The 72,089-nt window shown below is 36.6% G+C and overlaps 2 protein-coding genes across 3 annotated transcripts; one reads left to right on the top strand and one right to left on the bottom strand.

Moving 5' to 3' along the window:
• The first annotated feature begins 18,486 nt into the window (after positions 1 to 18,486).
• On the top strand, positions 18,487 to 41,746 carry LOC137813694 (uncharacterized). The gene is made up of 9 exons (XM_068616073.1): positions 18,487 to 18,919; positions 19,153 to 19,268; positions 29,207 to 29,260; positions 29,349 to 29,373; positions 29,586 to 29,708; positions 30,198 to 30,364; positions 40,609 to 40,678; positions 41,093 to 41,191; positions 41,449 to 41,746. Exons 1-9 carry the CDS (start codon positions 18,728 to 18,730, stop codon positions 41,527 to 41,529), a joined length of 927 nt encoding a protein of 308 aa, XP_068472174.1. The 5' UTR covers positions 18,487 to 18,727; the 3' UTR covers positions 41,530 to 41,746.
• Positions 41,747 to 44,222: 2,476 nt separating this feature from the next.
• On the bottom strand, positions 44,223 to 50,469 carry LOC137813693 (uncharacterized). Of its 2 annotated transcripts, none has more exons than XM_068616071.1 (13): positions 50,232 to 50,469; positions 49,880 to 50,018; positions 49,609 to 49,745; positions 49,300 to 49,501; positions 48,964 to 49,202; positions 48,707 to 48,818; positions 48,476 to 48,620; positions 48,138 to 48,280; positions 46,748 to 46,920; positions 46,265 to 46,651; positions 46,137 to 46,192; positions 45,761 to 45,963; positions 44,223 to 45,674 (listed from the first exon to the last, which is right to left on the bottom strand). In XM_068616071.1, exons 1-13 carry the CDS (start codon positions 50,460 to 50,462, stop codon positions 44,386 to 44,388), a joined length of 3,456 nt encoding a protein of 1,151 aa, XP_068472172.1. In that variant the 5' UTR covers positions 50,463 to 50,469; the 3' UTR covers positions 44,223 to 44,385. The 2 variants fall into 2 exon arrangements, with proteins under 2 accessions (XP_068472172.1, XP_068472173.1); XM_068616072.1 differs by having other exon boundaries at positions 49,300 to 49,491; positions 50,232 to 50,451.
• Between the last annotated feature and the right edge of the window lie 21,620 nt (positions 50,470 to 72,089).

Genomic DNA, 72,089 nt, shown 5'->3' with positions numbered 1-72,089 from the left:
TGCGAAAACCCTCTTTAAACAATTCACCCCCCTCTAGTTTAAAGTCATCCATTCTAACAATTGGCATCAAGAGTTTGGTTCTTAAAAGTTATTCAAGTTGATCCTAAAACTGTTTTTTAAATGGCTGATAGACTACCTTTTGGGGAAGGTGCTTCAATCAACAGACCACCTCTGTTTTTTGGTTTGAACTACCAATTTTGGAAAGTAAGAATGAAAATCTTTATGGAATCACTTGACAAAGGAATTTGGGATGCAATTGAAAATGGTCCTTTTGCCCCAAAGTTTGAAAAAGATGAATTTGTCATTGAAAAGCCTTGGTCTCAATGGACTGATTCAGAGAGCAAGAAGGCCAAATTCGATTGCATTGCCAAAAATATAATAACCTCTGCTTTAAATTCTGATGAGTTTTTCAGGGTCTCTCAATGCAAATCATCAAAAGAAATGTGGGACACCTTGGAGGTAACTCTTGAAGGTACAAATGAGGTGAAGAGAGCTAGGAAGCATACTCTAATCAAGAGTATGAGATGTTCAGAATGCTCAAAGGTGAAACAATTGCTGAAGTGCATAAAAGATTTACGCACATCATCAATCATCTCATGAGCCTTGACAAGACCTTTGAAAAGGAAGAGCTGAACATCAAGATCTTGAAATGTCTTGATATAGCATGGAAACCCAAGGTAACTGCTATTTCTGAATCTAAATATCTAACATCTTTGAGTATGGCTTCTTTGTTTGGTAAGCTTAGGGAACATGAGTTAGAGATGAATCGACTCAATGTTCAAGAAAGCGAAGACAAGCACGTAAGGAGCATAGCCTTAAAAGCTTCCAAGCACAAAGGAAAACAAGAATCAAGTGATGATAGTGATGAGGAAAACCTTAGCTTGCTTTCAAGAAAGTTCAGCAAATTCTTGAAGAGGAACCGCAACAAGGACAACAACAAAGATAGGTATGGAAACAAGAAATCAAATGATTTTAATTCCAATAACTATACTTGTTTTGGCTGTGGTGAACAAGGTCATATAAAGGCAGATTGTCCAAACAAGAGCAAGGAGAAAAAGCCTAGCTACAAGGAAAAGAAAGGCAAGACAAAGAGAGCCTACATAGCTTGGGATGAAAATGAGGTATCATCATCAAGTTCTTCATCAAGTGAAGATGAGAAAGCAAACATCTGTTTGGTTGCTGAAAATGATGATGAATCTTGCAGCTCAAGTGAGGTAAGTTCTTGTGCTTCTTTAAATAAACAAAATAATAGTGAATTGCTTGCAGCTTTTCAAGAAACTCATGATGAAGCTAATCGATTGGTTCTTTCAAACAACCGATTGAAAGAACTTAACAGCTGGCTGGAAAAGAGAGTGAAATCACTTGAAGATGAGGTTGAAAAATCTAAAAATGATTTCAAAAATCTGGAAAATCATTTAAAAAATTCTTCTTGCAAGTGTGACACTCTCATTTGCGAAAATTGTGAAAATCTTGAGAAAAAGGTTCATTATCTTGTTGACACTGTGGACAAGCTTTCAAAAGGGAAATCTAACTTTGAGAATGTCTTGGCATCTCAAAGCTGTGTTTTTGGAAAGGCTGGTTTAGGTTTCAATCCACAGAACCAACAAGATAAGTTTTCAAAAAAAAAATTTAAGAAAGCCAATAAAACAACTGATTGTTAAATCGAAACAACCGGTTGTTACATGCTTTTATTGCATGAAAAAGGGCCATTCGGTTAGATTCTGCAAAATAAGAAAGTTCTCTATTCCTAGAGGCTACATGAAATGGATTCCTAAAGGATGTGAGGTTCCAAATGAGAAAAAGAAATCTATTGGACCCACATTTGTGAAGGGACCAAATCTTGTTGCTTGAACTCATGCTTGTGCAGGAATTCTAAAGAAGTGTGAAGGACTAAGTCATGTGATCAAGTTTTTGGAAGAAAAAGACCAACATTGAAGCTGAATCAATGCTCTGCATCTGTCCAAAGACCCTCAACAGTTAAAAGAGGCTTCTTAATCATAAAGCACATGGCTCATTGAAAGAACAATATAAAGGATAAGACCTTCCTTTCTCTGTTCTTAATTTCTGTTTTAAAGTTCTTTCTCATGGTTAAATATCTTCTTTAAAATGCTTAACTTCATTTGCTTTGAACTCTTTCTGCTCATGGTTAAAATTCAAAATCAGTTTTAACTGTTGCAGAAAAACAACCGACTGTTTCTTCGAAACAACAGATTGTTTTGAGCCTGACAGCATTGTAAAGAAATCAATTTAATTTCTATTTTGAATTTCTATCCATTGCAGATCAATTTAAAGAGAGAATCCTTGGTCAATGAACCTGTGTTGAAAGCTGATCACGTTCAGAGGAAGTTACAACAGTCATAAAGGAATATATTTCAAAATCTTGGAAATTCAAGAGCCTTAATGACTAGTCAAAGATCACATGTGAAGACCATGTGATTTTCAGCTTTTTCTGACGTTTTCTGTGCAAGGCAGGGTCAATTCCTCTCTCTCTAAAAATCTGGTACCCACTCATATCATTGAATGCTTTTTTATTATATTACTGTTATAAAATCTGTTGCAGCTGATCTCTTCCACAAGAACAACCAATTGCAACATCTCTTGCAAAATCTGTGAGTGAGCTGTTCTCTGTTTTCTTCTCTGCCATCATGAACTCAACTCCTCCCACCTCAAAGAGAGTCAAAACCAGAGTTGTAGTGTCTGGAGGAAGGCTAGAAGGATGGTTTTCTGTAGACAATGATCTAATTGAGAGATATAGGTTTGAAACAAGCACCAAAAAGATAAACAACCCCAAGGTTGTGTGCTTTGATTGGCTGAAAAGCCAAAAGCTGGACAATGTAAGGAGGCTGCTCAAAGATCAATCTCTAAGAAAGTTCTTGGAGATGAAGGGAAACATCTACCCAGATTTAATAAGGGTGTTCTACACAAATCTCAAGTTTGAGGGAAACAACCTAGTTTCTCATGTAAAAGGTGTAGATATGGAGATAACCCATGAGGTATGGGCTGCTGTTGTTGGTCTTAAGTACTCTGGTCTCAGAATCAACAAGGGCAACCTTGGAGTAGTGGAGGATTTCAACAAAATCCAATACTACAAGAGTTGCTTGAAGAACCAAAATGCTCAAGTTGGGACTTGTTAGGTTGGTGGCCTAAAGCTTGATGAAAGGTTGCTAGCCCTCATTGTGACTTGGATTCTAACTCCAAGGGGAAGCAATCATTCAGTGCTTACTGAGGAGGATCTGGTGTACATCTTCTGCATCATGAAGAATATCAAAATCAATTGGATCCACATCATCAAAGAGCACATGCAAAAGGTAATGAGGTTAAGTGACTATCACTATCCATATGCTGTTTTGGTATCTAAATTTCTACTCTATTTTGAAGTGAACCTAGAGGATGAAACATCTGAGTTGGTCAAGTCAACTCAAGAGTTGAACAATGGATCACTTAGCAAAATGGGTTTTACCAAAGTAGGTGGCAAATGGATTAGCAAAGATGGTGACTTTGGTGCCTCATCTAGTGCTCCTGCTGGTCATGAACAAGATGAACCTGTTGGTATGGATTTTCAACATGAAGATCTACCTGAAGAACATCAAGATGCTGCACCTAGTGCTAATGCTGGGAATCAAGAAGAAAGGATGCAAACCATGTCTCCTTTTGAGAGACTCATGGTTAATAGGCTTGATAGCTTTGCGGAGAATCCAAGGAATCTCCATGATCTCTGTGTCAGCAATTTCTAGAGGATTGATAACAGGTTTGACAGCATGGATGCACGCTTCATGACTCTAGATGAACAGATTGAAGCTGTACATAACCAAATCTTTGATCTTTAATATGCTGATGATGATGAATGAAGAAAAACAACAGGTTGATGTATTGAAACAACCGATTGTTTTTTGTGGTTATATCAGTTTTTCAATTATTTTCCTTTCTGCTGTTGTTGTTTTAATTCTGATGTACTCAAAAAAATTATCTTTTTCATCTCTTCTTTTTGTCTATTTGTGAAGACAAATAGGGGGAGATATATGTTGTGTTTAATTTCAGTTTTTATCTCTGCAAAACAGTTTGGATGAGTGAAACCTTATAGGTTTTTGCTCCTATATTTGTTTGTTGATTACTCTGATATTATGCTCTGAATTTTTGTATTTGTTTTTGTGCTAACCAAATATCAGAATTTTTATGATTTTCTTAAAATTGTATCTTGCAGGAACTGCTTCAGATTCAATCAGGTACAACACAAGCATCAGGGATTTGTCTTCATCAAATAGGGGGAGATTGTTGAACCAAGTGGTGTTCAAGCTTTAAAGAATCCAAACCCTTTGAAGGATGTTAAAGGCTTGGTAGTGCTTGTTGTTGCTGAGTTGTCTTAGTTAGGATCTGGGGTAGTTTGAGTTTTGTAATCCACTCTTTGATTGAATCCAAAGCATAGGCATTCTTAATCTTTTTAAAAGAAAAGTGTTTTTCAAACTAAGTGAAAAACAACCGATTGTTTTATACTTAGATGTTTTTAGAAAAAATTGAAAACTGTTTTTCAAATGGTTGAGTTGTTAAAACCAAAACAACCGATTGATTCGAGGAAACAACCGATTGTTTGTTTTGGTACCATAACAGAAAAATTGTTTTGTGCTTTGACTAAGCATTAAATGTTTTAACTGTTTCCGCTCCAGTTTTTAATGCTTTGACCAATCTTTAAATGCAATGAATAAGTTTGTTAAGATTTGATAACAAACATCTTTGAATAAATTCAGAAAAACAGATTTGAGTAAAAAGATTTTGAACACAAGTTTTTTAGTTTTTCAAAGTGTTGAGATTGCTTAGAGATTGAGATTGATCATAGTGTGTGAAATAGGATTTCTGCTTGTATTGATTTCAGATTTTCTTCTGTAACAAGTGTAATCCTTGTATTCTGTTGAACAAGTTTCTTCTGTGTGTTTGCTGAGAATTGTTGTGTGTTCTTGAGGGGATCAAGATCAACATTCTTAGTGTTGGTGTGTTGGCCAAGAGAAGTGTGTGTCTTGAGGGGATCAAGGTCACTTTCTTGGTTGTGGTGTAAGTGATCTAGGTTTGATTGCTTAGTGGAATTCCTCAGTGGTTTCTGAGAAGACTGGATGTAGCTCTGGGTTTAGAGTGAACCAGTATAAACATCTATGTGCATTCTCTCTATCCTTAATCTCTTTAAATTCAGTTTTGATATTTGTTTACTGGTATAAACAACCGATTGTTTCTGCGAAACAACCGATTGTTTTTCTGGTGCTGTTGTTTTTGCTTTTTGATTTGGAAAACTGGATTCCTTATCAATTGTTTCTTGAGATAATTTCATTCTTGACTTAAAAGTTTGCGAAAACCCTCTTTAAACAATTCACCTCCTCTAGTTTAAAGTCATCCATTCTAACACTAACAACCGAGCTAACTCGCCTCTACCATGCATCGAGCCTGACCACCGAGCACTAAGCCCTAAGTGCTATGTCCAGTACACAAGCCCCCCAGGCTCAAGCTGAGCTTGCCTAAGCGAAGAGACTTTTCGAGTGCTCTGGTGGCTTACGTGGCAGTCTCGCAACAAGCAGGTGTGGCGCGGAGCACGAAGCGTTTCTAAGGTGACATTTTACCATGATCAATTGTGGATGCACACGTGGCATTCTTATCAACGGTGGAAAGGTGTTATCGCTTACCATTCCCATAATCGTTTAAGTTAACATTTAGAAACCCGTTACTATTCATTGTTCCATTTCTCTAACCTTTGGGAACCCTTCGTGCTTTCCTCACTCTCCCTAGAGAAAATGAACCTGTTTGCTGCTATAAGTCATCGGACTCTGATGGTCCCTTTTTCTTCTTCTATGCTACCGTATTCAAAAGAATCCTTCTTCGTGTTCCCATGTTCAACTCTGAGAAAGAGCTCCTTACTGAGATCAATGTGGCCCCTGCTCAGCTACACCCAAATAGTTGACATTTGTTCGGGGTTTCTCCATTCTTTGCACACAGTTTGGCCTTTTGCCTCTTGTTGAAGTCTTTTTTTATTTCTTTGAGGCCCAACACTTAGGCCGCCAACTCTGGGTATCTTTCAACGGGGTGTCTAGGAGGGCATTGTTGTCGCTCTTCCAACAATCCTACAAGGGCTTTAAAGGCAAATTCTTGAAGGTACGATGCAATAAGAGGGATCCAACCTTCCTGGATGGGTTTCCTTTGTACTGGACCGAGAAGCCACGCTTCCAAGGTGCTCGACGCCTGGAAGATATGCCCTAGCGCGAACAGGAGGTTTGTCAATTCTTCTCAAGCTTAAATGTGGTCTTCGACACTACCTTTCTCATAAGCAGAGAATTCACCCCAGGGGCTCTAAAAGCGTACATCGGTACTTTTCATTCTTTACTCTTGATGGTGTTGACTTTATTATTGTTACTGATTACCTTTCATCCTCTTTTACAGATAGCATGCTGGCCCGGATTGACAAGAAAGATCTAGCGGAGAGGGCCAAGAAGATGAGGGCAGCTGCTCAGGCGCCCCAAGATCTTAAACTCATAACTCCCGCCACAACAGTTCGAACCTTACCGAGGAAGACAAGGAGACCACCTTTGGACTAGTCTTCAAAAGGAAAAGGAAAGCCACGGTTGCCCCTACCAAGCACTCCCACTCAGATGAGCGCGCTCCTTCCAACCATGCTCCCCCGACAAGCCCAACCTCATCACGCGACATGATGGTGGTGCGAGAGGATGAGGGCACGAGTTTCCAGGAAGAGGGATTATGGGACCAAGGCCTGGACGTCCCCTCCTTTCTCGAGAAGGCTCTCTTGCCCAACAAGGCGAAGGAGAAGCTTATGAGCTTTGAGGAGAATCACCTAGTTCAAGAGACCATGAGACAACTGGGGTAAGCTCTTCGTTGCAAGCTACTTGGTTATCACCAAGTTGAAAGATTGGAGAGGGTCGACTGACAAGAAGTCTCACGAGGTTGTTGAGATCCATCAACAAGTGGAAAACCTTCAAGAAGAACTTCAACAATCAAGACTTCTATGCTAAGAGATGGTGAAACTCCAGAGGGAACTCCAGCGATCTAAACTCTTACAACAAGAAGCTGAAGCCCTTCTGATTGAGAAGTCCAAGGAGGCCACATGCTTATCTGAGGAGGGAACGTAACTCTTGGCTGAGGTAGAGATGCTCAAGGAAGAACTGACGCGGAAAGATGAAGAGCTTGCCAAGGAGAAAGAGGCATTCACCAACGACGCTGCTTAATCTTACCTTATGGGGTTTGAGGAGGTTGTCGCACAAGCCTCGGGTGTTTATCCTGAGATGGATTTCTCTCAGCTTGGCCAGGGTAAGACTGTGATCAATGGGCAGCTCGTGGAAGAGTAACAACTTTCATGTAACTCATAACATTTGAAGCACTTTGAACAGTCTAGCTTAAAAGCCACTTTTATCTATGTATGTTACTATGACCTCTTTTGTTGGTTTAGCTTTTTATCTTTGGCAAATTTCTACTAGTGTAATCAATTCATGCTTAGTGAAACGCGATTAGCATAAGCTTAACACCTATGGATAGCATACCAATTTACACTTATGCTAACCCACTTAAGCTAAAAAGACAACAAACTTAATACCTCAACCAAGCACGAAAAATCACAATGCTTTGAAAAGCTAACCTTTGGATAATCCATACCCTTTGGCCGCAAAGAGCCTCTTGACTCACATGAATTCTCTTCAGCTACTTGAGTAAGGATCACATACTTTGACCTTGCTAAACAGGGCCTTCGGTACTTAGAGGTCCGCACTTTTTCTAAGCTTGGTCTTTTCCCCCTCCGTTAAGAATGATTTGTTTATAATCTTGAAGCGTCTGACTCGAGTGTTGGCTTACACATCAAGTCAACTCCTAAACAATCACCTTTGCTCAGAGTATCTAACTCGGGTGTTGTCTTACACACCTAGTCAACTTCTAAACAATTAATTACCTTTATTTAGAGCATCTAACTCGGGTGTTGCCTTACACACCAAGTCAACTCTTAAACAATCACCTTCGCGGTGTATTACTACCCCATAGGGTGCTCGAACTCGGGTGATCTCCCTCTCGATGGACTACCCTAACTTCTTAGACAATCTTAGTCTCAACATTTATCGCCAGTGTGCCCGAGCTCTGGTGGTCTCACCAACGCCGAGGTAGGTCGTATTACCTACCTATAGATGACCAATTTTCCCTTAGAGCGCCTACATGGGTATTCTAACTGAGAAAGGTCATCTTATTTGCTCTTAGCCAAACAATCTTCAATAAATCCTTATAGGTCATTCGGAACTTGGGTCGAAATGTCAAATCTTCCCATGCCTTTGCCTTGGGCATGTTCTTCCTAGCTGGGTATGGTGCTCGTCTTGCGTCCGTCCTCTTCTTGGTCGTGGCTTTGTTGGCCATAAGAGGTCGGGATCGTCTACCCTTCTTGGGCTTGGTTTGCCCTGGATATGTATTTTTGTGCTTCACATACACTGCTTCCTCCGCATTGATGTGAGCGACAACCCGACGTTGTATCTCGACAAACGTCACTGTCGGATTCCTGATCAGTGAGTCACTGAATGACCCGGTCATGACTCCCTGCCCGAAGGCATTGACCATTAGGGGCTCATCATGGGTCTGGAGCTTCACTATGAACGCCCAGAACCTATTCAAATAATTTTTCAGAGACTCACCTTGCCTCTGCTTCACGTTGAAGAGATCAAATGAGATCAGTGGTTGAGCCTGGTTAACAGAGAATTGTTCCCTGAACAACTAAGAAAACTAGTCGAAAGAGGTGATGTTGCCATCAGGAAGGCTCCTAAACCATTGTAGGGTTGTACCTGTGAACGTACCCATGACCATTATGCAATGGATAGCGTCTGTTCCTTCAGAAATAATCATCTAGGCGTTGAACGCCGTAAGATGGTTTTTAGGGTTTTCTACTCCTGTAAAACAATCTTAGGCATTATGTAGTTTTTCGGTACGAGGGCATCCATGATCGCCTGCGAGAATGGCTTGGGACGAGCTTTTGGTTGTACACTCAGACCTCGCTTCGCTGTAGAGCGTTGATTAAGCTATTGTAGATTCTTGCACAATTCCTCGTTGGCCTTGCGCAATTCCTCGTTGTTTGCTTGTGAAGCATCTATTTCTGCCATCAGTTGATCTTGCCTGAGCAGCTGCTCAGCTCGAGCTTCTGCAATAAGCTTTTTCTGTGCAACTTTAGCCTTTGTCATCGCTTCAGCCACCGCCTCTGCCATCAATCTCTCTTGCTCAACTTTGGCTTCGACTAACAACCTTTCCTGCTCGGCTTTAGTCTGTTTTTGGATTCACTCCTGCTCTTGCTTGTACCGCTCGCTGGCCTCTTGGAGAGCTTTCACAGTATCTGATGGAAGAGGGCCAAGCACAACCTTCCATGAAAGGCAAGAGCCAAGTCAAGAGCATCTAAGACCAAGCTAGGAGCGTCTAAGACAAGCTAGGAGTGTCTAAGACCAAGCTAGGAGCGTCTAAGACAAGCTAGGAGCGTCTAGGACAAGAAGGCCAAGCTAGGAGCGTCTAGGATAAGAAGACTTGGATCAAAGCTATGAATGGGAGAGTGGCATACTAGCACATATTCCATGAAGGCCCATCAAGTGTAGTTTAGCTTTAATTGGGGTGTAAATAGCATAGCCCTGTGGACAAATGTTTATTTTTCTGCACATTAGAATTAAGGAGGAGTTAACCTTGATTAGCTAAAGGTTTCTAGAAGCCTTCACTAATCAAGGGACGGTTTTGTGAAGCCATGTGCACCCATGTGCTCCATGTGCCCATGTGCCTCACATTTCCATTTCATTTGGCTTACATTTCATCTTCTCTTAGCTTAACATTTACGGCCTCCTTAGCCTATAAAAGGAGAAGCCTATCAATTGTATTTAGAAGATTAATGAGAGTAATGTTATGCTGCCCACATTGTGCCATACATTGCTTTTGCCTAGTTTCTAGGACCTAATCTTCATCTTCCCCATCTATCAAAGGGCTGGCCGAACCTTCCTTCTTCCATACTCATCATGCACCTTCAAGATCACCACAACTCCTAGGAGGATCTTGCCCATTTCAATCCATAGCTTCCGCACCATTTTCACAACATCCAAGAAGAGCTCCATGAGAATGCCATCATTTGGTATCATGAGCATAGGTTCTTCAAAGATGAGTAGTTCTTGGTCATTTTCATTTTGAGTTCTTCTTATTTTCCTTGTTGTTCATCTTTATATTCCATATTGTCTTGCTGTTTTTTAATTTTTGCTTTAAATTGGTGTGCTGTTTGGAAATTCCAATCGGTGCATCTTGTTCAATTGTTCTTGAGCAATCTTTGTGCAATTTTTGGTAGGATTCCATACACCTTGTGTTGCTGTTTTTTATTTTAGGTATTTGAGTCCTTATTGCAATTTTATTTGGTTCATTTTATGTTCATTTGAGTCTTTTAATTTCTGAATCTATATATGTTTTGTCTAGTCATGTTTTTCCAAAATGTCATCAAATCATAGTGGTACTTTGTTTGGCTTATTTGTTTCTTGATTTTGGTCTAAATATTTGATTTGAATCTGCTGTGTTTTTGATCTTTTGGTGCCTTTTATTTTTAGCTTGAGTTCATATTTGTGTTTAGATCTACACAAATTCCTTTTCATCAATTCCATTCTGTTTGTCTTTTGGTATCTTGTTGTTTTTTTCCAATTTTTACAGAATCCTCTGTTTTACATAACTCTGTGCTGGCTGTTTTGTTTAAGAAATTATTTTCATACATAGGAAATTTCTAATTCTCTGGATTATGCAAGATTGAGGTGTTACAGAAAAGACAAAAAAAGAATCGGCTCAAAAGAGTCAATAGAAAAAAAATGATAAATATTATAAAAACAGTGTGCAAATCTGGTGCTACAGTTGGCGTAACTGAACACTGATTTTAGAAAATTTATTAAAAAAAATGGTTCATGCGTTTGGAGTGAAACCAACGCCTGAATTTAGTTAAGATCTTGAATTATTTGCATATAAATTTTCAGAAGCAAATCTTAAAAGGACAGCTCAGCATAAATCGGGGAAAATCACGTTCTCTGGCCCACAACAATTTTTCAGTGGTGCTGTTTTTGATTTTGAAATCAATTCTAGTGCTATTCTTAGGATCCATTTTGTGTGCCTACCTTTCTTTAAGTACCTTTATTTGCTTGTCTAATATTTATTTGGAACTCTTTCTAGTTGTCACAATTTAACTCCATTTGTGTGGTACTGTTTTTCCAATTAAATTGTTTCTTGCTTTAATTCTTTGGCCTCTAAATTTGGTGTTGGATTGATTCTCAATTGGTGCTTATTTGAGTGGAAATTTGACTTGAGTGAGGTCTAGTTGCTTGATAGGTGCTGGATTGGAGAATTATTTCCCTAATTCTAAGAGGAACAAAGGCAAGGGCAGAAACAAATACCTACCAAAAAAACACCACAAACACTTGGAGGGCCCAACAAAGAAAAGACAACAAAGGAAGTGCCAATAGCAAAAAAAGATCAACAAAGGGAGTTTTCATTATTTTTCTTTGCAACTTAACTTTTGTTAATTACTTCTTTAATTACGTGATTAGATGGTGAGTGTGTCTTCAAGGGCTCCAAGTGTCCAAGAAGCCTCACCTAGGGCCGACTAGTGTAAAACTATCTAGTTTAGCAATTGTTAATTGTTTTAATTGCATCTCTTTGCTTAATTAGTTACGCTTTTCAATTGTGTTGCTTTGTTTAAGCTTTGTTAATTTTTTTGCTTGGTTAATTAGTTAGCTTGCATTGTTTTCTTGCATTAAAATCTGATTTCTCCAACTTAATTGTGTTTTAAGTGGTTTACTAAGAGAAAGCTTTGTGTGAAGACATTGATGGATAGTTTTTGGCTAAGGCAAAGGCTTGGTATTTAAGTAGTCCACTGTGACTCACCTCCCTTACCTGGAAGACTACCTTCTTTGACTTTCCTAAATTTTCTCAAAGTAAAATACTTGTATACACAAAGCTTTAGTTATGTCTTCTTCTTCTCATTCTGCAAAGTCTATTGAAAGTGAAGTAAAATCTTTAAAAACTCTTTTGAAAGAAGTTTCACAAGCTGTGCAATTGATTTCAATTAGACAATTGGAGAATGAGACTAAAATCAATGAGTTGACTAAAGCCAAGGAAGAGAAGTCTCAAAAATAAAAATAAAAAACTCATACTCATACATCCCATTCTAAAAGAAATGAGTCTCTAGGGGAGGGTAGCCTTAGAATTAATGACTACTACCAACCACCCCCTAGAAGAAATAGGCAAAGGGAGGAAGAGAGCCCAAGGGAGGTAAGGGTAGACCTACCCCATTTCTATGGTAAGGAAGATGTAGAGGTATACCTAGATTGGGAGATGAAAGTAGACCAACTCTTTGCTTGCCATAGGGTGAATGAAGAAAGGAAGGTACCCTTAGCAACCCTTAGTTTCCAAAGCAATGCCATGTATTGGTGGACCTCTCTAGAGAGAGACCGACGTCTTCATAGGGAGCCTCCCATAGAATATTAGAATGACCTTAGGGGAGCCCTAAGACGTCGCCACATACCTTCCTACTACCATAGGGAGTTAATGGACAAGCTCCAAAGACTCCAACAAAAGAACATGAGTGTGGAAGAGTATAGGCAGAAAATTGAGCTCTACATGATGAGAGCATCCATTAGAGAGGAAGAAATCACCACCATATCTAGGTTTCTAAGTGGGCTCAACCTTGAGATAAGGGATAGAGTAGAACTTCTACCCTACCAAGACTTGAATGACTTGGTTCAACTTTGCATTAAAGTTGAACAACAAAATTTGTGCAAAACTTCAAGTCAAAGGGTGGGTTCTTACTCCAACTTTTATCCCAAGAAAGATTTTAAAAGGGAAGGTAGCGCCTCTAGAGACGAACCCAAAGAAACTACCAAACCTTTAGTGAAAGATGCCTCCACCCCATCCATCTGTGCTAGGGACACCAAGTGTTTTAAGTGTTTTGGAAGAGGGCATGTGCAAGCGCAATGTCCAAACCAAAGGGCTTTGTTCTTAAAAGGAAAAGATGAGTACACTAGTGGTGAGGATGAACCTAGTACACAAGAAAAGGGGGAAGGAGAGAGGATAAATCCTTTGGAGGGGGACTTATTGATGATTCAAAGAATCCTCCACAATCAACCTAGTGCATCCATCGAGACACAACGAGAGAACATCTTTCATACTAGATGCAATGTTTTAGAAAATATATGCTCTCTTATTGTGGATGGTGGATCATGTTGCAATTGCTGTAGCACTAGATTGATTGAGAAACTAAATCTACAAGTAGTTCCTCATCCAAAACCTTACAATTTACAATGGATCAATGAGAATGGGGAACTATGTGTAGACAAACAAGTGGAAATCAAGTTTTCTATAGGTAACTACAAAGACAAAGTTTTATGTGACGTAGTAATGGAAGCTTGCCACATCTTATTAGGTAGACCATGGCAATTTGATAAGAAAACCTTGCATGATGGTCTAACTAACGAGATTTCCTTCATCCACAAGCACAAAAAGTTTGTACTTAGCCCTTTACCACATTCTCAAGTGGTAAAAGACCAAATACAAATGAAACATAAGAGGGATGAAGAGAAAATAGAAAAAGAGAAAACTTTTGGGAAACAAAAGGCATGGGAGAAGAGTGTTCCTTCCCACAAGGTCATTCAACAAGACAAGCACATTGAAAATACCCTTGAAAACATGCTTCTTGTTGAACAACCTAGCCTTACCTCTTGTAAAGGAACACTTGCAAGCATAAGCAAAAAAGAAGAGTCTTTAAAAGAAGCTTGCATAGATAAAGACTATTTCTCAAATGTGCTAGGATATCCCCAAGAGAATGTCAAGTTATCTATAAGCATCTACAAAAACAAATTTTTGTGTGAAGTAGTGCCTAGAGCAACTTGTCATGTCTTATTGAGACAACCATTGCAAAGTGTACAAATTTTCATAAACAATGGTTGTACCAACGAGACTATCTTTATACATGAGAGAAAAAGTCTACATGAAGGAGAACTCATGGGCCAAATTAGAGTTGATAAAACTCTAGAGCTTTTAAAAGGAAAACTTTTGTCCCCCATAAGAAAAGAAGTTCAAAGACATTACCTTAGGTACAATTCTTGTTTTCAAACTACACCTAAGGCAAAGTCTCAAGAACTCTATACTCCTTCACCTTTTGTAAATGATCCTTGGGAAGACACACATTTCATATTAGAGCTTCCTAGGACAACAAAAGGTTTTGATTCCTTCTTCATGGATGTGTATAAACTCTTCCTAAGAAAAGTGACAAGCCTCCATGATTTATCTTCAAAAATAGTGATGGATAGAGCTCCAAAATTTGAAAACATAGCTCTTCCTTCTATGCTTCACGAAATCATGATGGAAGAGGGCCAAGCACAACCTTCCATGAAAGGCAAGAGCCAAGTCAAGAGCGTCTAAGACCAAGCTAGAAGCGTCTAAGACAAGCTAGGAGCATCTAAGACCAAGCTAGGAGCGTCTAAGACAAGCTAGGAGCGTCTAGGACAAGAAGGCCAAGCTAGGAGCGTCTACGACAAGCTAGGAGTGTCTAGGATAAGAAGTGATGGAGATCAAGCTCAAGTGGACATGGAGGCCAATCATCAAGAGCAAGAAGAGGTTGAGGTTCAAGTGGAGGACTCCCATGGAGGTCAAAGCCCACCTCAAAGGCTTACAAGAAGCATGTTCAAAGCTTTAGGAGCTAATGGCCGTTTATTTTCTCTTTTTGTAATTTCTTTGTTTGAAGGTGCTTAGAGGGAAACATTAGAAACCTCTTTTGTTAAAGCATCTTTAGGTCTTTAGATTAGGAGTCTTAGGGGGGGTGCGTTAGTAGATAGGTGTAGGAGTAACTAGGGAGGTGCCAAAGTGAGAGAGAAGGTCACACCTTCTTCATGACCATAGTTGGCGCCACTTTCATTAGCTTTTGGGGGGAATTTTGAATTTAATTTGCCTTACATTTCAGCACCTCTAGGCTATAAATTAAGGTGCTGCCCTTGTACATTTCAGATTTGAATTTTGATTAGAGAAACTATACTCAATTTTTGAGAGAGCATTGGAGAGCTTTGTGCCTTCTTCACTAGTCTTATCTTGAGAGTTCAATGGTTACCTCAAGTGGCGGCTTGCACACTTATCTTGGAGTCTCCATCCTCCTAGTGGCGTGATCATCCAACCATTCCTCCATCTTCATGAGCTTTCTCTTCTCCTTCCTTCCTTCTCTTTTAATTGTTCATGTCTTAGCTTGCTTCTCTTGAATTTCTGTTCGGCAGTTTCAATTCTTATGTGTTTTGGTTCGGTTCTTTTGCTTCCTTGCTATTCTATGTTGTTTCTTCTTCATTTCTAGTCTTTATGTTCGGTTCAATTAAGTTCTATTCCATTTTGTTCGATGCTTTTGTTTTCCCTTCCATTTTAATCGGTTCAATTTGACAATAATTGGAACTTCCATATGAGTTTGGGTTTTGGTACTAGTTTTGGTGAGTTCTTGTTCATAGAACCTTGATCCAATTCTATGATAAAGTGCCTATCTCATATCCAACTCAAGATGATTCCTAAGAATGTCAAGAATCATTCAAAGTGTGCTAGTGGAATCACATCAAGAAGACTTGGATCAAAGTTATGAATGGGAGAGTGGCATACTAGCACATATTCCGTGAAGGCCCATCAAGTGTAGTTTAGCTTTAATTGGGGTGTAAATAGCATAGCCATGTGGACAAATGTTTATTTTTCTGCACATTAGAATTAAGGAGGAGTTAACCTTGATTAGCTAAAGGTTTCTAGAAGCCTTCACTAATCAAGGGACGGTTTTGGCTATGTGCACCCATGTGCTCCATTTGCCCATGTGCCTCACATTTCCATTTCATTTGGCTTACATTTCATCTTCTCTTAGCTTAACATTTATGGCCTCCTTAGCCTATAAAAGGAGAAGCCTATCACTTGTATTTGGAAGATTAATGAGAGTAATGTTATGCTGCCCACATTGTGCCATACATTGCTTTTGCCTAGTTTCTAGGACCTAATCTTCATCTTCCCCATCTATCAAAGGGCTGGCCGAACCTCCCTTCTTCCATACTCATCATGCACCTTCAAGATCACCACAACTCCTAGGAGGATCTTGCCCATTTCAATCCATAGCTTCCGCACCATTTTCACAACATCCAAGAAGAGCTTCATGAGAATGCCATCAGTATCCATAAGCTGATGTAGGGTGGGGGCGTCGTTCCCTTCAGATCCTAGTGGACCTTGCCTCGTGTTCCTCATTATGTTAGAAAACTCAACACAATTGTGGATGGGATTAGGTTTTATCGGGCCCCACGGTGGGCGCCAAAGGTTCTTGCCGGTTGATCTCCTCATCGATTGACCTTAGCGACAAGCTCTAGCCCCAGTCTGCCTCTTCTAGAATCTGCTCTACATCTTGTTACACAGGAACACGACTCTATTGAAATAGAGGGGACCCTACCTGTTGATTACACTCCGAAAATCAAGTTAGTAAGAGCTTACTAGAATTTAAGAAGTATTCAGTTTCGGTCTCAGAAACAACCCCCCTTTACCTGGGGTCTCAAAACCCTTTTATAGTTTATCTCTTGTAACAACTTTCTCTCGTGAGAATCTAATTTCAACTGGAAGCATACTCAACAGGAAAACATTCTATTTATGGGCGCTTTCTCTCGAGGTGCTACAACAAAAAGGAATCTTATCTCTAAGGAGAGCATAAAATAATAATAGAACAACCACCTACCAACATGGCACCACTTATACGCCAACATCAGGGGAATATTATGCTCACGTGGGCACCCTACTCATGGTGCAACGTTAGCTTTTGTCATGCATACAACTTAACCACTATGTGCCCTAAAACTCACATACTTAAGTTAAAAGAAACATTTACTTGGCCTAGGCACCACATGTACTATACGTACCCCTAGGTTCAAAAATACCCTTTACTAGTAGCCTTATACTAACGTATAAAAATGTTATTTTAATTATGCCACAACGGGCTTACTAATAAAACTGGGCCAAGTTCATGACCCACTTTGTTGGCCTAACAACCAAGCTGACCTACCTCTACCGTGGACCGAGCCTGACCACTGACACTAAGCCCTAAACGCTCTGTCCAGTACAAAACCCTTCTTCAAGAAGAAGAACATGAGAGTAAATGTTGCATTATGCAAAAATGCTTTTAAAATTTCTTATACCTCTACAACGCTCTAGAGAAAGATCCATATGCTGAGAGCAAAGATTCTACCAAATCTTTAGATCTAAAGAAGTTTTAAGAAGAGCATTGAAAGTGTTCATACAACTACTTAGGAGAAAATGCTTACCCTAGTCGAAAGACGCAAATCCTTCCTTATAAATCTTACCTGAAAATTTGAACTAGGAAAGAAAGTTTAATCTTGCACTCTTCGTAAGATGCAAACACTCGTTAGTAGATAAAATCTAAGATTTGATGATCATGTAAACACTTAACCTCCATTCTTTAGTTAGGAGCGATTTTTTGACAAATAATACTCATTAAGCTAGGCGTGACTTGGTAAAGAATACTCAAGAGAATAGTCAAGAGTAGTTCGAGAAAGAATACTCCTTGACAGGGTTAGCCAAGAATGGTTGTGATCTAAAAGAATACACAATTTAGCCAAGAGTAACTTGGTAAAGAATACTTGACCGAATCATGAGTAACTTAAAAAATAATATTCTTTAATGAGTTAGTCATGAGTAGATGCAATTAGAAAGAATACTCAGTTAAACTAAAACTAACTTGTCTCAATAATACTCAATAGATTATCTAGGAGTGGTTATGAGGAAAAAAAGTACTATATATTTTACATATCTACCTAGTAAAACTTTGCTCTATTAATTGAAGATTAGATGCAATATGTTGCTACAAACAAATAAACTAGTATAAATTACACTATAATTTTTGTTCTCTTCTTTAGATATTATCTTCTGTACTAATAAAAAAGGATAATAAACATGCATATTTGAAAATTATCTTTCATTAAGTGTTTTTAACTAATGTTTTGAATTAAAATTGTTATATTTCATCGTACACAAACAATGTTGTCTAATTAATTGTTAAAATAAACTAAAAAAAAATATTTAAATAAAGTGATTTAGTTTAATTATTGTTAAAATAATACCCCCTTTTGTAATTTTCCTATTTCCTCAAAACAGAATTAATATTATATAAAATATGATATTATTTAATATGTTATATTTATTCTAAATGCATAATATCTTTGAAATTGTGTTATCTATATTATTAATATAAATTTTTTAAATATTATACTCAACCACTTAAATGATAATTTTTTATTATATTTTATAGTTTGTAATAAATAAATAAATTAAATTTAATATTTTTAATAAGTGAAAATTTTATTTTATTTCTACCAATTAATAAATATATTTTCATTTCATTAAAATCCCGGGAAAGATCCCGTGTATTACACGGTACAGAATATATTTACCGCTTAAGAATACAAATACAATGCGTTGCCACGTATGATGTGAGATAAACTCTTAAACGGCGTGAATGAAAGAATGACGTGATGATTCACACAGGTTCAACAAACCATAAGCTTTTTAGCATTGTTAATGTTTGCTGCCACACCCAAGGGCTTGAAAGGCACACAACAAATTTCCCGGTTGGAGAAGCAGAGCATGCCCAAGTTCCATTTCTTCCAAATTCTTCACCTTTTTCTCTGTAGCGGATTACAGTGTTGACGCAAAAATGCAAACGCTTTGTGTTTGTGGAGATAAGCTATGGCGTTTCGACGCCGATTCATTCTTCGGCTCTCGCTTGTCGTTTCCGGCTACCCATTTGTCGTTTTGGCCACCCAGAAGAAGAAGTTCAGTAGTGTCCATGGTTGTTAAGCGTAGCCCCAAGCGTCTCAAATACACCACCGGTTCTCGCTTCACCAAGGTTTGTTTACTCCTCCATTAACTTTGATGCTTACTCTTAAAGAGAAAATAATAGTCCGTGCATTTGTAACGATATTTCACATTGTCATGTCGTCTACTTTGTGATGGGATGACACATTGATTTTTGCAATAATTATCTTCAAATATCATTACAATTGTGATTTCTAATTAATTGAGAGTGCAAAATCTTGATATTGGATATAAATAACTCAAATGTTAATGGTTAATGAACAGGAGGATGGATTGGTATGCATTGAAGTAGACCCATCTGCCTCTGATTCTTGGAAATTAGAACCGATTGTCAATCTCTTGAAGCAAGGTGCTGTTGGAGTCATCCCCACTGATACCCTGTAAGTGCTTCTCAATCCTCCTGGCGTAATTTCCAAATTGTTTCCGTTTTTTTTTTGTTTAAGGAACTCAACTGCTTATTCAGTCCGTTTTAGTTCATATGACATGCATCTTATTCGCTGTACTATTACATTTGATCTGCGTTTTATGCTTTTTGTTGTTTTGGTATCTTATTGAGCCTGTTTTCTACCTCTCAACACTTTGTTTAATATAAACTGCAATAACATTTGCATAGCCTAATGAATTTAAGGTGGAGAAAAAAGTGAAGAAACATCACATTTTTATGGTTCTTACTGTGTGAATATATGAGGATGAAATCATTGGCTGCTGTGTGAACTCAAACGAAATTACGCGAGACATGTTTTTTTGGATCGGCAAATGTAATTGTTAAGATATTAGTTTTTGTTTGCAGGGACTCAAACCCAAGACCTATGCCTCCTTCCCTTTTCACTTTCACCACCAAACCAACCTCATATCCCCACCACCCATAACAAATTAACGAAGTGATTAACTAACCCTAATAAAAATGTACTCTTCTAATACGGTGTCACTAAGATGTGCGAGACTTCTTAACTTACTTTGAATGATTTTTAGTGTCACATTAATTAGTGCCATCTCTAGCTAATGGAGGAATATGGAGGGAAGCCAAAATTCCACCATAAAAGCACATCAATTGTCAGATTTCATCTTAAAACCAATTGGTATTAAGTGAAGTTACTCAACAAATATATAAGCCACCTCCTAAGAATGGATGTAGACGATATAAGATTTCCTGACAAACCCACTCCACAAATGCCTACCAAACTAGGGAGGTCTACTAGAATAGGTTGTTTACAAGATGGATTATAGGCTCTGATACTATGTCAGATTTAATCTTAAAACCAATTAGCCTTAAGTGAAATTGTTCAACAAATATATTAGCCATATCCTTAGAATTGAGGCAGGTGATGTGGGATTTCCCAACACCAATGATATCTAAGGTGTCACCGCCTCCCTTCACAAATTGCCTATGATGGCTAGCAAAAAATTGCAACACCATTTCCCTACCAATCAACAACATTGATTAGGGTAAAATATGCAAATTTACTATGTGGAAATTTGGACTCTATAGACGTGGTTAGAAAACCAATCACAGCTGAATTAAACTATACTGTGTGATACTACACTACATCAGTCTAGACTATGTAAAATTTACACTATGTGGGGTTAATTTAGATTATACGAAATTCTAGGTGATTAACACCAAAGCCTAGGATAATTAGCAACAAACTTACCACTTTTGTTAAAAGCAACCTATCCATCTTTTGCCTAATCTAACTTAACAAATTTTGGCAAAGAGTGCAAAAGCTAATTTAGCTACAAATAGGCATTTCTTGGGTGTACATACAAGGTCACCTTTCTCCCAACAAATCTGACCCACCTACACCCTCATACCTTTGGTATAATAAGAAAATACATTGGCCAAATGGTGAGCCAATTTCTCCTATTCCTTGTTGATCATTACAAAAGAGGAGCTTGGCATGTGAAGCCCCATTTTGCTCTTGAAAAACTAACTTGAAGCATAAGAAGAGAAATTTGGTTGTTCCTTTTGCACCCAACATCATGAGACGTTAAAGCCATTATCAGAAACATAGCATTTTGAAAACCCATATCGTAGAGGATGATAGGGTTGGGTTGTAGCTTATCCAAACAGAAACAACGTATCTCTCGTGCTCACGATTAAATTGTGTTTTTGTCTCCAATTGCCACCGCTTTGTGTCGTGTCTTCTCCAACATATCATGTCTTCACTACATTACGTCTCTAGCAGTCATTGCGTCCCATCTTCTTTAGTAATGTCGTATCTTCCTTAAGTCGTGTTTCCATTTGTTGCCACGTTGCATCTTCTTAAGCACTGTCCATCTTCTCTATGTTGCCTCTCTCCCAATATTTGAGCATGAGAGTTTCTTTCTCAAATGTGTTTTGCCACCGCCACTTTGTTCTCTTTTTTATTTCCTATCATAGTTTTTTTTTTCTTTATGTTGGATCTGTTTTGTTCTTAATTTGTTTCTTTTTCCATTTCATGTTTAGTTTAGATTTTTTTTACATTTTTCGAAAGTGAGACTGGTTCAAATTCTTCTAATGGAAATATATTTGCATCCTCACTTCCTTGACCTAGAAATAAAAAGATTGTCGGAAATAGGACACGTGTTGGGTGGAAACATGGAGTAAATGTTTTGGGCAATGAAAAACGGTTAAATGTAATTATTCCTCATAGACATCCAATGGAGGAATTTTTAAATTCAAGCATCATCTTGCTAGTATTAGATATGATTTTGAACCTTTTGCCTCAATGTCAGATGAAGTTAAAACTATAGTGACGGAAGTTGTACCAAAGGCTAAGGAAGCATCAATAGGTAAGGTTGAATAGCATTGAAGAGTTTGATTATGAACAAAGTGAAGGGGTGGATACCACTCAAAGTAGTAGTAGGATGTTCAAATAAAGGAAAGAAAAATCTAGTGATGTTGTTCAAGACATGGTAGTAAGTATTGTACGATTCACGATACAAATAGTACGATACAATACTGTTCCAGATGTCCGCGATACAAATCCTAAGAATAATCGTTTTTACCCCGTATCGTGTATCGTGTGAATTGTATCACAAATTGTATGAATCGTGAAACGGTTCCTTATCATGACTGGGGTTATCTTTTAGGTTTAGGTGTGAATTGGATTGGATCACTTGGATTTCTTTTATAAAAACCCTAATTTGAATTTGAATTGCTTTCATAAAAATTCCAATTTTAATTTCTTTACCCGCGAACCTGCACCATTTACGAATATAGTTCTCTATGTCCATCTTCTCTCCAACAACAACGAATATTGAACTTGAGGTGGACGATCAAAAGGTGCGAACGACAATGAAGGCAGCAACGACGAAGGTAGCAGCGTCGAAGGCAACGAAGTGAGGTGCGAGGCAGTGGCTTCGCGAGCGACGATAGTCGGAGGCACTATAGTGGTAGTCGTTAGAGGCACTGTAGTCGTCGGAGGTGCCAGAGTTGGCGGAGGCACCAAGTACACTTTTTTTTTGTGGAGGAAGAGCAAACAGGGGAGATTTTTTTGCTGCTGTCTTCATTTATAAAGATGAGTAAATACAAAAGAGAGTTAGATATTACTCAGAAGTATTGTGAAAGTCTTCCTACAAATAGACTACAAGTAAAATGTAAATTTTACTCTCATACTTGTTGGGGTGGAATAGCAAGGATGTAGCCTATTATCTCAATCCTAGGTAATTATTTTTATTTAACATTTTTAGAACTTAGAACTTGAAAGTTCAACAAACTATAACTAATTCAAATTTATTTGTTTTTAATTTGCTTACCTAGGATTGAGATAATAGACTACTGCATGGAGAGGCCCGTGTAGTTGTAAATTCCACCTAGTGTCAATAATTTCCAAACTTTTTTATACCTTGTTTCTTGCTTTTGGAAAATTTCAGCAATTTTTTCTTTAGCTCTATCAATTGCTTCATTAATATATGGCGTGACTGGTTTTACATCACCATCTACAAGCCTCAACACTTTTACAAGTGAATTCACACTTTTAAAACAATATGTGATTGATCTCCAAAATCTGCCATCACTTAATACTAGATTCAACACTTGTCTGGCCTCATTTTTAGTATCATGTGGACTAGTAGCCCATTCCTCTAAAGCAAACATTGTGATCTGAGAGCATTTTTTTGTTGCTTAATACAATTTAACGTAAAATAAGAAGTAGCAAAACGTGTGACAGCTGGTCTTGCTAATTCCCTTCCATTATAGTGCTTTCTATACAAATTAAGAACCCATGTGTGCCTATATATGTAAGTGTGGTGATTTTCTTTGCATTGCCAATGGTATTACAAAATAACGAAGCCTTTCAATATCCTCAAGAATTAGATCAAGACAATGAGGTGCACAAGGAAACCAAAATAATTTGGTTCTCTTTTCCATTAACATTCTTCCAGCTGCCACAAGGTTAGAAACACATTTTGTAACTACTTGGACAACATGCTCCTCTCCAATTTCATCCACTATGTTGTCCAACAACTCATACATTTTTTCCCATCTTTTATCACATCAATAGTCTCAATGGATTTAAAAAAAACAGTACCACTTGGACTCTTTAACAAGAAAATTAGTGAGTGGTCTTCTTTTTCCATCTATCCAACCATCACACATCAATGTGCATCCCATTTCTCCCAATCACTCCTATACTTTTCTAGAGATTTTTGTACCTTATCCACTACTTTTTTCAGATAGATACCCTTACCTCATGATAAGAAGAAGGATTTAAACCTTTCCCATACTCCTCAACCGCCTTTAGCATTTGGATGAAAAGAGGGCTCCTCACAAGATTAAATGGCAATGCATTACCGTAAATGCAATTGCAAATTTCCTGAATTACATATTCTCTGTTCTTACAAGATACATTGATTGTCATTTGGTGGAGATACTCTCCACAATCCAAGTTCATCACCTTTTTCTTTTTTCCTTTATCTTCCAGCAGCTTCAAAAAGATTGTCTTCACCTCATCTGGAACACTACAATAGGGAATGACATCTTACTTTGTTCCTGCAAGATGATCCTTCATCCTTGCTGTTGCATAATCAGGAGAATTATGTTATAATTAAGTGCAGATTCCATTTTATATTTATTAGGACAGATTTGTTAGTGATTTGATTTTATTTGATTTGTACAGCTTTAAACACTCATTATTTCTGGCTTTCATTGCCTATTATTTCTTTCTTTAATTAGGTTGTAAAACAGTCTATAAATAGAGACTGTAATCACATTTGTAAGATATTAAAAAAAATATTTCATCTATTACTTTCCACTTGGTATCAGAGCTCCTGATCTAGGAGACTCTGCTTCCGCAATTTTTTTTTTAGCCTTCATTGTTGTAATCATTTTCCTTGACAGCCTTCATTGCTGTAATCATTTTCCTTGACAGCCTTCATTGCTGTAATCATTTTCCTTGACAGCCTTCATTGCTGCAATTATTTTTTTTTGGACAACCTTCATTGCTGCAACTTTCTATTTTCCTTATCCTTTCTCCATTGACCACCACCACCACCTTGCACCATTGACCGTTACTGCCACCGCCATTGACCACCGCCAACCACCACCACCGACCACCACTGCCGTCGCTCGCCGGAACTGCACCGCTCGCTGGAACTGCCACTGCTCGCCGGAAACTGCCACCGACCGCCGGAAACCGCCACTGGAAATTTTTTCCGACGGATTTTTTTTGTGTGTAAACAGGATCAAATTTTGCCAATCTGAAAAATTCAGTTGGTTTTGAACTCTCATGGACTCCCTTAGTAAGCCATCTAGCTATTGTTCCTTTACTATGAGTGGTAAGAGTTCTAGTTTTTTATCCTTTAATGCTTCTAGTACTGAAAATATCTGGATTATAGACTCTGGTGCTACTGATCATATGACACCTCATTCCTCTTCTTTTTCATCCTACACTACTTTATCCGTTAAGCCATATATTACTGTTGCTAATGGTTCCACTACCCCCATTAATGGTCGTGGTAACATTCACCTTCAACCTTCATTTCCTTTAAAAAATGTGCTTCATGTTCCCAAACTATCCAATAACCTCTTGTCTATTCAAAAGATTACCCAAGATTTAAATTGTGCAGTGGTATTTTTCCCTTCCCATTGTGTTTTTCAGGATCTTGCCACGGGGAAGACTATTGGAATTGCTAAAGAGCAGGGCGGGTTATATTATTTACAGCATGAAGAAAGTAAAAAGGGTGCTAGACTACAGGCACACACTTCTAATCTTCAGCAAGGTCGTGAATCTTGGTCATCCTCTCAGATATGGCTTCAACACAGACGTCTTGGTCATCCTCCATTTAGTACCCTAAAGTCCTTATTTCCTGTTTTATTTACAAAAGTGTCTGCTGAGTCATTTCATTGTGATGTTTGTCAGTTTGCTAAACACCATCGGACAACTTTTCCTCCCAATGGTAATAAAAGTTCTAAACCTTTTGATCTTATTCATTCAGATGTATGGGGACCTTCACCTATTCCTAATATCTCGGGTGCAAAATGGTTTGTTTCATTTATTGATGATTGTACTCGGGTTACTTGGATATTCCTCATGAAAGATAAGTCTGAAGTTTTTCACTTGTTTGTAAAGTTTTACAGAATGATTCAAACACAATTTGAAAGTCCAATTAAGAGATTGCGTTCTGATAATGGAAGAGAATATGTGAACCAAAACCTTTCCAAGTTCCTTGAGGAAAATGGAGTTGTTCATGAATTAACCTGTGTGGACACTCCTCAACAAAATGGGGTTGCTGAAAGGAAAAATCGTCATCTCCTTGAGGTTACTCGAGCTTTACTTTTCCAAACATCTGTTCCTAGATCTTACTGGGGGAAGCAGTCCTGACTGCCACTTATTTGATTAATAGATTATCCTCTCGGGTTCTAGAGGGTGTTACTCCTATTCAGGTTATGACCACATTTTATCCTTCTATTCCCATGTTGAATAGTCTTCAGAATCGTGTCTTTGGTTGTCCTGCTTTTGTCCATGTTCATAGTCCTTATCGGGGTAAGTTAGATCCTCGTGCCATCAAATGTGTCTTCATCGGTTATGCCCCCAACAAAAAGGGGTACAAATGTTATCATCCTCAAAATCGTAAAGTTTATATTTCCAAAGATGTCACCTTCCATGAAACAGAGTCTTTCTTTGCTAGTCCTCAGCTTCAGGGGGAGAGTATTCAAGAAGCCGAGGACCTTGAGTTGCCACCTTTTCCTTTGTTGCAGGATTTCGTTCTTAGGGAGGATGACAAAGACCCTGCACTAACATCATTACCAAAGAAGAATAATGAAGACAAATATTTTGGAAAACAATATCAGCGAAGGCAACAAGAACCCGTCCTGGTCGAACAGCAACTTCAATTGTCTGAACCGGAGGTAAGAACTCATACCAGTGAGACTCTTGAGGACACCTTAAATACTGCTTTTGAACCTAAGCTAAATGATTTACCTATTGCCTTGAGAAAAGAAAAAAGATCTTGTGCCAAATATCCTATATCCCAATTTGTGTCTACAGAAAAACTTTCTATGCAGCACCAGAGTTTTCTTTCAGCTATTGATTCTATCAAAATCCCTACATCGGTACAAGAAGCCTTAAAAGATGAGAACTGGATTCGAGCCATGAATGAAGAAATGAGCGCGTTAGAAAGGAATGAGACTTGGGAGATTGTAGAGAGACCAAAAGATAAGAAAGCAGTGGGTTGTAGGTGGATATACACAGTTAAGTATAAGTCTGATGGCACACTGGATCGGTATAAAGCAAGGTTGGTTGCAAAAGGGTACACTCAAACCTATGGGATCGATTATGAGGAGACTTTTGCTCCAGTGGCAAAAATGAATACTGTCAGGATTATTCTCTCCCTGGCAGCACACTTTGGTTGGGCAATGCATCAATTTGATGTTAAAAATGCCTTCTTGCATGGAAGCTTGGAGGAAGAAGTATACATGGAGATTCCACCTGGTTATGGTATTGTTAATGAAGGGAATAAGGCGTGCAGACTTAAGAAGGCCCTATATGGTCTTAAACAATCACCTCGTGCTTGGTTTGGAAGGTTTACTCAAGCTATGGTATCTTTGGGGTACCGACAAAGCCAAGGTGACCATACTCTGTTTATAAAACATTCTCAGAATGGTAAACTCACTCTACTTTTGGTTTATGTAGATGATATGATTATTACAGGTGATGATGAGATTGAAAAACAAAATTTGAGGGAGAGACTAGCTGCTCAATTTGAAATGAAGGATCTTGGGAAGCTAAAGTACTTCCTTGGGATAGAGGTTGCTTACTCGAGACAGGGCATCTTTATTTCTCAAAGGAAATACATCCTTGATCTTCTCAAAGAGATTGGTAAGTTGGGTTGTAAGCCCATTGGAGTGCCAATAGAGCAAAATCATAGGATTGGGAATGATGAGGAAAACCCAAAAGTGGAGAAGACACAATATCAAAGACTTGTGGGAAAACTCATTTATCTTTCACACACTAGACCAGATATAGCCTATGCAGTTAGTGTGGTTAGTCAATTTATGCATGATCCAAGAGAAAGACACTTGCAGGCAGTAGATAAAATTATTCAGTACTTAAAAGCCTCTCCAGGAAAAGGATTGCTATTCAAAAAGGGGGAAAACTTATCCATGAAAGTATATATTGATGCTGACTATGCAGGATCGATTGTTGATAGGAGATCCACCACAGGCTACTGCATGTTCTTGGGTGGAAATCTGGTGACATGGAGGAGCAAGAAGCAAAATGTAGTTGCAAGATCAAGTGCAGAGGCAGAATTTAGAGCCATGGCTCAAGGGGTGTGTGAACTCTTATGGATGAAGATCATACTTGATGACCTAAAAATAAAATATGAAGCTCCTATGGGTTTGGCATTGATAATAAGTCCGCTATCAGTATTGCACACAATTCGGTTCAACATGATCGAACAAAGCACGTAGAGATAGACCGACACTTTATTAAAGAGAAGTTGGATGATGGTCTTATAGCCACTGGGTACATCCCTTCAAGACTCCAATTGGCAGATATGTTTACTAAGGGACTTCCCATAAAACAATTCGAAGATCTTACTTGCAAGTTGAGAATGATAGATATACATTCACCAACTTGAGGGGGAGTGTTGCATAATCAGGAGAATTATGTTATAATTAAGTGCATATTCCATTTTATATTTATTAGGACAGATTTGTTAGTGATTTGATTTTATTTGATTTGTACAGCTTTAAACACTCATTATTTCTGGCTTTCATTGCCTATTATTTCTTTCTTTAATTAGGTTGTAAAACAGTCTATAAATAGAGACTGTAATCACATTTGTAAGATATCTCAGAAATATATTTCATCTATTACTTTCCACTCTTGCTATTCCACCCCAACCAGTATGAGAGCAAAATTTACATTTTACTTGTAGTCTATTTGTAGGAAGACTTTCACAATACTTCCAAGTAATATGTGCCTCTCTTTTTTATTTACTCAGCTTTATAAATGAAGACAGCAGCAAAAATATCTCCCTTGTTTGCTCTTCCTCCACAAAAAGAAAGAGTAGTTTGTGCTTCTCACAACTCCGTCGCCTCCGACACTGCAGTGCCTCTGACGACTACCACTACCGTGCCTCCGGCTATTGTCGCTTGCGAAGCCACTGACTTGCGTTCACTTCGCCGTCGCTGCCTTCGTCGTCGTTCGCACCTTTCGGTCGTCCACCTTAAGTTCAATCTTAGTTTCTGTTGGAGAGAAGATGGTCGTAGAGAACTACATTCACAAATGGTGCAGGTTTTCAGCTAAATAAATTAAAATTAGGGTTTTTATAAAAGCAATCCAAGTGACGCGGTCCGGTTCACACCTAAACCAAAAAGAAAACTCAAGCCACGATACGGAATCGTTTCGCAATTTGTGATATGATTTACACTATACGACTACTACACTGGAGTAAAAACGATTATTTTTACGATTCGCATCGCGGGCATCCAGAACCGTATCGTATCGTGAATCGTACAATACTTACTAGTACTACCATGCTATTGACTACTAAATGAATAATAGTTGTGATGTGAGTTTCATTTGAAGGTGTTACACCTCTATTGTGGTTGGACTTACACCCTTGTTTGGAAAATTATTCATTCCTCTTGTACTTTATATATTGTTTTAATATCTTGATCTGATATGAATGCTCTTATCTATACTAATTAGTGTTTCATATTCTTAATCATTGTGGCGGAAGAAAATGTGTCCACATGTCAACTATGATATTGTCGTATGGTATATAACAATCTTATTATCCATTAACATTCGTTTTATTCTAATCTTCTTGTAAATAAATTGATGGAGATCCATAATTAACCAGCATCTGATTTTCTTGGTTTATGTAGATATGCAATAGTATGTGACCTCAGAAGCCATTCAGCCATTGAACGTCTTCGTAGGTAGGTAGCGTTTTGCAAATCTTAACATTCTATTCCTAGATACTCCATTTTCCATGTCATTAACATATGATGTAGTGTTTTGTTGCAGAATCAAGAATATAGAAGCTTCAAAGGTGAGTAGTACAGCTTGTCTTGGTCAATTGTATATGTTCTTTCAATTGGCTTCCTACTTTTCACATTATGGTGCATGCCACATGTTTGCAATCACCTTAGACTTGTTTAGATTGGATTGTGTTTGACCAAATTATCAATTTTCTCTATGTATATCTAATCCAGGTAATATTACTTGCAATTATTAATGATTATAATAACTCTGTACTTGCAGCCTCTTAGCATCTTGTGTCATTCATTTCGGGACATAGACAAGTACACAGCTGGATTTCCACGTGGTGATGGTCAAGGCCATGCAAATTTATTCAAAGCTGTTAAACATCACTTACCTGGTCCTGTAAGTAGGCTTTGTGCTTCAAATGAAAAAAATATTTAATGAATTTGTGAATAATTCAATAATTTTTGGAGGGGAAAAATTAATTGGGGTAGCATGCCTTTTTCTGTTGTGACCCTGCAGTACTGTTCTACTTTATATAATCAAGTAGGTTCTTATTTATTTCCTGGTGTTTTTTGCCAACTTGAATGATCTTGATAAAAATGGTGTGTTTGTCAATATCATATAAAGAACAAAACCATAAAATTTAGCACAAACTTCAGATTTGTTTGCTGAAAATCTTAAGGAATAAGGAGTTTTATAATTGTAGTTATTAGGTGAAAGGATGTCTATATCAGTTCATTTGTCTTAAATTGTTGCGGGTATGTATTTAAAGAAAGGCCTATGATGATTACTTCCAGATATTTTTTTTGTTACTCATTCATTCTTACACAGTAGTGTGTATGCAGTATAGTTTTAGACAATTATTGATTAATTGTAATTGAGTGGCAGTACACATTCATCCTAATTGCAAGCAAAGAATTACCTAAGCAATGCATAAGGTTTGGGACTTCTTCTGCCAAATATGCATCAAGAAAAAATGTGGGTGTACGTATGCCTGATGATGCCATTTGTCAAGCAATACTGAAGGAGATGGATGCACCATTAATATGTACAAGGTTTGTTTACATTTTTGATCCGTTTTACCTATTTGACTTGGGAAAGAAAGATTGTTTTCTAATAACTAGAGTTGTCATGAGGTAAAATGTGGACAGAGGCAGTCACCCAAAAATCATCACTTTGATATGGCAACATTTCACATCATTTAACTGATATGGATACTTAAGAATAACTTAAATGGTTAATATAACAAATCATGACCAAATAACATTTAAATGCAAATAAATCACGACACTACATCAAAAGATAAAGTAATCAAAATTGATAATGCTATACATGATAAATATAATAGAAGTGCACATCCAACCCAATGCTAAATCTCTGAGAATAAAGGGACATAACGGGGAAATCTGTTACTTCAGTCCAGATTATATGAGGCTGTGTGAATATGAGCATATAGAATAAAAGGATAAAGTGAATTTCAGGTTCTAGATTGTAAGTCATTGATGGCTGGAAAATTCCAATGCTGTATTTATCTGTTTTTTTTTTCCCTTGAATAGAAGGTATATAAGTTCAGATGGTGTTAAGAGGCAAAGGACCCCTTTAGTTTAGACTTTATCTATTGATTGACGAAATTGATAGAGTAGAGACTCTGAATAATATTTTGTTTAGTATTGTAACGTATTACGCTTTGAAACCTTTAACTGTGTCTATCTTAATCTTATCTAAAAGGGAAATAAATCATAAGGAAACGTGGTAACCAATCCTAAGAAATAGTGAAAAAATTGGGCACTAATCCTTAAAAATTGTCTAAGATATTCTTAGATATGGTTAAGATAATAATGGAATTTCACATATTCCTATATCCTCCCTCAAGCTTAAGCTAACTTAAGTTTCAAGCTCGTTATACATATACCCTTTTAGAGAAAAAAAATCAAACAATATAATTTGCGGTTCTGCAATTATGAGACCTGGGTGATTCACTGGGAAAAGCCACATAACAAATATGATTGGAAAAGCCACAGGGCTAAGTTCCCTAGGAAAGCTGTGGGGCCAATATGATATCTTTGGGAAAGTCAAAAGGGCAATATGATTCCTAAAGGAAAGTTGGAGAGCCAAGCTGATATCTCTAGACAACCACGGGGCTTGCTAGGAATCCTAAAATGCAAAAATCAAACTGAGGAGCATAGATCTGAGTAAAGGAGTTAATGAGTCAACAAGGGAGAGAGAAAATTATACCAAACAATAGTGAAAAACTTGAAAAAGGAGTCATAAACCCAAAAAGTGATGAACTAAGGGCAATTTGTTGATCAGTGATAGAAAACACTGATACACTGATTTTATTATCTAAAGATCAAAGATACAAAAAGGATATTGGAACTCTCTGTTTATAGAAAGCTGTAGCCACATAGAAAACAAACTATAGTAACTGCCTCAAACAGTTCACTAAACCAAAACAGAAATAGACAGTTGTAACAACATAACCAACCAATAACATTGTCTAACCTGACATACATCATGTTGGTTCCTAAGAAAGGAAAATCTAGTAGTAGGCAAAGGCTTGATGAGAAGATCTACCCACTGGTCTTGACCTGGAGATGTTGACCAACAAGCTGTTTGTTATTAACCTTTTCTTGAACAAAGAAAACATCAAGCTCCATGTGCTTGGTTGTAGCATGAAGAACACGATTATGAGCCAGACTAATAGCACTTAGATTGTCACAACCATTGGAGTATAATGAGGAACTGAGAGTTCCTTGAGAAGAGTCTGTACCCATAAAATGTCATCTATGGTGGCAGCTAAACTTATGTATCCAGTTTGGGTGCTAGATGTTGAAACCACTTTTTGTTTTTTTACCACCATGAAACTAAATTAGTCCCCAAATAAATGGAAGCTCCTGAAGTATTCATCAAGATTTGCAGTTCAATCTACATCACAGAAAGCTCTGCCATCTGTTGGTTGATGAGGAATGGCACGAAAAACAATAAAACCACAATGTAAGGCTGGTTTGAGATATCTCAATATTCTTTTAACTGCAACCCAGTTAGATTCTAGAGGAGAAGCCATAAACCAGCATACATTTTTGACAACAGAACTCAATTTATACTGAAGTGCACCAATAATAGACCTGTAGAAAGAAGGGTATTGTAACGTATTTGAACCATGTTTAGACTGCTTGGAATTAGACACAATATTAGAAGCAAACCATTTGGAGTCCTTAAGAGCTTGTTTTAAAATTTAGCGCCCGGCATTGGCAAGAAGAGTATGTTGAATTCTTTGTTGAACAATCCCATTTTTGATCTGGTGATCATAGGATCAATATTGGCAGGCCTAAGATCAGAACTAGAGGAATTATTTTGACTAGAAGACTCAGCTGAAGGTTCAATACTGTCACAGGAAAAAGCTCTTGAATTTGAAACAAAAGACTCCACTGAAGAAGAGGGAGTGGACTGTCCTGTGGAATTTAATCCAGTTACTTGATGGGAAAACGTGGCTGGAGCAGCCACAACAATTGAAGAAGTCAGAGCAGCAACTGGAATCAAAGAAGAAACATCACCACCATCAAGATTTGAGGCGGAAAATGACAAAAGAGCAATATGCTCTGGATAGCATGATACAGTGATTTATTATGTAAAAGATCAAAGATGCAAATTGGATATTGAAAAACTATATATATAGAGCTCAGTTACAAGACAAGTTAGTTATAATTGTCTAACTAAAACAGTTACACTAACCGTGTTTTGCAGGTCTTGGGATGGTGATCCAGGTTGTGTGTGCAATAAAAAAAGTTACAAGAAATGCTGATGAAATCACTAAAATAAAGTAGGGAAAATGGTGCCTGAAATTGGAGATTGAGACTAGAACCATTGAAGGAGATGATGTTAGGATACACATAGAGGAGGAGTTAGTTAGAATTAGAATAGTCATGAGTTAGTTATTTGATTTGTAAGGTAGCAGTTAATGATTTGTAAATTAGCGGTTAGTGGTCTTTAAATAATGACCAACCGGTTTAGTGAAGGTGTGACGTTTTTTTGAATTCAGTTTGGTAGACCGGGAAAGTCCTGTGTAAAAGGAATAATCGTTTCCTTTATGGATATTTTGGGTGTAAAGTGCAGAAGCAATAATACAGAGATTATTCAGTAGAATTTGTGTTCTTGGTTTATCTTTGGGTGTGTTTTTCTTGGTTCGTAACAAATTGCTCCGACCTGCCGGATAAAAAAAAAAGTGAGGATGGAACAGAGAACCGTGACTTTAGAGAAAGTAATCAGTGAACAGGGGAGGTTAATGATGGAGATGAAGACAGACATTAACAACCTAAAGACAGACATTAGCGGGTTGAAGGAAAGCATGTTGGACATAAAAGAAATGTTGCGGGTGATGGGAAAAACGGGTAATTTTCCCACTAAAACAAAACCCTAACAGAGCTACCCGACAAATAATATTGAATAAATAAAGCGAAATAATAAAAGAGATAAAGAGGAAAAAACACATCCGAAAATTGTTAACGGAGTTCAGCTAATTTAGCCTAATCTCCGAGCACAGCAAAAACAGCTCACTTTTATTATTATGGGAGAAGATATTACAAATTGGGATATATTACAGTGAAGGAGGAGAGTTTAATTTATAACCCTCAAACCTCCTTCCCAAACAATGAACCCACCGATGTGGGACTTGGGATTAAGCCAAAATCAACAAATCTCCACCTTGGCTTAATTTCAAGTCCCACCTAAAACAAATCTTCTCAAAACATAACAAAAACAAACTTTGCAGTGCTTCAAATTTGTGCTTCCGGGCGCCAACTTCAAATGTGCAAGATATTAACCAAGTCTAAACAGTGTTCAAACTTGGTCCTTGTAACCACCTTGGTGAGCATATCTGCAGGATTCTCCGTAGTGTGAATCTTCTGCAGAACAATCTCCTCTTCTTCGAGAATCTCACGCACAAAGTGATAACGAACATCAATGTGCTTCGTCCGTGCATGAAAGACTTGATTCTTTGCTAAATGAATAGCACTCTGACTGTCAGAATATAACTCAAGTTGTTTCTGACCAACTCCCAAGTCTTTAAGCAACCCATGAAGCCAAATTGCTTCCTTCACAGCCTCTGTAATCGCCATATACTCTGCTTCTGTCGTAGACTAAGCCACCTTAAACTGTAAGGTAGACTTCCAACTAACTGGCGCTTTTGCTAAAGTGAACAAATAGCTAGTTGTAGACCGTCGCTTATCCAAATCACCTGCATAATTAGAATCACAATATCCAACTATGCATTGACCAAGTGATTCATCTTGCTCAAATGTCAATCCAACATCTAAGGTATTTTGGAGGTACCGTAGAATCCATCTCACAGCTTGCCAATGACCCTTGCCCGGATCATGCATGTACCTGCTAACAGCACTCATATCTGGTCTCGTACACATCATTGCATACATCAAGCTTCCAACTGCATTTGCATATGGGACTTTCGCCATGTATTCTCGTTCTTCATCAGTCGTTGGAGATAAACGGTTACTTAATTTCAAATGAGAAGCAAGTGGGGTACTTACAGGTTTTGTATCTTCGTGTATACCAAAACGTTGTAGTACCTTCTGCAAATACTGCTTCTGTGACAGCCAAAGTTTTCCCCTCTCCCTGTCCCTGTTTATCTCCATGCCGAGAATCTTCTTGGCTTCCCCCAAATCCTTCATCTCGAACTCTTTACTCAACTGAGCCTTTAACCTGTCAATCTCAACTTGGCTCTTTGCTGCAATCAGCATATCATCAACATATAAGAGTAAGTAAATGTAGGAATCATCTTCAAGTTTGCGCAAATACACACAGTGATCATATTTGCTTCTCTTGTACTTCTGATCCTTCATGAACTTATCAAATCGTTTGTACCACTGTCTCGGAGATTGTTTCAGTCCGTACAACGATTTGCTAAGTTTACAAACCCATTCTTCTTTACCATCAACCTTGTATCCTTCTGGTTGAGTCATATAGATTTCCTCCTTCAAATCACCGTGTAGGAACGCGGTCTTTACATCAAGTTGAGCAAGCTCCAAATTCAACTGTGCTACCAAGGCCAACAAAATTCGAATGGAGGAATGTTTAACAACTGGAGAAAATACCTCATTATAATCAATTCCCTCCCTCTGAGCAAAGCCTTTAGCAATCAACCTTGCCTTGTAGTGAACATCTTCTTTATTAGGAAATCCTTCTTTCTTTTTAAATACCCATTTGCACCCAATTGCCTTCTTACATTTTGGTAATTGTGCCAGCTTCCACGTCTTGTTCTTCTTCAAAGACTGCATCTCCTCTTCCATCGCACCTGCGCAAGTACCACTCTCTGAACTCAGAATGGCTTCTGGGTAAGTGGATGGAATGTCATCAACAACTGGAAGTGCATAGGCAACCATATCCATGAAACGAGCAGGCTTCTAAATATCTCGTCTTTGTCTTCTAACTGCAATTGGCGCTGATTGTTGTTGAGATTCTTGGGTAGGAACCTCTTCCTCATCTGACTCTTCTTCTGCCATAGGAGAGCCACTTGTGGTATTTCGTGTTGGGATCACCACTGTCTGCTCAAACTCCACCTGCTTCCGGGCACACTCCACCTGTTGCGGAGTACTATCAGCTCCTTCTAGATTTACCTTCTTTAACATGGCAGATTCATCAAAGGTAACATCCCTGCTGATAATCGTCTTCTTTGCCTCTAGACACCACAAACGGTATCCCTTCACTCCAGGACTAAAGCCCATGAAAAGAGCCTTCTTTGCCCGTGGATCCAACTTTGATTCAATCACATGATAATATGCAATAGAACCAAAAACATGCAAAGAATCATAATCAGTTGCAGGTTTTCCAGATCATACCTCTAACGGGGTTTTGCCATCTATAGCAGATGATGGCAAACGATTGACGAGATGTTGAGCGTATGTCACAGCCTCAACCCAAAACTCTCTGCCTAACTCAGCATTAGACAACATACAACGAACTTTCTCCACAAGTGTCTTGTTCATACGCTCCGACACCCCATTCTGCTGTGGTGTTTTTCTAACAGTGAAGTGTCGAACTATGTCACAATCTTGGCATACCTTCAAGAACGGATCACTCTTGTATTCTCCTCCATTGTCTGTTCGGAGAACCTTAATCTTCCTTCCTGTCTGGTTTTCAACTTGAGCTTTCCACTTAAGGAAAATTTCAAGCACATCATTTTTGTTCTTCATAGTAAACACCCAAACTCTCCTGGAAAAATCATCCACAAAAGTGACAAAATAATGCCTACCTCCGATTGACGGAGTCTTGGCAGGTCCCCACACATCTGAATGCGCATAATCCAGAATAGCCTTGGTATTGTGAATTGCAGTGCCAAACTTCACTCTTCGTTGTTTTCCCAGAACACAATGCTCACAAAATTCAAGTTTGCAAGCCTTCGTACCTTTCAACAGTCCTTGCTTGGTAAGAATTTGCAAGAATTTCTCTCCAGCATGTCCCAACCTCATATGCCACAACTTTGTTGCCTCGACATCCTTCTTAGTGCTAGAAGTTGCTGCCGCTACTGTCCCCACCACTGTACTACCTTGGTAGTAATACAAATTGTTCTTCCTCACGCCTTTCAACATCACCAGTGCTCCTGAAGTTGCTTTAAGAATTCCATCTCGCATCGTCACAACTAGGCCTTTAGATTCTAAAGCCCCCAATGAGATGAGATTCTTCTTCAACTTTGGCACGTACCGTACATCCCGCAAAATTCTAGTGGATCCATCATGATTTCGCAGCTTGATTGAACCTATCCCAGCTGTCTTACATGGATTATCATTACCCATGTAAACAACCCCGCCATCAAGTTCTTGAAATTCAAAGAACCAATCTCGAATGGGACACATATGATAGGTACAACCTGAATCCAATATCCACTCATCTGGATACGATGATGCTGAAAGCGAGACAATTAAAGAGATATCTGATTCCACATCACTTTTGCATTCTGCAACATTTGCATCTTGTGGAGCCTTCCCTTTCTTCTGCAGTTTTGGACAATCTTTCTTCCAGTGTCCTTTCTCATGACAGAAAGCACACTCATCTTTGGCAACGGCTCGACCTTTAGACTTAGACCTCCCTCTTCTCCCCTTTGTATGGCTTTGTTGACGACCTCTTGCCACCAATGCTTCTTCTTGATTTGCCATTACAAACTCAAAATATAATATTCAATATTACAAATAATTTAAACAACCCAAGGCGAACCTTCGGCTCTTGATACCACTTGTTGGGAAAAACGGGTAATTTTCCCACTAAAACAAAACCCTAACAGAGCTACCCGACAAATAATATTGAATAAATAAAGCGAAATAATAAAAGAGATAAAGAGGAAAAAACACACCCGAAAATTGTTAACGGAGTTCGGCCAATTTAGCCTAATCTCCGAGCACAGCAAAAACAGCTCACTTTTACTATTATGGGAGAAAATATTACAAATTGGGATATATTACAGTGAAGGAGGAGAGTTTAATTTATAATCCTCAAACCTCCTTCCCAAATAATGAACCCACCGATGTGGGACTTGGGATTAAGCCAAAATCAACAGCGGGACATCAAGAAAGGGGGTAGGATGTCGGAGGGAGGAGAGAAATCTGTTAGAGCAGACATAACATTGAAGGAAAGCCTTTTGGACTTGAAAGGAATTAAATAATTGCTGCGGAACAACAATAAGAGTGACAGGATGTCGGAGGGAAGAGAGAAATCTGTTAATGATGAAGAGAAGAAGACCCGAGATGTGGAAGAAGGTTCAACAATGAAGAATCACACCCTCTGCAGCGAAGAAAAAACCAAAAATGAAGTGAGATTTGCAAGAGAAACAGAAATGATGAGGGCAGAAGGGGATGCATCAATAAAGAGAATGAAGACTATGTGCTGTAATGATTTTTTTTCTTGATAGTCCAATTATAGAGCTAACCAGTAAGAAAGTTGAAGGTGGAGATGCCACCAAGCATATTTTTTTCCCAAATTCAGATTTACATAATATGCATAAGAAATCATTGTTGGATCAAGATTTGATAATGAAGGTAAGAACATCAATGACATCACAATCTTGGAATTTCAACTTACTGGGTTCAGATACTTTTATACAAAATCCTCTCTCATCCCTACCAACACCTAAGCCTGCAGACCTGAATTTGCTTGCAGTAGCCAATGGGTTCCCCCCCTATGATAGACAACATCACAATACTTTCAGGAAGCGTAGATAAAGATCATGGTGATGAAGATGAGCCACGAAATCAAGGTTCCACTGTTCCAACCTTGAGGACAAGGTTGTTTTTTGATAGTGTATTGTTAGGATACACATAGAGGAGGAGTTAGTTAGAATTAGAATAGTCATGAGTTAGTTATTTGATTTGTAAGGTAGCGGTTAATGATTTGTAAAGTAGCGGTTAGTAGTGGTTAGTAGCGGTTAGTGGTTTGTAAGGTAGCAGTTAATGATTTGTAAAGTAGCGGTTAGTGCGGTTAATGCGGTTAGTGGTCTTTAAATAAAGACCAACCGGTTTAGTGAAGGTGTGACGTTTTTTTGAATTCAGTTTGGTAGACAGGAAAAGTCTGGTGTAAAAGGAATAATCGTTTCCTTTGTCGATATTTTGGGTGTAAAGTGCAGAAGCAATAATACAGAGATTATTCAGTAGAATTTGTGTTCTTGGTTTATCTCTGGGTGTTTTTTCTTGGTTCGTTACAGATGACTAAAAAGAACACGACCTGGATACTTTTCTAACTGCCAAAAGGACAACGACAGCTGGAAAACTACCTAAAGTATATAGAAAATGGAGGGAGACTGTGTTTGGGCGTGCCTGAGATATCATCATGACGGTCAGTGGTTGTAAATTTGATGGACGGTGACCAAGTATGGTTTTGTCCAGAAGAGAAATGATACCTTAAAGATAACACCACAGTAAAGATGACTAATTTGAAAGCAGAATCATAAAAATAAGGTAAAACTCCAATTTTTGGGAAGTTTGGAAGCGTAGTAGTAATGGGTCAAGAGTAATAAGATGTTGAAGTTATGGGATTTTGGGTATTAAGGGAGGGCTTGCAAAACTAGATACTTTGAATATATTTAATTGTATGTTGGAATGTTTAATAATCTAATGATATGTTCATGAAACCTGAGGCTCTATAATATATGTAAACCAATCATAATCATGACATTAAGTAAAATCAAAATAAATCACGACATAAGGAAATATGGTAACCAATCTTAAGAGATGATGAGGAAATAGGGAAATTAATCCTAAAGGATGAGCAAAATAATTCTAAGATATGATCAAAATAATAATGAATATTATAGGATTTGCTTAGACAAACTTGTCCGAAAACATTTTATAGGAAAAACAAAATAAGAAACAAAATGAAATGAGTTTCCTTTATAAAACTAAAATTAACTTATGTATAAAATAAAAGCAAAAATTTAAAAAGTTACGTGAAAGAGTTTTTACAAATTAGCTTATGGAAAAACTTATTTTATTTTTTCTTATTCATCAAGTTTATCGAAATGTGGCCACATCTCTAATCTTTTAGCCTCTAGCAAGTAGGAGCTCTATTATCTCCCTATATCACAGCTCCTAGGGAGTCAAATTAGATGTTGGAGATTCTACATTGACTTGAGATGTAACAAAACAATAGTATATAAGTGGGTGTAGATATCACTTTACAAGTCGTTTCGTTTTTGCGAGATTGAGTTAAATTTAAAGTTTACTTTCTAAAATAGTATTCGAGCCTACCCGAGCAAGGTTTGTTGAGTCTATTGTGTCATCTAGTATCATATCACCCATAAATATCTAGTTTCGTACACACGTGATGTTGAGTGCTAGTTTATTTTTGGTTTGGAATTCAGCATGCCCATACCGAAAAAATGTTTTTATGTGATTTTTTGGTTAAACATGATTATAGTAAAAGTAATGGTCATGTAACATTAGTGTTGAACTGAATTTTTAAATTTTACTGAAACTTGCTTGAGATAAAGCTTTCCAAATACAAATTGCCACGTCAAACATAATTTTAACCAAAATCAAAGATCATAAAAAGTTTACTTTGTATACGTTCATCCAAAATAAGTGCATGTGCATATATAAACAACATCTTTTAACCATAACCTTTAGAGCACTCCTACTAACTACAGCCTCACCTCCACCAATACCTCCCCCCCGTAGTTGTGTTAATATATGGAGAATAATAATTTGTAATTGTAGCTTAACAGTTTTTTTTTTTATCAGCAATGAATTAATAGAATTATTGTAGCTTAACAGTACTTTGACATTTTTAATCTTTCTTTTAGCATCAAGTTCCAGAAGGAAGATGAATGGATGATTGACCCAGTTATAATAGCTGATACATATGGACCAGAGGTATCACTCTTTCTATTAACTTATTAAGGGTTACTGAATTTTGTCAGGATAAATAACCATGGAAATAATTATTTTGACCCCTGCTCTAAAGAAAAAGGGAAATATTATTGGCATATGTGCTTGATAGAAATACATTATATTTGCATAGTCCTCTTTCTCTGGGGAACCTTATTAGTATCTGACTGCATACATGTTTTGCTGTCTATTTACTTTTTGACAATTTTGGTATGCTTGGCTCCACAAACCTAGAGGTTTCACAGGTTCGCATATTCGCTACTATAGGTTTTTATAGCCTTTAATATATTATATCTTTCTCCCAGAAAGTAGAGAAGGAAAAAAGAGAAGGTGGAAGAGAAGCTTTTAACACCTAGGGTGGTTATATTTTCTCGTAATACCTCTGTTTCGGTTGTTCAGGGTCTTGATTTTGTTGTTGATGGTGGCGTAAGAGTGGCCGACCCATCCACGGTTGTTGACATGACAAAAATGCCTCCCAAAGTACTACGACAGGGAAAGGTAGTAAGCTGTCAATTTGCATATTCTAACTTTTTTGATAGATGAGTTACTAATTTTACTATGAACATCTGACCAATGTCATGCCTCTCTTTCACTGTGGTGCAATGGAATAATAATAATAATAATAATAATAATAATAATAAGGGTCTGAAAAAACACTAGCTAAGAAATATTAAACCCATTTTGTGTTTTAAATGAGAAAATGTTTTTCTATTCATTAAATACTGGTGCATACACTTCAAATATTTGATGTTCAGGGTCCTATTTTACATTGGATGGAATTTGAAGAAGATCAGAGAACCGAGATCGATAATGATCTCATCCCTGCTGGCATTTGAAAGAAATCATCCTCTTCATTGAAGATTTTGCATTCCAAAACCACTTCAATACTCTTTCCGACTTTGGTCCAATCTCGTAGAATTGGACTCATTTTTCTTTTTGTTGGGGTAAAGGGAGGGGAAAAAAAGGAAAAGAAGAAAATGTATAAACAGATGAACAAACATGAGAATGTAAAGTAGATATTTCATGTAAATAAAAATTCACATTTGTCAATAACGTTTTTCTTTAAATGAATTTCCGTAATTATATTTCCGATTTACTATGTACGAAAGAAAAAAGGAAATTTCGTAATAAATTAAAACTAACATATGTATTGGTAACATTCGTTTTGAAAATGTTAGGATGACAAATTTTTTAATAAGATATTTATGCATTAAATTAATTTCAGTTAATGAAATATTTTATTTTATTAAGTGCCTATGACGAAGATGTAATGGACTTTTACTAGAATTTGTGAAGAAGGAAACAAAAGAATTTTGTCGGCTCGAAATTCAATAACTTTTTCCTGTACCTTGATGGACTGGAGTAAAAAACAAAATATTATTGTAGGACAAATTCTACTTGTTCAATTTCAACATGTACTTGTTATAAAAAATGATAATTTTTTTTTTAAATAACAAAAATAATCTTAAATAAAATAAGAATGTGGATAAAAATTACTTCCGAAACCCTTTTTCTAGAAATATTTTGAATTTAGATTTCCAAAACATATTTTTAAATTCCATAATTCTTTTGTTTAGAATGTATTTTCAATTTTGTGTTATGATTTTTTTTTTCAGAATATATTTTTTTAGTTTTGAATTATATTTATTATTTTAGATTTAAAAATTCGAAATAAGGATAATTTTAAAAATTTTAAAAATAATAAGCTGGAGGTTAAAATTGATATGGTAGAGGAAGAAATTGCCTTATTGTAATTAAATATATAAGACAAATTTTTCATGCACCTCCATTGTTCCTTTTTGTACCTCTATAAAATTTTGAAATGCCAAATGTCAATATGAATATGTTTTTTTTAATACCAACTTATATAATTCAAGATTGTATATCAGATTGTACAAAATGATTTGTTTTTATGATTTACAAATCGAGTTATACAATCTGATTTACAAGCTCAATCTGATTTATCAAATTGTACAAGTCAGTGTTTAAAATAAAATAAAAAATTACTTTCAAGGTAGAAGGTAGAGTGATTAGTTATTATATGATCTTTATTTTCCCAGCGGTTTAAGTATTGATTTCTACATAAAATTGACATCAATTATCCCGATGGTCAATCAAGACTGAAAAACTCATAAGAAAATAAAAGAATTAAAATCAATATTTTCATATTTTATCTTAAATTTTATTATTTACTTATTTTTATCTATTTTTAAATTATATTTATTATTATGTTAATAGGTTTTTAAAACTTTGTCCATTCCCCTTATTAAATACAAAAAATTATGATGTTCTTGTTTGATTAATTATTACCCTTTGAAATTATGATTTTTTTTATTAATTGTTGTCCTTGGACTTAATTCTTTTATATGATATTATCATTCATTAACTAGTTATATGTTTTTTTAAAGTGCAAAGGAAATTAAAGTTTAATTAAAGATATTTTATTTTTATAAGCTACAACTAATGGTATTAAAAAATTGATATAATGATATATTATTCGGTTCTTTTATTTTCCTCTCCTTAGTGACTTGTTTTTATATTGTTGTCCTCTCCTTGGTAACTTGTCTTATGTTGTTATCTTATGGGAGTTTAGATATTAGGTGTTAGCTACAATTATGTTTTGTTATGTTGTGATTTTAACTTTTGATTGTTTTAAGCATGCACGATCTTTTTATTATTAGTTTGTAATCTTAATAACTTTGACTTCCCACCTATAAATGGGGTATCGTTGTTAACAAGTAAAACATTTACTTTTTTAGATTATTTATATCCCATGAATTCTATTTTTTAATATATAAAAGCATAGTTTAAAAAAAAAGTATGATAACAAATTAAATGTTATTATTGAATTTATTATTTGACAAATTTATTAATTTTTAAGCAATACAATTTTCATTATTATAATTTGATTTAAAAGTTAAAAAAATGTAATAAACCAAAAGTTTAGAATTATGAAATTAAAAGAAAATAAAATCCGATGTAACTCATTACATAAGTTGAGTTCAAATTTTATTTTATGTTATTAAGAAGTGAATTGAAAGCTAACTTATTTGAAAGAAACTAGCTTGAGGTAAGAATTATCCATATATATATATACATATATTTTGTAAATTAGTAAATCTTATTATACTTTTGAATTATAGAACTTAACTCATTCTTAAAAAATCTGTTTGTTTGTTGTAACTCATTGTATATTGGTTTTATTTTTAATGAACCTATGTTAAAATCAAATCAAACTAACTATTATGTTTGGTTAAGATGTGCTTTAAGAAAATAATCTACCCAAATCTCATTATCTCTGACATGCCACATTAATTTGAGCGGTGATGTCAATAGAGAATTTTGTATTTAGTATTCCTTGTTATATATGCCATAAAATCTGTTAGAAATATGGGTATTCATTATTTGTAATTGGATTGCTCGATTTCAGAAGTTAGAATAGGTGTCATTTGTAGGTGTTTCTGTGATATTTATGGATGATATCACCACAATGAATGACAGAAAAAACAGAATTGTTGACACATGTAAGTCATTTAAAAATGATTAGAAGCAAGTTAAGGTCACTAAAACTACAGAAGAAACTATACAAATAATGATTCTGGAATAAACAAACAGCAATCTGAAGTAATGTGCATTTTCCAAAATCTTCTGAAATAGGATGTGGTGTTATATGACCCCTTTGTGCATTAGTGTTAGTAGTATCTTCGCTTTTGATTACCCAAATAGATTTCACCGGATAAATCTTGTTCACCTAAAGTGTAGCTGGTACTTGCTTCATCAACCCTGGTATCCCCAGAGAAGCTAGCTTTTGCAAGCTCCCTTAACATCTTTAGCTCTTTTCTAAGCCCAGCCTTGTGCCCCTTTAGCCATTTACCTTCCACTTCAATATGAGAGCTTGCACCAATCTCTAAAGTTGAAGGATGTCTTCTTTCAATAACATTGTGGCTGGGTGTACTTGGACTTTGCACAGGGACTACTGTGGCAGTCATGGCACTAATTGGATCCATATATCCATTTCTATTTCTTCTTTCAAATTCTGTTCCTGAACCTATAGGATTGACTGAAAGCTGGTCTGTTTCTGGTTGGGAGAATGTGGATATCGCACTAGACCAATGCTTGCTTGGAAGAAAGGGAAGGATGAGTCCCTTGGCTGCAAACTTTAATCCATGTCTCAAAGTGTTATTCTGAGACGGTGAGAGTTTCAATAGGGTATTTACCATAGCATACCATTGGTTGGTGAGCTGAGCAATGAAGGTAAACAACAGAAGAAACAGAATGACCAATTCCCAAGTTTTAGCTTCAACTGAGTTTGAACCATTCTGTAGGATTAAAATAGCAAACACACCTACCTCGCACAACAGAGAAACACCTTCCGCAACCTGTACACTTCTGCTGATATATGGTTTGGTGGTAAACAGATAAATGAACTGTATTGATGTGATTATCAAAGCCCAAAGGCTTTTATTTGAATTTTCTGAAGAGTAAGCTACGGATATTATTCCCAAACCAACTCTTCTTAGTAAGTCAATAATGATATAGGATGCTCTGATGCAGCCCAGTACCCTCTTGAATTCAGAGATTTTGATTTCCTCATTGCTGTCTTCTGAACTCACTGTCTTCGTTCTTCTGATCCCACTTTGGCCACTTTCAGTCCACTTGGTTATGCTATTTGATTCATTTTGATCGCCTAAAATGAATACTGGAGGACCCTTCCAATCATCAAAGAGAATTCCAAAGCGTGAAAGGAAAGAGGAAGGTAGCCCATTCCTGTCAAACCACTTGCCAGTAGTAGGCCTCCCAATGAAAAAGAACAACAAATTTCTGTACCATTTTTCTTCATTTGTTACTTGTTTGCATTCATTGTATTGGGCAAAACTTCCAGAGTAGATTCCTATAATGAGAAATAGAAATACTGATAAGATGAATGCTACAGGGACTGCTAGTAACAGCACCCCAGTAATGATTCCCCCTGTCGTACCACCTGCATATAAATGTAGTCTTATATAATAAGTTTTAATCTTGTAATTTAGATGACTGGAATAGACAATGTTATAACTAGTTGCTTACCTTTTATTACAAATGTTGATGCCTGAGAAAGACAAGGTAGCATGAGAATCAGAAGAAATAGCTGAAACCTTGGGACTGATAACCTGCCTTGAGGTGGTCTCCCTGTCCTTTGTCTTAGGAAGAATAAAATGAACACATCAACTAAAAGTAAACATCCTCCTCCTACACCAAGCCAGAACAAGTTCATCTCCATGTCCTGCCACCTGTTTATGAGAAAAGAAATATCAAATGTTCTTAACTAATCCTGCAAATTCCAAAACTTATTTTTCCTGTCACTGATGAACACATTTAGTAAGTCAGTGACCATGTTGGGTGTGTGAGTGAATGTCTTGAGCCTAATAATGTTTAAACATAAAAGGATTGTGAGGATAACTACCCTTTGTAACTCTCCATTCCTTGGATGACGTTGCTAGCAGAAAATGGTTCTCCTCTCTACAAGACAGGTGAATCAGTTGCAAACAAGTGGCTATTCACATACTTCTTTAAAAGTTGATGTTAACTCACCAAGAAATAAGTGAAATATTCGACGGAATTGAGAGGTAGACCATACAATGTACTTGTCTTACTTATATCCTGCTGATTATGAAGCCGACCAGATTTGGTGGTATTTTCAGATTGAAATGATAGTTTATGATCAATATAAGACAAGTTCATGAAGTCATTATGTTGTTGATCTTTGTTGTAAGAATGTTCTCCTGAAGACAGACCATTACTTCTCCCTTGAAGTTTTTCTCTTTCCCAGACAGAAAGCCAAGAGTCATAATTTTTCCAGGGAAGCTTGTGATGAGGTATGAGCCACCGCAGACCTCTTGTTGTCTCAGAGTATTTGATACACTGATTAGTTGAAAACCAACTTGTAAGGGCAAAGACTTGTAGGTGTCCAACCATTACCTGTAAAATTTTCCAAATGTTTAAGATAGCCCTTTATAGAAATTGAAAGTAATTGTTTTAGTTATAGTACCACCATACATTAGTTTCTTTACTTACATGCAGGTTAATGGATGGATTGGAAACAGGACTGCTTGTACCTCCCAAAGCAAGAATGTTTAATGCTTCTAAATTTGCCGAGGAAAGTGAAACCATAGCAGCTACCAACGATGTTGCTATTGTTCCAGCATTGATAAAAGAGTACAGTGCAATGGATATTGCAGGGGTTGAATCTAAGGATACGATCTTAGAGTTTGAGTCAAAAAAATAGCCAACAATCACAAGTCTCTGCACTGTCACTCTAATAGTTTTCTAAAACTTTGCTTAATTCTGCTTTATTATCAAATTTTACATGCTTAAAATTTGGTAAGTGGGAAATGAGGAAAAGAAGGAGAAAGTTGAATAACATATGATCTGATTATATGAGATGTGTATTAGATACAAACAACTAGCATGTATTTCTGCAATTAGCTTAGGTCAAGAACTATCATTATATAATTAGTTTAAACTTAGCTCAATGCCACTTGCACTATAAGGCTCTTAACATAATAAAATTATTATAAATCCTAATGTGACATACTGCTTAATTAAGTGAGTGCAATCCAATGATTTAAAAATTGAGCTAATTATTGAATTGTTAAAGTACTAGTTGAAAGTTCATTGACTTTTTTTTCTATTTTGATTAAATTTTGGTCCTACTAGTAATTAAATAACTTTTTTAATATTATCTAATAAAACAACATAAAATCATTAAAATAAAAAGTAAAGTTTTGAATAGACATTAAAAGGTCATATTATAGTATGTAAAATAAGAATTAAGGTTTAAATAACTTTTAACTCTTAAATATGTTATGCATTTTCCCTTTAAGTACTTAATAAATATTCTTTTATTTAGGATATCTAATAAATTAAATATTTTAATTTAAGTCAATTTCTTTTATGATTATCAATGCTACCCACTTGTACGTTAAGTTAAAACATGTATCATAAGATTTGGAATGTTGAGTAATTTTATGCATTAGATCCCTTCTATTATCTATACTTAAGCAAAAAAAGTTGGGTAGTATGTTCAGGGTATAACTTATTTAAGCTAAAAATTAATAATAAGATTAAAAGGTTATATAATATATGCCCTTATTTGATTAAAAGATATACCTGGATGAATAAAAATATTTTAAAAATTACAAAATAAAAAAAAAATATAATTACCAATTCAAGTATTCATTACTAATTTTATTTAAGTTTAGAATCGATTTACATGGTTTTGAAATTAGTAAATATTTTGGATTAAATGGACTAGATAGACAACTTACAGTTCAACCATTCTCAGTATCATTCATTGATGTTTTGGTTAACATTTCACATTTGATTTTGAAAAATAAGAAAGGAAGTGTAATATAATGACCATTTATCATAAGAAACAAAATAGAAGGAAAAGAGATATTCATACAATGTTTGATATCAAGCTGGTTAGATGCCAAATTTTCATTTCCTGAAATATCAGTTACCTTCCCTGCAGGAATGGTAACTGACACCTCCTTTGTCACTGCCTGGACATTCAATGAGTATAAAGCTCTTGATAGTTCCTTAAACCTACATCAAACAAAGTTTAGATATTTTACATTACTTGAAACCATTAACCAAATATAATGTTCATAGCTGATGTGTTGAGTCATTATGCAAAGACTATAATATAATGTTAATAACTGAACTTTATGTGTTCAGCCATTATGCAAAGACTATCTGCAGTCATCAATACTATGCTTATGGTTAGTTTGCTACACCTGCCTTGTCAATCTTCCTCCAGAGACTTCTACAATAGATGGCTCAAAGTCAAATACTGGTTTTGTGAACTCAGCAATTATGTTGATGTTGAAATCCCTTGTTTCAGTGAGGGAGCTGGTCCTTAGTACCACCTTTGGTTTCATGGGATCTATAGAAAAAAAAAAGGATTTGATTTAAAGTTAAAGTTATTAAGAGAAGTGATTATTGATATGGTAAGTACAAATTATTGCATACCATAAAGGAATGTGATAGGAGCAACAGAAGAGACAGGAGTGCCTGTTCTGCCAAGTATGGATGCAGCTTGTAATTCAATTGTGATAATCTCAGTTCTTGATATGTTCTTGAGCTATAAAATGAGGCCAATTAATAAAAAAGGAATGAAATATTTAAGAATTCAATTCCTATTTTAATTTTGTTTGCATATGACTTCTACAAATCAATGTTCATGGTAAGAAAACTGCATAAGTATACCAAACAACACTTTCTCTTACTTCAAAACTAAATCTGCGACTCCCATTGCTTCTACCGTGAAGAGGAGTTAATACACCAGAGTTAACCTGCAGTGCATTTAGAACTTGTTTTGTTGAGTTTCTTATAGGAATGCTGAAGTCCAAGAAAATTATCAGGTCCTCTGGTTTGCTTGTTGCAACTACTGTTCTTGGGATACCGTTAATTTTCAACTCATAAGATGGAACAGAAGTCCAAAAGTCCACCATCACCGGTCTTCTATCTAAGACAAACCATTTGAATGTATGAGTGCCCTTAAAAATACATTTTTGTTCAAAGAATCATCATAACAAATTTGAAGATGGCAATCAGAACCTTACCAAAATGAATAGTGAAAGTAGAATCATTGGTCCTTGTGAACCGATTTCCAGCCTGGTCAGTGCAAGTATTCTCCCTCATTGTGATTACTACACGCCCATAAATAACTTCTGAGGAGATAATCACTTCAAGGCTGTATGTTACACCTGGTCTAATGATTTGTAAAGAAGATGCATCCACTTGGGCAGGACCAGCTACCATAATCTTGCATGTTAAACCATAGTCAAAACACTGTCAACGTTTTCAAAGAAAATTACATAGCAAATCACAGATACTTTTAACACAATGTTCAGCATTAGAAACCAACTTACATCACAGTTTGATGAGTTTAAGCAATGAAATCCTCCTAGTCCAGTGCATGGTTCACTGAATATGACATCAATTGGTATCCTTTGTCCATTTGTATGAGTCTGTTTACTAGTAATGGCAGCAGTTGGGGGTATTGTATCTATTCATGAGTGAAAAGAAAATCATTAGGGTGAGCAGTTTAGTATTATTATTGCCAGAGAATCAGGCTTAAAGGGTGAGAGAAGGAAAGAAATTGAGCTAAAATTCCATTTTTCTTCATTAATAAATGCTCACCGATGAACCATGAGTAAAGTGATGAATTTCTTTCTCCTTTGTTTGTACTGGCATTGAGAAGAAAACTATGCTCATGATTTAGAGTTAAGTTAGTTAACACAATGCCATTATCATGGCAAGGGTAAACTTTGCCATCAAGCTGTCAGGCAAAATACATTCAACATCAACAAACTCATTTAACACTTCAATTGCAAATAAAAGTATACATTTCATGACCAAATCATTGACACTACATGGATGAAAACAACATGTGCTACTATTGTAGTATATAGTAAACCATGTCCATGCAAACCATTCACTCCTAGATAAACCTTACAAATGAACTTAAAAATGGTGAAGAGAAATTTCATACCTGACATGACAATGAGCAAGTGTTTCTCTTACATGCATTGGAACCATCCAACCTCTGAACAAGATACTGAAAAACAGCAGTGGGAGACCTAGACCGAGGTGGAGGAACACGGTTGAAATAAAGCAGAAGAGTTGATTGAGCAGAGAGAAACAGCACAGCCAGCATGATGAATGCAACAGAAGCAGAAAGCTGAGAGTTGAGTGTAGCCATAGTACAAAGTGATGTTAGCATAAGATTGAAAGACAAAATAATGAGTAAAGAGGAGGAGTTGAGGATGTAGGTGAAGACAAGATAATGGAGTTGGTGGCACATTTAATCATCCAACGTTCATCGCTGTTATAAATGGAATAGACATCAGTAAAAGCAACAGACAACTACCTCAACTATTACTCTCAGCCTCATAACTACTTTTCTCAATACCTCGCTTCGCTTCTTATTCAAACTATAACAACACATCTTCTCCATTTAATTCAAATGCACCAATTCTATCAACTCTTTTTTCTCCTTCTCATCCAATCATAAATTGTTGCACATTTCTATAAAATATTCTTAGGTCCCAAAGAATTTCAGATTTTAAGTTTGGTTTTTTAACCATGATCGGGTTATTTTTTTTTGTTTTTACCAAAATGGGGTCTGTTTAAAAAAAATTACAAATTTAGGCAAGTCGTGCCAATTTGGCACGACTTCATATACACAAATCGTTCCAATTTGACACAACTCTTCCATGTCATACTAAAGTCGTGTCAACTTGGCACGACTTCTGCCACGTCATAATTTTTTTTTAAATTTTATTGTTTATATATTGGGTAGTAAGTTATGTAATGTTAAAAATTAATTTGATACATAATTTTCTAAGAGTATTAGTTTTAAGGAAAAAAAATTGGATATATAATTATTTTTAAATTATTTAATTATTTCAAAATAATTACAAATTATTTATATTATTTGACTTATTTAAAATTTATATAATTATTTTTAAATTATTTAATTATTTCAAAATAATTAGAGTACTTATACCTTTTTATATTTTAATATAAATGACATTAAAAAAAATAAACAGGTTTAAAAAATGTATTATTTGAATTGTGATAAAAAAAATTATTACTTCAGAAAAAAAATGAATAATTATGATACACGATTATCTAATTTTTTTCCCTTAAAACTAACACTCTTAGAAAATTATGTATCAAATTAATTTTTAACATTACATAATTTACTACCCAATATATAAACAATAAAATTTAAAAAAAAATTATGATGTGACGATAGAAGTCGTGTCAAGTTGGCACGACTTCATTATGACATGACAGAGTCGTGTCAAATTAGGACGATTTGTTCATATGAAGTCGTGTCAAATTGGCATGACTTGCCTAAATTTGTAATTTTTTTTTAAACGGACTCCATTTTGGTAAAAACAAAAAAAATAACCCAATTATCATAAACCCTTTAAGTTTTCACACATATATTAAATAATAATCAATATATATTTAATTAGTTAATTTTAACTACTTTTACTTCATTTAATAATATTTTTTGTTTTGTTTTACGAGAATAAGTTTTGACGAAAAATATTAAAAGATTAGTAAAAATTTATATAATTATAAAATTGATTTCTTTACGTGAAGTTGGATTTTTTTTTCTTGTAAATGAGGACGGGAATAGTATAGTTTCTTTTATATAATTTTACTAAAATAGTCTTATTCTCTCAGTAAATATACCTTTTAACATTGATTGATGGAAAGCAAAGACAGACAATTAAAGGATACACTGCACTCAAAATTGTTGAGATAAATTATAGGAGAGCGCATCATGAACAAGTTCATTAACAATATATTATAAATTGAAAACTTTAGAAACAAATTAAATAAACAGCATTATACTTTAGGATAAAAGGGGTAATTTTTTTTCTTGATAGATGACTACAGTATGAGACAATTTTCAAATCAGTTATTTCAAATCTTAAATTAGAAGTTTTAAAATTGATCAATTTTCAGATTTTCAATCCTAAAGATATTTTTTATTCTTTTTTAGTCCAAAAGGAAAAAATATATCTAAACGTATATGTAATTATCCCTCGTAAAGTTGGAAATACTTGCAACTCGAAGTGACTTTCAATATTTTCTAATCAAACTCTAATCACCATCAACGACAATCATGAGTAGAACGGTCAATTCAACAAGCTTTCGGTTATTTATAAGCCATAATGACTATTATAAGGTTAGCTTAAGGGTCTATAAATACAAACTCTATTCAATATCTTTATACACTTATACTCAATGTACATACTATCATCCATTGTACTCTTACTTACTTAAGCATCTTAGAGTCTTTTTTAGGTGGACCCCCCCCCCCTCTATATGGAGACCAACTGAAAGCACATTTACGGAGGAATATCAGATCCTCACCAAAACATTCTCTGAGCTCGTCTCTAGTAAGAACATTTGGCACCTACTGTGGGGCCTGGTAACATGCTACCCCAGGACACCATAAAACCGAACGTCTCACAAAATGAGTTCTTCACAAAAACAACCTAAATGCCCAACTTGAGGACATCCTCCGAAGGAATGAGGAGAACGTACAAAAAACAATAGAAATCGCCCTCGGTCAAATATAGGACAAAATGGAGAAAGACATTGTCCTTGAAAGAGCAACACCACGGGAAGGTCGAACAACACAAGGCGAAGATGCAAGCATTGCAAGATCAACTTGCCCTAAGAAATGATGACTATACCCAGGATGGTGAGAACTTCACCAAGTATATGGCAGAATCCCAACCACTCTCTCCTGGGTTTTTCGTCCGTCAAAAGCAGACACCTCATCATACCTACACGCCCAGGTCATCATGGAAGGAAGCTCGACCTACTCCCATGCTGAGGTCCTCGTGGAGAGAAAGTCGGGGTTATGAACAACAACCTTTCAAGGCGGTGCCCAATCCTTTGCTCAAAGAAACAATGAAGGACAAACCTTGAAGGTTTCCACCCTTTCACTTCCGGGTCATGAGAACCCAACTGCCACAAAAATGAAAATGGCGCAGCTTGGAGAAGTATAACGAAACCTCGGATCCCGAGGCTCATGTTCAGGTGTACATGATACAGACCAATTTATTCTCGAAGAATATGGTCGTGCATTGTAGGCTTTTCCCAACCATGTTGGTTGGAGTGACCTTCGAATGGTACTACTCCTTGCACAGGAACTCGATCGACTCCTTCAACACCCTCTATGTTCGGTTCCTAGCCAGGTTTGCCGATGGAAACCAATAGTTGCTGATGTGATTCCAATAGCCACATAGAACAAGATTCTTGACATTTTTAGGAATCACCTTGAGCTGGAAAATATAGAGGCACTTTTCTTAGAGTTGGATCATTGTTCTAAGACAAGAACTCACCAAAAACTAGTACCAAATCCCAAACTCATTTGGATGAACCAAATATTGTCAAATTGAATCAACAAAGGAATGAAAACTGGAATGACCGAACAGAATTAAACAACAATTCATATGAACCGAACAGAATTAAGAACAAAAACAGAACAAAGTGCTGGAAAATAGAAAAACCAAAACTGAAAAACTCAAGAACACAAAGCAACATGAACAATTGAAGAAGAAGAAAGGAAGGAGAAGAGAATGCTCATGAAGATGGAAGGAGGATGGATGATCTCGCCACTAGAAGTGTGGAATGCTCCTAGATGAGAGTGATGCCGCCACTTGAGGACTCTATTGATCCATCAAGATAAGACTAGAGAAGAAGGCTCCAAAAGCTCTCCAAAGGTCACTCAAAATTTGAGTAGAGTTTTCTTAGATTAATTCCAATCTGCATTTTACAAAGAGAGCACCTCTATTTATAGCCTAAGGTGCTGAAAAGTAAGCTACACAAATTCAAAAATACTCCCTCCTAAAAAGCTTCTAGAATTTGCGCCTAAAACAAAGCATGAGGAAGGTGTGATCCCTTCTCTCACTTTGGCACCTCCTTATTTACTCCTACACCTATCTACTAACACACCCCCTCTAAGACTCTTAACTAAAGACTAAAAGATGCTTTAACAATAGAGGTTTCTAATGTTTCCCTCTAAGCACCTTTCTAAACAATATTTATTTAAAACTTGGCTTTGCCCTTCATGGGATGGTCTTTGGGCTTTTGTGGGCTTTGGCCTTCTTGGGCTTGGGCCTGGGCTTTATCTTTTGCAAAGATTAACAAGAAAAACTTTAAATGTGAAGGCGAATGATCTTGTTCTTCATTATAAAAAGCCACCTTTAGTTGATTCTCATCAGTTGCAATGTCAGAGTCTTTGCACAATGGTGTGCAAGGGGAAGGATAAGGCCTAAGGCAATACGTGACCCGGTTCGCCAGGGCCACGTTGAATATCTCGAACCTACACCCGACAGTCGCCATGCATGCGTTCCTTGTAGGGTTACGTCCAGGAAAATTCTTGGACACCTTGTACTTGGACCCTCCAACTGATATGGACCAACTACGGGCAAAGGCGACAAGGTACATCAAGATTGATGAAAAGGCTGATGCTCGACGAAAGGCAATGAAGGCCCCAACCTCCACACATTTCTCACCCTTAAAAAATGATATTGGGAAGCCTGTAATTTGGAACTCTTCCGATTACCCTCTCCAACTCCCAAGAATCCTTTAGGGGATCCAACAAAACACAACAGCTACAACCGAAACCAGGGGCATAACACGAAAGAATGCTTTAAGGTAAAAGACCTCCTGAAGGAGTTGGTAAGGTTGAGGTCATTGAACTAGTTCATACATCAGGTCCACCACGATCACGTGGTAGGAAATCGTTAGGGTCTGTGGACAAGGACAGAGAGGTGGACATGGACGAGGTTCGTACCGGGTTGAGACACCTGAACGAAGTAGGGCCAGGACCGCTCAGCTCGAGGTCAGAAAGTTTGGTCGCGAACAAGAAAACCCATGTATACCTGAAGTAAGTATAGGGTGTGGTGATATCTACGTCATAGTCGTGGGGTTCGCAAGTGAAGGTCACACAAGGTCGACTAGGAAAAGGAATCTTAGGATAATTAACTCGGTCAACCTTTTACCATTTCGGTCCCTGCTGAACATCCTATTCACCAATGAGGATTTTTCCACACAGGATCCCAAGCAGGATGACCTTGTGGTAATCACAGTCACCATAACAAACTAGAGGGTCAAAAGGATCTTGTTCAATTAAAGGTGCTCAACAAATGTTTTATATTGGTAAGTGTTAAAGAAGATGGACATCCTCGAATCACAAATAAAATCCTACCTTGATCCATTACTCGGGTTTGCTATGGAAAGGGCCCACACAAGAGGGTACATTAACCTCCTCACCACTTTCGGCACTAGAGAGGCACATCGGTCTCTAACAGTTCGGTATATCCTCGTTGACGCGTACACCTCTTATTATTGTTTGCCTAAGAACCTTGAACAAATTGGAGGCCATTATATTAACACCGCACATGGCAATGAAGTTCCTGTTGAAGATGGATGAAGCTCATCTCTACCTAGCCTTAGTGTGTTTGATGTAGATGTTAGCTAGTTTGCTTTGTAGGTTGCAATGTGTCTTAGATGATCTTGTACTTTAGGGTTGTGTGTACTCAAGGTTGCCTTTTGCTACATGACCTATCCTAGATGCCTAACCAAGCATAGATCAAGCACTTGAAGTGGTTAAAAGTTTTTTCCAAAAGCTTTTTTGAGTTCTCTCCAAAAATCAGGATACTACACAAAAATAAATCTGTTTCACTGTAAAAGAATAGGTTTATTTTTGGTGTGCTGAAAGGATTTTCGAAAGTTGGTTAGGGCACCAAAGGTACAACTCAGTCAGTTACTTTCAGTTAGCTGAGTTGGCAGTTTTCCTAAAATAAATTTGTTTAGTTTAAAACTGAATCTGTTGTTTTCATAACAGCTTTTCAACTGTTTTTTGAAAATAAGTTAGAAACTATTTTCTATATAAAGAAAAGCTTTTCTCACATGAAAGGATGCTGAGCAATCACGTTTTTGACAGAGATTAAACATTTTCTATGTGAGAAGAAGGATTGAAAAGAGTTTGTGAAAGGTTTTCCAAAGGGATTTTCAAGTGTGCTTGTTCTAGGAAAACTTTGATCTTGGTGAAGGTGCTGGTGCAGTTCTGCAGCAAATTGAACTACGGGTTTTGAGTTCTTGCATCTTCTTTTCAGGTGTTATCTTTCCTTTATTCTGGTTTGTAAAGGTGTAAGTGTTAGTCACTCCTTGATAGGGTTTCTTGGAGTGCAAGGTGTGCTGAAATAGGGTTTTTCAGCATTGGTTGTATTGTTCTTGTAATGTTCAAGAACTGTTGTGTTTGTAAGTGATTGATACTGTTTTTAGTGGATTCCACCTTGGAGTAAGGTGAAACTGGATGTAGCTCTTTATGAGTGAACCAGTATAAAAGCTTGCCTGTACTTTTCTTCTCATCCCTGCACTCGTTTATGGTTTTTGCTTAATTCTGTCAAGAACGAAATCTGTTCATTTGAAACCAAATCTGTTAATTCTGGGTTTAATAAAAATTGTTCTTCCTTATTTGTTAAAGTTCTCTAATCACTAACACAGTACTTGTATATGAGGTTTTCATTGATTTAAGGACAACTAGTCTTATTCATTAAATCCTGACAAAGATTCATTTCCTTTGAAACCTTGTGTTGAATGAACTTGATTGTTTTCTTGGCATAATCTGTATTCGTCAAACTGGTAAAATTTAACCAATCTGATTCTGTTATACCTCTCTGTTGATTGCAATTTTAATCTGAACAAGTTCAAATTGTGTTAGACTGTTTTGAAGAATCAATCTGTTTCAAATAAAATCAATCTGTTCTTTTCACCTCTGTTACACTGTAAACTAGCCTCTTCTGCGAAAATTTGATAAGCTCAATTCACCCCTCCCCTCTTGAACTTAGACACTGTTTAACTCTAACAATTGGTATCAAGAGCTAGGGCTTGTATTTTGCTCAAGTGTATGCAAGATGTCTGAGTTTAAAATGCCTTTTGCTGAAGGTGCATCTATTAATAGACCTCCTATGTTTGGTGGTGTTAACTATGCTTTCTGGAAAATCAGGATGAAAATCTTTATGGAGTCTATTGACATGGGGATCTGGGATGCAGTGGTCAGTGGACCTTTTATACCTATGCAGGTTGTCAAAGAAAAAACAATAAAGAAGCCTCGGTCTGAATGGAGTGAAACCGAGAAGAAGAAGGCCCAATATGACTCCTTAGCCAAGAACATCATCACCTCTGCACTGAATATGGATGAGTTCTTTAGAGTCTCTCAATGCAACTCAGCTAAGGATATGTGGGAGGTACTAGAGGTAACTCATGAAGGGACTGATGATGTGAAACGAGCAAGGAAGCACTCACTAATTCAGGAATACGAACTGTTCAGAATGCAATCAGAAGAAAGTATTGCAGATGTGCAGAAACGATTTACACATATTGTAAATCACCTCACTGGCCTTGGTAAAGTCTTTGACAAGGAAGAGCTCAATATAAAGGTGTTGAAATGCCTTGATAGGAGCTGCCAGCTTAAGGTAACAGCAATCTCAGAATCCAGAGATTTATCCAAGATGTCCACTGCTGCACTTTTTGGAAAGCTGATGGAACATGAAATAGAGCTGAAAAGATTGAAAGAACAAGAAACTGTGGAGAAGAAAGCCAAAGGAATTGCCTTGAAAACTACCATGGAACATGATACAAGTGAGGAAGAAGAGAATCCTGAACATGATGAGACATTGAGTCTGCTCACCAGAAAATTCAGCAGATTTCTTAGAAAGAAAAACCGTGACAGAACTCAACAAAGGAAGAGGTATTCTAAATCCAATGATTCAAATTCTTCAAGTTACACTTGTTTTGGATGTGGTAAACCAGGTCATATAAAGGCTGATTGTCCAAACAATCAAAACAAAGAAAAATCAGCAAGAAGAAGAGTGAAAGAAGCAAAGGCAAAAGAGCATACATCTCATGGGAAGAAAATGATGTATCCTCATCTAGTGATTCCTCAACCGAAAGTGAGGAAGCAAATCTGTGCTTTATGGTGAATGATGAAGAATCTAACTCTGATTCAGTAAGTGATTTTTCTACTGATTCTGAAAACTATGATCAGCTGTTAATTGCATTTAAGGAAACACATGATGAAGCAAACAGATTAGCTGTAATTTGCAATAAATTGAATAGTGTAAATAGGGTACTTGAACCTAAGGTCAAAGCTCTTGAAGAAGAACTGCACAAAGCTAAAACTGAATTGGTTAGCCTTGAATTAACTTGTTTGCATGCATCAATAAAAACCTGTGATAATTGTAAAAAGCTGGAAAAATAGGTTGAGTATCTGTTAAAAACACTTTCAAATTTCACCAAAGGAAGAGAAAATCTTGAAACTTTATTAGGTTCACAAAATGCTGTTTTTAATAAAAATGGTCTAGGATACAATCCTGGAATGAAAAGCAATGTGAAAAAGCTGTCCAGTTTTTTTGTTCCTTCCAAAACAGGTTTTTCCTATTTTAGTTGGTCTAATACAATGCATTCTGCAACCTGTTTTTATTGTATGAAGTCTGGACATATATCTAGAACATGTAAAGCTAGAAGGTACCTTGTTCCAAAAGGGTTGGCCAAATGGCTTCCTAAGGAAAGGTATTAGTCATGTTGGACCCTAAATTTGGAAGGGGTACCATATGTGTTAAATCTGTTTTGTTTTGCAGAAAAATAGCAGGAAAAATCAGTGGTACTTGGATAGCGGGTGCTCAAAGCACATGACTGGTGATGTCACCCAATTCACAAATCTGAAACTTAAAGCTGAAGGACACGTTACATATGGAGATAATAATAGATGAAGGATTCTTGGAAGAGGAAATGTTGGTACTGCAGACTCAACCACTATTGAGAATGTACTGTATGTTGAAGGGCTAAAGCATAGTCTTCTAAGCATTAGCCAGCTGTGTGACAAGGGATACAAGGTCAATTTCGAAGCCAACACTTGTACAATTTCAAATGAAACTTCTGGTAAGGTGCTTTTCACAGGAAAAAGGGTAAACAACATCTATCTCTTAGATATTATGAAGAGCTGTTCTGAAAATGAGTGTTTGTTATCTAAAAGTGATGAGTCATGGCTGTGGCATAGGAGGCTAGCTCATATTCACACAAATCACTTGAACAAGCTAAAGTCTAAGGAACTAGTTTATGGTTTACCAAACATAAAATTTCAGAATAACAGATTGTGTGATGCTTGTGTAAAGGGAAAACAGATAAGAACTTCATTTAAATCTAAAGATGTGGTTTCTACAAATAAAGCCTTGGATGTTTTACATATGGACTTGTTTGGACCATCTATGACTGCTAGCCTAGCTGGAAATTACTATGCCTTGGTGATTGTTGATGACTTTTCAAGATATACATGGACCTTGTTTCTTGCTTCTAAAAATGATGCATATAAAGCCTTTAAGAAACTTGCTAAGGTTCTGCATAATGAAACTGAAAATAGAATAAAACAGATTCGTAGTGATCATGGGGGAGAATTTCAAAATGCAAAATTTGATAGATATTGTGAAAAACATGGGATCACACATAGTTATTCTGCTCCTAGGACACCCCAACAAAATGGTGTAGTTGAAAGGAAGAATATGTCATTAGAAGAGTTAGTTAGGACCATGTTAAATGAATCTGGTTTACCTAAATATTTTTGGGCTGATGCAGTATACACTGCTTCTTATGTGCTTAACAGAACCTTGATTAGACCAATTCTTAAGAAAACTCCATATGAATTGTATAAAGGTAGGAAGCCTAGCATTAGTCATCTTAGGGTTTTTGGCTGTAAATGTTTTGTTCTAAATAATGGTAAAGACAATCTGGGGAAATTTGATCCTAAATCAGATGAAGGAATACATATTGGTTATGCTATAAATGGACATGCTTATAGAGTGTATAATAAAAGATTGCTTGCAGTAGAAGAATCTATACATGTTGTATTTGATGAAACAGATTGTTTTGTGCCTAAATCTGTTCTGGATGAACCTGGTATGGATGATTTAAGAACCATTTTGCAAAAGAATCAATCTAGTGAGCTTGATGCAACTAATCAAAATTCTGTCAAAGAATCTACTGTGAATGCAGGATTGCCTAAGGAATGGAAGACACCCAGGGATCTTACACTAGACAATGTAATTGGTAAAATTAAGAAAGGAGTCTCAACAATGAATTCACTTAATAATTTCTGCAGAACAGTGGCCTTTGTTTCACAGATTGAGCCTAAAAGTCTGGAAGAAGCACTGCAAGACAACAATTGGATAACAGCAATGCAGGAAGAACTGAACCAGTTTGAATACAATGAAGTGTGGACTTTGGTTCCAAGAAAGCATGAGATGAATATCATAGGAACCAAGTGGGTGTACAAGAACAAGAGGGATGAACATGGGGCTATCACTAGAAATAAAGCAAGGTTGGTTGCTAAAGGTTATAACCAAGAAGAGGGAATTGATTTTGGTGAAACCTATGCACCAGTAGCACGTCTTGAAGCTGTCAGATTACTCCTAGCATTTTCCAGCATACAAGGTTTCAAGCTGTTTCAAATGGATGTTAAGAGTGCATTCTTAAATGGTTACATAAATGAAAAGGTGTTTGTATCTCAGCCTCCAGGGTTTGAAGATCAGAAAAATCCAGAGCATGTGTACATGCTTAAGAAGGCCTTATATGGATTGAAACAGGCACCTAGGCAATGGTATGAGAGGCTAAGTGAATTTCTGCTCTCTCAAGGATATAACCGTGACAATTTTGATAAAACTCTGTTCATAAAGAAGAAAAGAGAAGACATTATACTTGTGCAAGTCTATGTGGATGATATTATCTTTGGATCCACAAATGAAGAGATGTGTGAAGACTTTGTGAAAACAATGAAGAGTGAGTTTGAGATGTCAATGTTAGGAGAAATGAATTTCTTCCTTGGACTACAAGTGAAACAACTCAAGGATGGAATTTTCATAAGTCAAGAAAAGTACTACAAGGAGCTGCTTAAGAGGTTTGACATGGATCAATGCAAGGCAATCAACACTCCTATTTCAACAAGCTGCCAGCTGGAACAAGATTGTGTAGGAAAATCAGTGGATCAATCCAAGTGCAGGGGTTTAATTGGTTCTTTGTTATACTTAACTGCTAGCAGGCCTGACATTATGTTTGTTGTGTGCTTATGTGCTAGATATCAATCTGATCCAAAGGAATCACACTACAATGCAGCAAAGAGAATTCTGAAATACTTGCAAGGATCTAAGGATGTTGGATTATGGTATCCTAACAATGTATCTTTAAACTTAACTGGTTTTTCAGACTCTGACTTTGCAGGTTGCAAGGTTGATAGGAAAAGCACAAGTGGGACTTGTCACATGCTTGGATCAAGTCTAATCTCATGGCATTGCAAGAAACAGGCTTGTGTTGCTCTCTCTACAGTAGAGGCAGAATATATAGCTGTTGGAAGTTGTTGTGCTCAAACCTTATGGCTAAGGCAGCAGCTAAGTGACTTTGGAATTCTATTAAACAAGATACCTATAAATTGTGATAATACTAGTGCTATAAATCTGTTTAAGAATCCTGTCATGCATTCAAGAACTAAACATATTGAAATTAGACATCACTTTCTAAGAGAACATATAGCTAATGGAACTTGTGATATCAAATTCATTGGCACTGAATTTCAATTGGCTAATCTTTTTACTAAACCTCTTGCTAAAGATAGGTTTTATTTTCTTCTAAATGAATTGGGTATCATTAGCTTAAGTTGTCCTCTGCAGTAAAAATTTCAATCTGTTACTTTATATTTTAACATGTTTTGTTCTCTGTTTCAGAATCACAGTTGTGACTAGGAAAGAGAAAGATTTGTTTTTCTTTTTCTCTCTTTATCTTTGACTGCTTTTACGGTTATTAACCAGCAAGTCTATGACAATTAGCATGTGGGTATCCTAACTGATAGGATATTGTGTAGGTGCAACAGATTTGATTTATCAAACTGAAATCTGGTTCCAATATATTCTTACGTAAATCAACACCTGAACCTGCTGTACCACAAGAATAAAATCTTGAGCATATCGGATTGATTTGATTTTTTTTTAACCCATAATTCTTGAAATCTGATTTAAAGCTCTATATAAACCTGGCACTAATCAATTGTTTTTCACACCTTCTCATCTCTGCTACGAGCTGTCCAGGTTCAAACAAATTATTGTGTTCGGTTTTTATCTTGCACTGATCAAGCTCAAGAGGACATGGAGGCCAATCAACAAGATCAAGAAGAGGTAGAGGCACAAATGGAGGACGCCCATGGAGGTCAAAGGCCACCTCAAAGGATTACAAGAAGCATGCTCAAAGCTTTGGGAGCTAGGGGACATTTATTTTCTCTTTTTGTAATTTCTTTAGTTGAAGGTGCTTAGAGGGAAACATTAGAAACCTCTTTTGTTTTAGCATCTTTTAGGCTTTAGTTAGGAGCTTTAGGAGGGGGGGTGTATTAGTAGATAGGTGTAGGAGTAGAATAGGAGGTGCCAAAGTGAAGGAAAGAGTCACACCTTCCTCATGCATGGATTAGGCGCCGGTTTTGAATAGTTTTAGGAGGGAATTTTGAATTCTCTTAGCTTTGTTTTTCAGCACCTTAGGCTATAAATAGAGGTGCTCTCCTTGTATTTTTCAGATTGGAATTAATCTAAGAAAACTCTACTCAAATTTTGAGTGAACTTTGGAGAGCTTTTGAGCCTTCTTCTCTAGTCTTATCTTGATGGATCAATGGAGTCCTCAAGTGGCGGCATCACTCTCATCTAGGAGCATTCCACACTTCTAGTGGCGAGATCATCCATCATCCTTCCATCTTCATGAACATTTCTTCTCTCCTTCCTTTCTTCTTTGTTAATTCTTTGTTCTAAGCTTGTTGTCTTGTTGTTTGGTTCGGCTATTCTATTTTTCCAGCACCTATTTTCTGTTCTTGCCTTTTAATTTTCACTTTGTTCGGTTCAAATGTGTTCTTATGCAATTCTGTTCGGTACTTCTTAGTTTTACATCTTTTTGTTGGTTCAATTTGACAATATGTGGAACATCCAAATGAGTTTGGGATTTGGTACTAGTTTTTGGTGAGTTCTTGTCTTAGAACAATGATCCAACTCTAAGAAAAGTGCCTCTATAATGTCCAACTCAAGGTGATTCCTAAGAATGTCAAGAATCATTCTCTATATGGCTAGTGGAATCACATCATGTGGTATCATGAGTCTTAGGTTCTTCTTGTTTAATTGTTGAGTTGTGTGCACTTTAATTTCAAGAGCTCTTTAATTTTCTTGCAATTTAAGTTGCTGTTTTAGATTTTTTTTTACTTGAGTATTCTTGCTGTTTTTCTTTTACACCAAGTGCTTGTGAAAAGGTTTATGGCACTCATTCTTCTTATGAGTATGGTTGCTCTTTTGGAATGGCATTATCCTTCCTAGAGTTTATCTTAAGCTTCCTTTCACTTGTTGTTAAAATTTGTGATGTGTCTTTTAATTTTGTAATCATGTCAAGTTTTGTCTTAGTCATGTTATTCCATAATTGTCATTACTTCTAGTAGTACTTTTATTGCTTTGATTGTTTCTTGCTTTGGTGTCATATAATTTTCTGAATTGATATTGATCCTTTGTGCATTTTTCTTTTTAGAATTGAGTTCATACTTGTATTCTAGACCTATACAAGTTCCAATACATCATTTTCTATTATGTCTTTGCTAGTTCATAATTCTGTTTTTCATTCTTATTAGGATTCCTCTGTTTCTGAAAAAAAGTGCTTACTGTTTTTCCTTATTGCAATTGATTTACTCACTGGAAAATTCTGAAATTCTGGATTTGTGATATTCAAAGTGTTAGAAAAGAATAGAAAAAAGAATCATTCAAAAATTCAAAGTACACAAAAAATGATAAATAAAATAAAAAAAGTGTACAATTCTGCCGAAAAGAATACGGTAATCTGGCAGCGATTTTAAAAACTTTATCTCAATTAATTGGCTTACTGTTTTTAATTGATTCCAGTGCCATTATTGAGTTAACATCTTGAAGTTTCTATGGTTTAAATTTCATAATCCAGTTCGCTCTACATCATTCCAGTTAAATCAGTGAATAGCAAGCACAGTTTTCTTCATCTACTCTAGTGCTTTTCCTTAAGAATTCTTTTGTGTGCCTACTTTTCTCATTGAGTTCTTTATTTTCTTGATTGTCTTTCATTCTTACTCTTTGAGTTTGTCTTACATATAGTATTCGTTTTGCAATTACCTTTCTTTGCTTATACCTTTTCTTGTTTGTCTTTATTGTTTTTTTGGTTTGGTGGTGGTTGCTCTTGAGATTGGTGTGCTTGCTTTGACATATTTCATTTGAGAATTCCAAGGCCTCAAGATCAGATTGGTGCAAGAACATTATTTCTTTGAGAGTGATCTCTTTTTCAACCTCATTTCACTTCGGCAGTTTGCTTTGAAACACTCACTGTTTTGCTAATTTTTTAACTTGTTTGCTGTTTTTGTGTGTTTGCTGTTTTTAATTCCAAATGGCTGGATTTTCAAGTGATGCATCATACAAGCAGAATTCTCCTTCCAAAGCTTCAATCCTTGGTGAATTACATGAAGCTCAAAGAACCATTAGACGGTTGGAGGAGAAATTGCAAACGATGGAGGTGCAACAAGCTAGACCATCTCCTTCAATTCATGATGAGCATCATAGACCTTCAACAAGAGCTTCTTCCAATGATGTTGGCCGTGAAGATGAGCATAGGAGAAGGAGAACTCCACCCCAAGTCCATGGACAAAGACATCATCACCAAGGGGAAAGAATTCACTACGGCAATGGCTTCTATCATGATGCAAAGTCTAAGCTTCCTTCGGTCAAGCTACCTTGTTTTAATGGTTCTAGTGATCCAAATGTATATTTAGATTGGGAGGCTAAGTGTGAACAAATTTTTGAGATCCATGAGATCCAAGATGAGCATAAGCTTAAGCTAGCCACCCTAGAGTTTAGTGATTATGCCATGAAATGGTGGCATGGAATTGTAAAGTGTTGAAGATGGTTGCTGCCCCTTTAAGATTGTGTTTGATGAAGACTTATATGTACATTTCATTTGTACTTTGCTTTGCTTTAAGTATGTCTTAGGTAGTGCTTAGAGGTTGTCTAAGAGTGGGCTTTTTGCTGAGTAACTCACCTCATACCCACTGGCCATGTGATAAGAACAAGCATAAGTTTTCTTAAACTGTTTTTCACATGTTTTACAAAAAAACACATTTACTGCATAAAATAAATCTGTTCTTTTCTAAATAAACAGATTCATTTTTACACTGATGCCTTGGCTAAGTCTTGTGAAAATTAGATTTTGTGCATAAGGTATTTTGACTAAGTCTTCTACCTTTCAAAACGACTGAGTTTTAAATAGTTAAACTTTCTCTGTTTTCGTTTTGAAAAATAAATCTGTTCAACTGTAAATGAATAGATTCTTTTTGTCTCTGGTGCCATATCAAGCTTAAACGTTTTCAGTTTTGTCTATGCACCAGAATGATTGACTAAGTCTCCTCACTTAACAAATTCTCTAACTGCTTTTTGAAAATAAATCTGTTCATTTTATTTTCAATCTGTTCATTTTATAACAGCTTTAACTGTTTTTCAAAAATCTGTTATAAGTTGGTTTTCTATAAAATGCAAACTTGTTTCTGAGTTTAACATTCATTCAACAGTTCATACATTTGTAAAAACAAGTTTTACAGTAGAGAATCAAAAGTTTACAAAGGATTAGCATTTGTTCTTCAAAGATTTCAAAAATCACAAAGTGCTTGTTCTTGGTTTGGTTCCAAAAGCTTGGTGTGAGGTGCAGCTACTGTTCTAGCAATCTTGCCTACTGGTTTAAGGCAGATCTTAGTATCCTCAATCAGGTGTAGTCGTTTCACTTCTCATTTCTTGTAATAGTTTGGTTGAACACTCTTCTTGATAGGTGTTCTTGAAGAGTGGGTGTGTGAGTGCTGAAATAGGTTTTTTCAGCAAGAGTACCTAAGTTCTTGTAGGTTTCAAGAACAGTGGGAATTGTACTTGGTTGTACTGTGTTTTAGTGATTTCCACCTGGTGTTGGTGAAGACTGGATGTAGCTCAGTTGAGTGAACCAGTATAACTGCTTGTGTTCATTCTCTCTCACTCTCTGCAATTTCGTTTCTGCATAATTGATAAAACAGCAAAGAAATAAATCTGTTCAATTGAAAATAAATCTGTTCTTTCTGGGCGCTGTGCACATTGTTCTTAATTTCTGGAAAATTGTCTGGTTTCAATAAGAACACTGATAATCAGTTAAAGGCTAATAAAACAGGTTGTATGTGATAGATTATCTCACAATTTGTCAAGCCCTTAACTGAACCTAAATCACATTAAGTGGAATTAAGGTTTGCTGTTTTCTGTGTTTCACTGTTTTTCAATCTGATATCTGTGTGTGTGCATCTTGAAAATCTATCTGCATAATCTTGTGATTAACCTTGCTGTATTAAAAGCTTTTCAAACAAAAACAGTGCTGAAATAAATCTGTTCATTTTTTCATAAATCGATTTATTTTCTGTAAAACTGTGTTAAACACTGTTTCTGCGAGAAAGTTTTAAAAGGTCAATTCACCCCCCCCCCCCCTCTTGAACTTTGGCACTATTAAACCCAACATAAAGGACATTATCTATCACAAGGGTCCTCCCGTGGACTCTTGGAACTCTTTGAAGGATCATATGCGCGCTAGGTTTGTGCCCCCACATTTTAGGAAAGACCTCATGTTGAGACTCCAACGGTTTCAACAAGGCACGCTAAATGTGGATGAATATTATAAGGAGCTTGAGACGCTTGTGCTTAAAATTGAATTAGAAGAAAGTGAAGAAGCCATGGTTGCTAGGTTTGTGAGTGGTCTTAGGAAGGATATTCAAGACATTGTTGAGTTACAAGAGTATTCATCATTGGGCTCTTTAGTTCATCTTGCAATGAAGGTGGAAGCCCAACTTTCTAAGAAAAACTCTTTTAAAAATGCTTCCAATGATGGATACTACTCCAAGTCTTGGAGAAACAAAACTTCTTTTTCTAAACATCCTTCCAAAGATTCTTCTTTCAAACCCAAGGAATCTAAGCCATCTACTTCTAGACCTAAGTCTCCCACTAGAACATCTAATACTAAATGCTTTAAATGTATGGGTTATGGTCATATTGTTGCAAATTGTCCTTCCAAACGAAGTATGTACATGCATGAGGGCATTGTAGTTAGTGAGCATGATTCGGATTCTCTAAAGCATTCATTGCATTCTCATGCATCTAGTGAGGAAGAGAGTGAATGTCCACTTGAAGGGGATTTGTTAGTTGTGAGAAGACTTCTTGGACAAGTTTCACAACCTTTTGATGAAAGTCAAAAGGAAAATATTTTCCATACAAGATGTCTTATTCAAAACAACATTTGTTCCTTGATAGTGGATGGGGGTAGTTGTGCAAATGTGGCTAGTACAAGAGTGGTAGACAAGCTTGGATTGCCTACTATCTCTCATACAAAGCCCTACAAATTACAATGGCTTAGTGAGGTAGGAGAAATAATTGTTAATAAACAAGTCCTCATCCATTTCTCCATTGGAAAATACAAAGATGAGATATTATGTGATGTTGTGCCCATGGAAGCCACTCATGTTCTTTTGGGAAGGCCTTGGCAATTTGATAGAAAAGTTTTACATGATGGCTTTACCAATAAACTATCTTTTGAATTCCATGGTCACAAGGTTACTTTAAAATCTCTCTCTCCAAGAGAAGTCCATGAAGACCAAGTTATCATGAAGAAAAAGAGGGAGAGTGAAAAAGATAAAAAAGATAAAAAAAGATAAGAGTTCTAAGCCTACACTCCTTGTGTCTAGGCGTGACATTGAAAGGGAAATAGTGGCTCATCATCCTCTTTTTTTAGCCATCCCTAGAACTCTTAGAGTAGAATCACTTTTTGATAGTCCTCATTGCTTGGAAAATTTGGTAGAAGAGTTCCAAGATGTGTTTCAAGATCCTCCAAATGGACTTCCACCTTTGAGAGGGATTGAGCACCAAATTGATTTGATACCGGGCTCTTCTTTACCAAACCATCCAGCATATAGGACCAATCCAAGTGAAACCAAGGAAATTCGCCAACAAGTTGAGGCTTTGATTGAGAAAGGGTGGGTGCAAGATAGCATGAGTCCTTGTGCTATGCCTATCATCTTAGTGCCAAAAAAGGATGGCACATGGCGAATGTGTTCAGATTGTAGGGCCATAAATAACATAACCATTAAGTATAGGCATCCCATACCTAGACTAGATGATTTGTTGGATGAATTACATGGTTCTAAAATCTTTTCAAAGATTGATCTTAAAAGCGGCTACAATCAAATCCGTATCAAACCGGATGATGAATGGAAGACGGCTTTTAAGACCAACTTTGGTTTATATGAGTGGTTAGTTATGCCTTTTGGTTTAACTAATGCACCAAGTACCTTCATGCGCCTCATGCATCATGTTCTTAGACCTTTCATTGGTAAGTTTGTTGTGGTTTACTTTGATGACATTCTCATTTATAGCTTATCTTTGAATGACCATAGGTTGCATGTTAGGCAAGTTTTAGAAACCCTTAGGAAGGAACATTTGTATGCTAACCTTGCTAAATGTATGTTTGCTCTTGATCATATAGAATTCCTAGGGTTTGTTGTGAGTTGTAAAGGGGTCCATGTGGACAAAACAAAGGTGGTGGCCATTCAAAATTGGCCTACACCAAAATCTTTGAATGAGATCCGAAGTTTTCATGGACTTGCTTCTTTCTATAGAAGATTTGTCCCAAACTTTGGTACCATTGCCGCACCACTCAATGACATAGTGAAAAAGGATGTGGTCTTTCATTGGGGAGAAGCACAACAAAATGCTTTTGATACTTTGAAAGAAAAATTGACTAATGCTCCCATCTTGGCCCTTCCTAATTTCACTAAGACATTTGAGATTGAGTGTGATGTTTCAAGCATAGGTATTGGGGCTGTTCTCCTTCAAGAGGGCCACCCCATAGCCTATTTTAGTGAGAAATTGAAGGGAAGTCATCTCAACTATTCCACCTATGATAAGGAATTATATGCACTTGTTAGGGCTTTGTTTACTTGGCAACACTATCTTTTTCCCAAAGAGTTTGTGATACATAGTGATCATGAATCTCTTAAATATTTGAAAAGCCAAAACAAACTTAACAAGAGGCATGCTAAGTGGGTGGAATTCATTGAGCAATTTCCTTATGTGATCAAACACAAGCAAGGCAAAATAAATATTGTGGCGGATGCTCTTTCTAGAAGATACACCTTGCTAAATCTTTTAACCTCTCAATATCTTGGTTTTGATCACATTAAGGAACTTTATCATGATGACCTTGATTTTTCTCCCATCTATCAAGAATGTCTTAAGGGAGGACACAAAGATTTTTTTATACAAGATGGCTTTCTTTTTAAAGGAAAACGTCTTTGTGTTCCTCAATGCTCTATTAGATTATCTCTTGTTAGAGAAGCTCATGAGGGGGGTTTAATGGGACATTTTGGGATTGCTAAAACTTTGGATGTGTTGCATGAACATTTCTTTTGGCCTCATAGGCATAAACATGTTCATAGTTTGTGTGATAAATGCATAGCTTGCTGCAAAGCTAAGTCTAAGATGCATCCCCATGGTCTATATACTCCTCTTCCTATCCCTTCAAAGCCTTGGGTAGATATATCTATGGATTTCATCTTAGGCTTACCCAAGACATCAAAGGGAAAGGACTCCACTTTTGTGGTAGTGGATCGTTTTTCAAAAATGGCTCACTTTATTCCTTGCCACAAAGTGGATGATGCATGCCACATTGCAAACCTCTTCTTCCAAGAAGTGGTTCGCTTGCATGGGATTCTTAGGTCTATAGTGTCCGATAGAGATCCTAAGTTCTTGAGTCACTTTTGGAAGATCTTGTGGGGCAAGCTTGGAACTAAGCTTTTATTTTCTACCACTTGCCACCCACAAACTGATGGTCAAACCGAGGTGGTGAATAGAACTTTGGGACAACTATTGAGATGTTTTATTTCGGGGAATCCTAGAGTGTGGGAGAATTTACTACCCCATGTTGAGTTTGCATATAATCGAGTAGTAAATTCTACCACCTCACATTCTCCTTTTGAGGTGGTCTATGGGTTTAATCCCCTAACACCTCTTGATCTTCTTCCTATTCCCCTTCTTGGAGATGTCTTGTGCAAAGATGGGGAGGAAAAGGCTTCTTTTGTGAAAACTTTGCATAAAGACATCAAGAAGAGAATTGAGAAGAAGGTTGGCAAGTATGCTGAACTTGCCAATAAAAGGAGAAAAGCATTGTTGTTTGATGCGGGCGATTGGGTTTGGCTTCACTTGAGGAAGGATCGTTTTCCTACTCAAAGGAAGTCCAAACTAATGCCTCGAGGGGATGGACCTTTCCAAGTCCTCAAGAGGATTAATGACAATGCTTATGAGTTAGATATGCCTGATTCATTCTTAGGTAGTCATACTTTTAATGTCAGCGATCTAACTCCTTTTTCTGTAGGTCTCCAGAATTAGTGGTCGAATTCTCTCCAACTCGGGGAGTATGATGGAGATCAAGCTCAAGAGGACATGGAGGCCAATCAACAAGATCAAGAAGAGGTAGAGGCACAAATGGAGGACGCCCATGGAGGTCAAAGCCCACCTCAAAGGATTACAAGAAGCATGCTCAAAGCTTTGGGAGCTAGGGGACATTTATTTTCTCTTTTTGTAATTTCTTTAGTTGAAGGTGCTTAGAGGGAAACATTAGAAACCTCTTTTGTTTTAGCATCTTTTAGGCTTTAGTTAGGAGCTTTAGGAGGGGGGGTGTATTAGTAGATAGGTGTAGGAGTAGAATAGGAGGTGCCAAAGTGAAGGAAAGAGTCACACCTTCCTCATGCATGGATTAGGCGCCGGTTTTGAATAGTTTTAGGAGGGAATTTTGAATTCTCTTAGCTTTGTTTTTCAGCACCTTAGGCTATAAATAGAGGTGCTCTCCTTGTATTTTTCAGATTGGAATTAATCTAAGAAAACTCTACTCAAATTTTGAGTGAACTTTGGAGAGCTTTTGAGCCTTCTTCTCTAGTCTTATCTTGATGGATCAATGGAGTCCTCAAGTGGCGGCATCACTCTCATCTAGGAGCATTCCACACTTCTAGTGGCGAGATCATCCATCATCCTTCCATCTTCATGAACATTTCTTCTCTCCTTCCTTTCTTCTTTGTTAATTCTTTGTTCTAAGCTTGTTGTCTTGTTGTTTGGTTCGGCTATTCTATTTTTCCAGCACCTATTTTCTGTTCTTGCCTTTTAATTTTCACTTTGTTCGGTTCAAATGTGTTCTTATGCAATTCTGTTCGGTACTTCTTAGTTTTACATCTTTTTGTTGGTTCAATTTGACAATATGTGGAACATCCAAATGAGTTTGGGATTTGGTACTAGTTTTTGGTGAGTTCTTGTCTTAGAACAATGATCCAACTCTAAGAAAAGTGCCTCTATAATGTCCAACTCAAGGTGATTCCTAAGAATGTCAAGAATCATTCTCTATATGGCTAGTGGAATCACATCAGGGTTCCAAAAGGAGGATGACAGCTGGATATTTAGAAGGAATGCTGCAAATAGAGCTGAAAATGAAGCAGCTAATCCAGGAGATGAAGAAGAAGAAAATGTTGATGGTGTGCAGCACATGGATGAGTCACCAGTGCACTCTTCTGGAAATGAGGATATTGCTGCTACAAGCCAAAATGCATTGGTAGCATATCAGGAACCTGTGCATAGAGGTGAACCTCTATCCATGTTCGAAAGGCAAGTTCTAAACAGGCTAGATACACTCA

The sequence above is a fragment of the Phaseolus vulgaris genome, chromosome 1 (assembly GCF_000499845.2).
Source record: "Phaseolus vulgaris cultivar G19833 chromosome 1, P. vulgaris v2.0, whole genome shotgun sequence".
NCBI lineage: Eukaryota > Viridiplantae > Streptophyta > Magnoliopsida > Fabales > Fabaceae > Phaseolus > Phaseolus vulgaris.
This window is presented reverse-complemented; position numbering and strand designations above follow the sequence as displayed.

Coding starts and splice junctions, on each gene's coding strand:
- LOC137813694 (XM_068616073.1), top strand. CDS start 18,728: ATGCAAACGCTTTGTGTTTGTGGAGATAAGCTATGGCGTTTCGACGCC. Junction 18,920..19,152: donor CCGGTTCTCGCTTCACCAAG/GTTTGTTTACTC, acceptor GTTAATGAACAG/GAGGATGGATTGGTATGCAT. Junction 29,261..29,348: donor GCCATTGAACGTCTTCGTAG/GTAGGTAGCGTT, acceptor GTTTTGTTGCAG/AATCAAGAATATAGAAGCTT.
- LOC137813693 (XM_068616071.1), bottom strand. CDS start 50,462: ATGCTAACATCACTTTGTACTATGGCTACACTCAACTCTCAGCTTTCT. Junction 50,019..50,231: donor CTTGCTCATTGTCATGTCAG/GTATGAAATTTC, acceptor TTTGCCTGACAG/CTTGATGGCAAAGTTTACCC. Junction 48,621..48,706: donor TCCTATCACATTCCTTTATG/GTATGCAATAAT, acceptor TTTTTTCTATAG/ATCCCATGAAACCAAAGGTG.